Source organism: Lactuca virosa, chromosome 5 (assembly GCF_052849685.1).
Source record: "Lactuca virosa cultivar CGN04683 chromosome 5, Lactuca_virosa_CGN04683_v6, whole genome shotgun sequence".
Taxonomy (NCBI): domain Eukaryota; kingdom Viridiplantae; phylum Streptophyta; class Magnoliopsida; order Asterales; family Asteraceae; genus Lactuca; species Lactuca virosa.
In genome coordinates, this window is record NC_136430.1 from 120,110,430 (window position 1) to 120,182,518 (window position 72,089).

At 38.5% G+C, this 72,089-nt stretch overlaps 2 protein-coding genes across 2 annotated transcripts; one reads left to right on the forward strand and one right to left on the reverse strand.

Moving 5' to 3' along the window:
- The first annotated feature begins 25,101 nt into the window (after positions 1–25,101).
- Positions 25,102–30,187, forward strand: LOC145114697 (putative E3 ubiquitin-protein ligase LIN-1). The gene is made up of 7 exons (XM_079050776.1): positions 25,102–26,314; positions 26,413–26,548; positions 27,261–28,153; positions 28,225–28,375; positions 28,462–28,713; positions 28,804–29,113; positions 29,788–30,187. Exons 1-7 carry the CDS (start codon positions 25,320–25,322, stop codon positions 29,925–29,927), a joined length of 2,877 nt encoding a protein of 958 aa, XP_078906902.1. The 5' UTR covers positions 25,102–25,319; the 3' UTR covers positions 29,928–30,187.
- A 337-nt stretch (positions 30,188–30,524) lies between these two features.
- On the reverse strand, positions 30,525–32,589 carry LOC145115803 (histone H3-like centromeric protein CENH3). The gene is made up of 7 exons (XM_079052156.1): positions 32,436–32,589; positions 32,289–32,314; positions 32,120–32,156; positions 31,909–32,039; positions 31,218–31,292; positions 31,001–31,076; positions 30,525–30,720 (listed from the first exon to the last, which is right to left on the reverse strand). Exons 1-7 carry the CDS (start codon positions 32,491–32,493, stop codon positions 30,665–30,667), a joined length of 459 nt encoding a protein of 152 aa, XP_078908282.1. The 5' UTR covers positions 32,494–32,589; the 3' UTR covers positions 30,525–30,664.
- Between the last annotated feature and the right edge of the window lie 39,500 nt (positions 32,590–72,089).

A 72,089-nucleotide genomic window follows, 5' to 3' on the forward strand; every position in this document is an offset into this window, starting at 1 on the left:
AGGGAGGTGAAATTCCCAAGATGGCTAGCTAATGTGGTCGTGGTACAAAAGAAGAACGTAAAATGGAGAGTGTGTGTAGATTATATGGATCTTAACAAGGCTTGTCCCAAGGATACTTTCCCTTTACCACATATCGACTCCATGATAGAGGCAATACCAGGTCATGAGTTATTAACATTCATGGACACATCAACAGGATTCCAACAGATCTAGATGGAACCTTCTGACCAAGAAGACACGTCATAACTCCAACATGTATATATTGTTACACTGCCATGCCATTTGGTCTTAAAAATGCATGTGCAACATACCCAAGACTGGTAAATAAGATGTTGAAAGAGAAATTGGGGGACACCATGGAAGTCTACATCGATGACATGGTGGTCAAGTCCAAAAAAGTCGAGGATCACCTCAAGGATCTTGAAGAAGCCTTCAACATCCTAAACCAATATAACATGAAGATGAGTCCCTCCAATTGTCACTTTGGTATGAGATCGCGTAAGTTCCTAGGATACATGGTGACCAAAAGAGGAATTGAAGCAAGCCCGAAGCAAATCAAGGCCATCCTTAACCTAAGATCACCATCCTCGACAAAGATATCCAGAGACTAACAGGAAGAGTGGCAGCCCTAAACAGGTTCATCTCAAGATCCTCAGAAAGATGCAAGCCTTTCTACGGCATCTTGAAAAAGAACAAAAGATTCAAATGGACCCACGAACATGAAGACGCTTTCCATGAACTTAAAAGATATTTAAGCTCACCACCCCTATTGGTGAAACCATTAGACTGGGAACCACTCCTTCTTTACCTCTCAATATCCTCAAACGTGTTAAGTGCAGTATTAGCTAAGGATCTCAATGGGGACCAACATCCCATCTACTATGTGAGTAAAAGTCTCCTGGATCCCGAGACCAGGTATTCCCACCTTAAAAAACTAATACTTGCATTAGTAACAACTTCTACTAAGTTAAGACATTATTTTGAAACACACCCTATAAATGTAAGAACTAATTATCCAATTAAGAGTGTCATGAGAAAACCAAAAATGTCAGGAAGATTGGCAAAATGGTCCGTGAAGCTAAGCACATTTGACTACTCCTATAGTATTTTAATTGTTTAAGTTTGAGTTCCTTAAAAGCTTTTTGGATACAAGGTTGGTAAGTTTTCTAGATTCACTGCCCACCATGGTCACTCCCGAACACATGTTGGCCTTATTTTGAATAAATATAGTTGATCGGGCTCTATTTATCCACAATACGACTACATAACTGTCTGGGTTTAACCACCGTGTTCAGTTTCCTCCTGAAGCTTTTAGAGTTATTGTAATGCCCGTATTTCTAGGCTAGGCATTAATATTGACATTATAGTCTAGGTTAACCTTTGTAAGTCATTTTAAATAAATGAAAAGGAATTATGTGAATATTATGTGAATTATGTGTTTTATGCTTAATTATTAGGGTTTAATTAATTAAGAATAAAAATGAGCGTCGAAAATAAATTTTAGATAAAGCCGATATCTATTAAGAAACTTGTAGTGGGCGTGACAAGGATTACGGATATATAAAGAACGCTGAAATCCGAGTTATAACGAAGAAGTTATGACCTGTCGAAGTTTCGCGACAAAACCGGCACGGGGCCGAATGTCGTAAAAAGTGAGTTTTTGATAAACTACTTTTTGGCCTTAATGATCTAAACGAAACTCGTAGTGTTCGTTAAACCGAGAGTAAGTATAAAAAGAACGCCCAAAGCTGACTTCGTATGAGGAAGTTATGATTTTTCGAAGTGTCAGCTTAGCAGTACACAGCTAAAAACTCGAATTTTAGATCGAGTGATTTTTAGCCGACACGACCTAAACGAGAATCGAAGGTCTCGTAAATAGTAGCACAACGGTAAAAAGTCTGACGAAAACGGACGTCGGATGAAGAAGTTATGAATTTTTAACGGATTTCCTGTCCCGGTCTGTTAAAGATAATAATATAAAAATTAAAGTCAAAATTAGCCGACGAAGTCTAAACGAAAGTTGTAGAGCGTAATTTTACCTATGCGTGCATATAAAGAACGTCAAAAACGGAGGTCATATGCGAAAGTTATGGATTTTAGAAGTTTTGGCGAGAAAACCGACAAATTTCGCATACGTGGCTTCGGCCACGTCACCTTCGCTTAGAGCATGCCACGTGTCTGAAATAAGGCTGAGTCATCCGAGCTGCTGAGCAAATCTGAAGTGGTCCAATGGCTGTCCGACGCGTGTCCCATTCCTCGTGTCCGAGTCTCGTAGAAGAAGCCACGAAGCCCCTATCTCGGACCCTAGGCCGCAGTCCAATCAGAGGCCGACACCGAGCTTTCGCACGCGCAGCCCATGTGCAGCCATCTGCGCACCCTCGCCTGCTGACCCCACCCTCCTTAACCGACTTCGGACTCCTATAAATAGAGGGCTTGTGAGCCTTCTCGGTTACTTTTGGAGTTTTGTCACTTTTAGCCCCTTTTTCCATATTTTCTTCATCTTAACATCCCCCAAAGCCCCGGTATCGATTATAACCCCCGGAATACGCCACGAAGAGCCCGAGAAGCCCGGAAAATTTATCTTTTTGGTTTCGAAGCCCGACCCTCGCAGAGCCCGGTTTCTGAATAAAACTCCCGGTTTTATTAGAAACGAACGTTTTAGGAAACGAATTGCTGCCCGATTATCATCAAATCAAGTGAGTGTATAGTCACTTTCACTTTACACATAGATATAAAGTATTTACCTTAAAATACGTGCTATGTGTAAATATATTAATTGTTTATTTGAGGTGACTGTTGAGTTGATGTTTTATACAAGTTTTAAACTGTATAAGTATTTTTATCTACAAATATGTTGGGTAAAACATGGGTAGATAGTTGGTGTGTGATGAAATAAAGTGATGAGAGGCCTCGATGTGATTGTGATTCAGTCATCTAGCGGAGTTTGGATGACGACCACAGACTTTTCTAGACAGCCCAGTGGAAACACTAGCAGGCCCGCAACCTGTAGGTGTTAATGAACTTGGGCGTTCATTCGCTGTACTCCAACCCCCCCTCATGGTTGCCTTTAGGACATGTATGGCTGAGGAAACCCCTTAGCAGTAGTGTCCATCCCGATGATATTCTTTAGGCTAGGTCCCTTGTGATAAGTGTTTAGGGACGTAAAGTGAGGATAACGGGAACGGGTAATCAGAGTTATTGTTGATTGGTGAACTTAATAAGTTTATTATTATTGTGGGTTGAAAACCCTATATGCTCACCAGGCTCCCAAGCCTGACCCACTCAGCTTTTTATGTTACAAGTAGTGGACCCCGAGCATAGTCGGAGGATGACGTGAGATTTTTTGGATTATAGGCCAGTAGTTGTATATAACTGTTGAAAGGCTTATAATGTATTGTTTATGCTTTTGGTCTGTATCGGTACATGACATCCCGAAGTTTTGATATGAAATGAAATTATATATTTCTTAAAGAAAGGTTTTGACAAACTTTTATCATATTTTGTTTTGGGGACCAATTCCGCAACATCTTTTATAAAGATTTCTCTGACTTGATTTTAAAAAGCATAAATTAAATCAGTTTTTTCTGGCCGAGAAATTAGGGGATGTCACATTTGGTATCAGAGCATTAGTTTAAGTGAACTAAGAAAATGTAGGATTTCTAGACTTAAACTTAGAATGCTAAGTGATGATTGTGAGATGAGTGTCTACCATATTTTAGACACGAGCACTAGTTTATTTTAGGAAAGATGCCTAAAATACCCTTATGTGCTAAATGATATGTGTTTGCCATATGTGCCATTATTTGTTCGGATCTATGGTCTGTTGCCGACCGGATCTGGAAACCTTATGTGTGTAGGATTCAAAGCGTATGATTACGAGATTAGAACTAACATGTAAACGTTTCGGAGTGTTAAGGGAATTTAAATACCTATCGAGGATATAGACCTAAATTCGCCTTATTCGGTATATAGATTGTAATGGCAAGAACTCGCAGTGGAGTTACAAACGCAAACGGAAACAGGGATCAACAACCTCAACCTCAAGTAGTTGAGCAAGTATGTAACGCCTGTGTTTCTGGGCTCGTCATTAATGATGATGTGATAGTCTAGGTTAACCTTTGTAACCCGTCTTGAAATAATAAAGATGTATTATTTGAGTATTATGTGTTTTGTGCTTAATTGTGTGACTTAAATGAATTAAGGATAAAAATAAGCGTCAAAATGAAATGTTAGATAAACCCAATATCGATACATGAAGACGTAGTGGTCGTGACGAGGTTTCCGAATATATAAAGAATGCCGAAATCCGAGTTATAACGAAGAAGTTATGACCTGTCGAAGTTTCACGACAGAACCGGCACGACGCTGAATGACGTAAAATATGAATTTAAGATAGAGCAAGATCTAGCCTTAGTCATCTAAACGAAAGTCGTAGAATACGTTAAACCGAGAGCGTGCATAAAAAGAACGTCTATATCTGACTTCGTATGAGGAAGTTATGATTTTTCTAAGTTTCAGCTTAGCAGTGTACAGCTTGAAGTTCGAATATGATATCGAGCGATATTTAGCCGAAACAATCTAAACGAGAATTGAATATCTCGTCGATAGTAGTCCAACGGTGAAAAGATAGACGAAAACGGACTTCAGATGAAGGAGTTATGAATTTATAACGGAGTTTTCCTGTCCCGACCTACTAAAAATAATATAATAATAATAATAATAAAAATAAAGTCAAAATTAGCCGACGGAGTCTAAACGAGAGTTGTAGAGCATAGTCTCACCTACGCGTCGATATAAAGAACGTTGAAAACGGAGCCCGTATGCGAAAGTTATGAGTTTCTGAAGTTCGGGGTGCGAACCCCAATACTGTGTCAGAGTTCACGACGTGAATACAGTGTTCACGACGTGAACTCAGTGATTTGACCTTCTGGAGCCTGACAGACGCAACCTTTGATGACGCATGCAGTGACAACTAAGTTCACGACGTGAGAACTTAAAATTCACGAAGTGAGATTTGAAAAATGGCCCTATAAATAGAATTCAAGGGTCAGCCGATTTTGGTTGCTCCTCTCTTACTCTCTCACTCCCGATACCCTCTCTAAGCCCTATTTTAACCCCCCGAATCCCCGATATCATCCCGTGACCCGAAGCGAGTCCCGAAGCACCGAAGATCCCGAAAAGAAAAGAGTTTCCGAGCCTAAGCCCTGCCCGCGAGAAGCCCGGTGCGTGAAGATCTCCCGGTTTCACCGAAGAATACTTCTACAAGCCGTAGTGCTGTCCGATCATCTTCTGATCAAGTGAGTGTGTAGTTACTTTCGTCTAACACATAATTTGAAGTATTTGATACTAAATACGTGTTATATGTATATGTTTACATGTGTGAATGTATATTCACTTTCTTCTATCTCATAGATATGATTTATTCTCTATGAAATACGTGTATGTGTATGTGTCTCATCTGTTGTTTGGAATATGTATTGAATGAGAATGCTATACAGGTTTTAAACTATGTATAAAAATATATTTTTTTATCTACTAATATGTTGGGTAGAACATGGGTAGATAGTTGATGTGTGATAAACAGATGAGAGACCTCGATGTTGTTGTTGTTGATCTAGTCATCTAGCGGAGTATGGATGACGACCACGAACTCTTTCTAGACAGTCCCGTGGAACGCTAGCAGGCTCATAACCTGTAGGTGTTGTGAACGATGTGTTCACCGGTGTACTCTATCCCCCTCATGGTTTCCTTTAGGACATCTATTGTTGAGGAAACCCCTTGCAGTAATGTCCGTCTCGATGAAAATCCTAGATTAGGTCCCTGGTAATAGATGTTGTTTTAGGGACGTAAAGTGAGGATAACGGGAATGGGTAATCGGGTTATTGTTGGTTGGTGAAATTAAATATAATTATTTACTGTGGGTTGAAAACCCTATATGCTCACCAGGCTCCCAAGCCTGACCCACTCAGTTTTGTTGTATTACAGGTAGTGGCGTGAGAGCATAAGTTGGATGACTTATCAAGATCTTTTGATATTAGACCAGTTGTTATATGTAAGTGTTGTATGGTCTATCTTTTGTAGTTTATGCTTTTGGTCTGTTTATCGGAACATGACATCCCGAATATTGTTATATAATGAAAATCCATCTCTTGATGAAATGCTTTGATAAACTTTATTTTATCATATTTTGTTTTGGGAACAAATTCCACAGCTCTTTTAAATCAATGGATTTACTTTGAAACTATTTTAAAAGCATAAATTAAAACGGTCTTTTATGGCCGTGATTTTGGGGATGTCACAGTTGGTATCAGAGCATTAGTTTAAGCGAACTAGGAATTTGTAGGATTTCTAGACTTAAACTTAGAATGCTAAGTGAAGATTTTGAGATAGTGTCTGTTATATTTTAGACACGAGCACTAGTTTATTTTAGGAAAGTTGCCTAAAATGCTTTTATGTGCTAAATGTTATATGTTTGCCATATATGATATTATTTGTTCGGATCTATGGTTTGTTGCCAACCGGATCTGGAAACCTTATGTGTTTAGGGTTCTAAGCGTAGGACTACGGTATTAGAACTAGCATGTAAACGTTTCGGAGTGATAAGGATGATTTGATTTTCTATCGAAATTAAGGACCTAAATTCACCTTATTCGGTGTATAGATCAATAATGGCAAGAACAAGAAGCGGAGTTGGAAATGCGAACGAAAACAGGAATCGACCACCTGTAATCGAGCAAATACATGTTGTAGCTGCTGCACCTGAGCCAATAACAATGGCTGGTGTACAATTGATGATTCAGACGATGTTGGATCATCAGATGGAAGAAACTAGACGTCTGCTTCAACAAAATCGTGAAGAACCTTCAATTCAAGTTGAAGAGCCCGAAGTGAATGGTGGTCCGTCGGAAGGAGGAAACTTCAGTGGGAATGTTGGTCAAGCCGACCCACCGATTGTTAGACAAAACAATCGTGATGGAGGAAATGATGGAAGAGGATGTAAATACAAGGATTTTATGGCATCTAAGCCACCGTGTCTATCCGGAAGCCCGACGCCGGTGCAAATTATGGATTGGATCTCCGAAATGGAGACAATGTTTGAAAGTTGCAAATGCAGCAACAGGCAGAAGACCGCTCTTGCGATCCCTTTGTTAAAATCTGGCGTGTTGAGTTGGTGGAAGCTGTTAGCTGACTCTACGCCCAAGGGAGAAGCGAGCAAAATGTCTTGGGAAGACTTTGTGGTGCAACTCAAATTGCAATACTACTCCGAGCAGGACCTTCTGGAAATCAATAATGAGTTTCAGAATTTGAAGAAGGGAAAAATGAGCGTTACTGAATACGCTGCAAGTTTCACAGAAAAGATGAAGCTTATTCCATACCTAGTTCCAACAGAACTCTCAAATGTCAATAAGTTTGCCCTCGGATTACCAGCGGACTATGGTCCAATGGTTAAGCAAGCCACAACTTTGAAAGCCGCCGTCTGGGCTGCTAAGAATGTTGAGACTCAGATCAGGGAGAAGGGTCTGGAGAGATCAGAGATTGGTGAGAAGAGGAAGTTTGATGGGCCTTCAGGGTCCAACAAGAAAAATAAATTCTCGAAATCTGGTTCGAGAGGAGGTGGAGGAGGCGAAGCGAAATGGTGCGACAAATGCAAGAAGAAGCATCTTGGGAAATGTGGCGGGGAAACCACATGCTTCAAATGTGGAAAGCCAGGGCACTATGCCAACGAATGCACCCTTACCAAGAAAGTGTGCTACGGGTGTGGTGAGGAGGGGCACATCTCGAGGGATTGTCCGAAAAAGAAGGAGGCAGCAAGAGGCCGAAGGCGAGAGCCTTCCAGATGACACTGGAAGCTGCTAAAGAAGAAGCTAATGTCGCTTCAGGTACCTTTCTCGTAAACGAATTGTCTGCCCAAATTTTATTTGATTCTGGAGCCAACTACTCCTTTATTTCGCATGAATTTGGTAGAAAACTAGCTTTGCCTGTCGATAGACTAGATAATGCTTTATTAGTCGAAGTTGCTAGTGGCAAGTTTGTACCTGTTAGCCATCGTATGAAAAACATCTTAATTGATTTGAATGGGAATAAGTTTCACGAGGATTTATTGCCTATCGAACTTAACGGTTTCGACATCGTGTTGGGAATGGATTGGCTTAGCGCCAACGATGCCGAGATTTTATGCAAGAAGAAGATAGTACAAGTAAACCCGCCAGGAAAAGAGTCATTTATGGTGTATGGGGACAAACGCAGAGTAAATTCTGGAATCATTTCACTAATGAAAGCCATAAATTGTTTGGCCAAAGTATGTACATCATATTTGGCATTCGTGATCGATGCTAAGAAGGAGAAAAAGGAGATGCAGAGCATTCCTGTCGTGTGTGATTATCCGGAAGTATTTCCCGAAGATCTTCCCGGATTACCGCCTGATAGACAAGTGGAGTTTAGAATAGACTTGTTACCAGGGACGACACCAATAGCAAAGGCACCTTACCGATTAGCACCAACGGAGATGAAGGAGCTGATGATGCAACTTCAGGAGTTATTGGACAAAGGTTTCATTAGACCTAGTTCATCACCCTGGGGAGCTCCAGTGTTATTCGTAAAGAAAAAGGACGGGAGTATGAGAATGTGCATTGATTACAGAGAGCTGAACAAGGCAACAATAAAGAATAGATATCCGTTGCCAAGGATTGATGACCTGTTTGATCAACTACAAGGTTCAAGTTATTTTTCAAAGATCGACCTAAGGTCAGGATATCATCAGCTGAAAGTAAGAGAGCAGGATATCGAGAAGACTGCATTCAGAACACGATATGGACACTACGAGTTTTTGGTTATGTCGTTTGGACTAACCAATGCTCCAGCAGCATTCATGGATTTAATGAACAGGGTTTGCAATCCGTTCCTTGATAAATTTGTGATAGTGTTCATAGATGACATTCTGATTTATTCGAAAAGCCAAGACGAGCATGGCAGACACTTGCGAGAAGTGTTGGAAGTCTTGAAGAAGGAGAAGTTGTATGCTAAGTTCTCCAAATGTGATTTTTGGATTCGAGAAGTCCAATTCTTGGGTCACGTGGTCAACCAAGAAGGGATAATGGTTGATCCAGCAAAGATTGAAGCTGTGATGAAGTGGGAACAACCGAAAAGTCCCACGGAGGTCCGAAGCTTTTTGGGATTAGCCAGATATTACCGAAGGTTTATCCAAGGCTTTTCTTCGATCGCTACTCCATTAACAGCTTTGACTCACAAAGGAGCTACTTATGCTTGGAGTGATAAACACAAAGAGGCATTCGAGTTGCTAAAGAAGAAGCTATGTGAAGCACCGATTCTTTCTCTACCCGATGGAGTTGAAGACTTCGATGTCTATAGCGATGCGTCTGGTGTTGGGTTGGGTTGTGTTTTGACCCAAAGAGAAAAGGTGATAGCATATGCGTCTCGACAGCTGAAAGAGCATGAAAAGAACTACCCCACTCATGACTTGGAGTTGGAAGCGGTAGTATTTGCTCTAAAAATATGGTGGCATTACCTCTATGGCTCGAAGTGCAAACTTTTCACTGATCATAAGAGTCTCCAATATCTCTTTAATCAGAAAGAATTGAATATGAGGCAAAGACGCTGGCTAGAATTACTTAAGGACTACGACTGTGAAATACTTTACCACCCCGGTAAAGCCAATGTTGTTGCTGATGCTCTCAGTCGGAAAGTCAATCTTGAAAGAAAAAGGCCAAGAGCCTTGAGAATAGAAGTTGTCTCGACAATTATGGAGAGTATAAAGAAAGCTCAAGAAGAAGCTTCTGAAAAGAATGACCGAAAGGAGGAACGTTTGGGCAAAACATTAGTGTTCGGTACAAACGGTCATGGAATGAAGGTATTCCAAGATTGTATTTGGGTACCTAAGTCAGGAGGAATAAGAGATCTTCTGATGGAAGAAGCTCACAAAACCATGTACTCGATTCATCCCGGTTGCACTAAAATGTATAGGGACCTGAAACCCTATTACTGGTGGCCGACGATGAAGCTCGACATTACGAAGTATGTGGCGGAGTGTGTGACCTGTGCGAGAGTCAAGGCACAACATCAGAAACCATATGGGAGTTTAGAACCTTTGCCTGTGCCTATGGGCAAATGGGAGGACATTGCTATGGATTTTGTCACTAAACTGCCCAGAACAAAGAACGGTCACGACATGATTTGGGTAGTCGTTGATCGCTTCACTAAGAGTGCGCATTTCATAGCGGCCAATGAGAAATGGTCTATGGATAAGCTTGCGAATTCTTACGTGAAGGAAATTGTGAGGCTTCACGGTGTTCTGTTAACGATTGTGTCAGATCGTGACAGCCGTTTCACCTCACGATTTTGGAGAAGTCTACAAGAGGAATTGGGTACCAAGTTGTGTTTGAGTACAGCTTACCATCCACAGACTGATGGTCAGAGCGAAAGAACGATACAAACACTTGGATATGCTGAGAGCATGTACCCTGGAATTCCAAGGTAATTGGGATGAACATTTACCTTTGGTAGAATTTTCCTACAATAATAGTTTCCACTCGAGCATAAAGATGGCACCTTATCAAGATTTGTACGGACAGAAGTGGCGTACGCCGTCTTGTTGGCTTGAGGCTAGGGAAAAGCAGTTTATGGGACCGGAGATAGTCCATCAAACTGCTGAAAAGTTGAAAATAATTAGGGAGAGAATGTTAGCAGCTCAGGATCGTCAAAAGAGCTATGCTGACAAAAAGCGAAGACCGATGACTTTTGAAGTTGGAGATTCGGTTTTACTTAAAGTCTCGCCGTGGAAGGGACTTATAAGATTTGGTAAAAGGGGAAAGTTAAATCCAAGGTTTATTGGACCGTTTAAAGTTCTTCAGAGGATTGGGAACCAAGCTTACAAGCTGGAATTGCCAGAAAAACTGAATGGAATTCATAACACTTTCCATGTGTGTTATTTGAGGAAGTTCACAGGAGAAGTTCCCGACATAATTCCAATTTCTGAATTAAGAATTGATGAGAACAAAAGGTTGATTGAAGAACCAGAGGCAATCGTTGACCGAAAGACTAAGAAGTTACGACGCAAGATGGTCGAATTAGTACTTGTCCGTTGGAAACACACGAATGGGCCGAATCTCACATGGGAGACGGAGAGTGACATGATGAGTCGTTATCCGTATTTGTTTGTTGATGTGTGATTCCGGGGACGGAATCATTCTAAGGTGGAGAGAACTGTAACGTCTGTGTTTCTGGGCTCGTCATTAATGATGATGTGATAGTCTAGGTTAACCTTTGTAACCCGTCTTGAAATAATAAAGATGTATTATTTGAGTATTATGTGTTTTGTGCTTAATTGTGTGACTTAAATGAATTAAGGATAAAAATAAGCGTCAAAATGAAATGAAAGATAAACCCAATATCGATACATGAAGACGTATTGGTCGTGACGAGGTTTCCGAATATATAAAGAATGCCGAAATCCGAGTTATAACGAAGAAGTTATGACCTGTCGAAGTTTCACGACAGAACCGACACGACGCTGAATGACGTAAAATATGAATTTAAGATAGAGTGAGATCTAGCCTTAGTCATCTAAACAAAAGTCGTAGAATAAGTTAAACCGAGAGCGTGCATAAAAAGAACGTCTATATCTGACTTCGTATGAGGAAGTTATGATTTTTCTAAGTTTCAGCTTAGCAGTGTACAACCCGAAGTTCGAATATGATATCGAGCGATATTTAGCCGAAACAATCTAAACGAGAATTGAATATCTCGTCGATAGTAGTCCAACGGTGAAAAGACAGACGAAAACGGACTTCAGATGAAGGAGTTATGAATTTATAACGGAGTTTTCCTGTCCCGGCCGACTAAAAATAATATAATAATAATATAATAAAAATAAAGTCAAAATTAGCCGACGGAGTCTAAATGAGAGTTGTAGAGCATATTCTCACCTACGCGTAGATATAAAGAACGTAAAAAACGGAGCCCGTATGCGAAAGTTATGAATTTCTGAAGTTCGGGGTGCGAACCCCGATACTGTGTCAGAGTTCACGACGTGAATACAGTGTTCACGACGTGAACTCAGTGATTTGACCTTCTGGAGCCTGACAGGCGCAACCTGTGATGACGCATGCAGTGACGACTAAGTTCACGACGTGAGAACTTAAAATTCACGAAGTGAGATTTGAAAAATGGCCCTATAAATAGAATTCAAGGGTCAGCCGATTTTGGTTGCTCCTCTCTTACTCTCTCACTCCCGATACCCTCTCTAAGCCCTATTTTAACCCCCCGAAGCCCCGGTATCATCCCGAGACCCGAAGCGAGTCCCGAAGCACCGAAGATCCCGAAAAGAAAAGAGTTTCCGAGCCGAAGCCCTGCCCGCGAGAAGCCCGGTGCGTGAAGATCTCCCGGTTTCACCGAAGAATACTTCTACAAGCCGTAGTGCTGTCCGATTATCTTCTGATCAAGTGAGTGTGTAGTTACTTTCTTCTAACACATAATTTGAAGTATTTGATACAAAATACGTGTTATGTGTATATGTTTATATGTGTGAATGTATATTCACTTTCTTCTATCTCATAGATATGATTTATTCTCTATGAAATACGTGTTATGTGTATGTGTCTCATCTGTTGTTTGGAATATGTATTGAATGAGAATGCTATACAGGTTTTAAACTATGTATAAAAATATATATTTTTATCTACTAATATGTTGGGTAGAACATGGGTAGATAGTTGATGTGTGATAAATAGATGAGAGGCCTCGATGTTGTTGTTGTTGTTGATCTAGTCATCTAGCGGAGTATGGATGACGACCACGGACTCTTTCTAGACAGTCCCGTGGAACGCTAGCAGGCTCATAACCTGTAGGTGTTGTGAACGATGAGTTCACCGGTGTACTCTATCCCCCTCATGGTTTCCTTTAGGACATCTATTGTTGAGGAAACCCCTTGCAGTAATGCCCGTCTCGATGAAAATCCTAGATTAGGTCACTGGTAATAGATGTTGTTTTAGGGACGTAAAGTGAGGATAACGGGAATGGGTAATCGGGTTATTGTTGGTTGGTGAAATTAAATATAATTATTTACTGTGGGTTGAAAACCCTATATGCTCACCAGGCTCCCAAGCCTGACCCACTCAGTTTTGTTGTATTACAGGTAGTGGCGCGAGAGCATAAGTTGGATGACTTATCAAGATCTTTTGGTATTAGACCAGTTGTTATATGTAACTGTTGTATGGTCTATCTTTTGTTGTTTATGCTTTTGGTCTGTTTATCGGAACATGACATCCCGAATATTGTTATATAATGAAAATGCATCTCTTGATGAAATGCTTTGATAAACTTTATTTTATCATATTTTGTTTTGGGAAGAAATTCCGCAGCTCTTTTAAATCGATGGATTTACTCTGAAATTATTTTAAAAGCATAAATTAAAACGGTATTTTCTGGCCGTGATTTTGGGGATGTCACAAAGTACCTGTTGTAGGAGCTGCACCTGAGCCAATGACGATGGCTGGGGTACAAGAAATGATGCAGATGATGTTAGATCGCCAAATGGAGGAGACCAGGCGATTACTACAACAGAATAGGGAAGAAACTACGATACCTGTTGAACTGCCCGAATTGAATGAAGGGCAATCAGTAGGAGGGAACTACAGTGGGACTCTTGGTCAAGCCAACCCACCGATAGTTAGACAAAACAACCAGGATGGAGGAGTTGATGGACGCGGGTGCAAATACAAAGATTTCATGGCATCTAAACCACCGTGTCTATCTGGGAGTCCGACACCGGTGGAAGTCATGAATTGGATCTCCGAAATGGAGACGATGTTTGAAAGCTGTGAGTGCAGCAACAAACAAAAGACCGCACTTGCAATTCCTCTGTTAAAATCTGGTGTACTGAGCTGGTGGAAGTTACTAGCTGATTCGATGCCCAAGGGAAAAGCTAGTAAGATGTCTTGGGAAGACTTTGTGGTGCAATTGAAATTGCAATACTGCTCTGAGCAGGATCTTCTGGAAATTAATAATGAGTTCCAGAATTTGAAAAAGGGAAAGATGAGCGTTACTGAATACGCTGCTAGTTTTACGGAAAAGATGAAACTTGTTCCTTACCTAGTTCCAACTGAACTCTCTAAGGTTAACAAGTTTGCCCTCGGATTACCAGCGGACTTTGGTCCGATGGTTAAACAAGCAACCACTTTGAAAGCCGCCATCTGGGCTGCTAAGAATGTTGAGGTTCAGATCAAAGAGAAGGGTCTAGAGAGGGCAGAAGTTGGTGAAAAGAGAAAATTTGAAGGAACTTCAGGTTCCAACAAGAAAAGAAAATTTTCTAAGTCTAAGAAGTTTGGAGGAGGAGGAGGTGAAGTGAAATGGTGTGAGAAGTGCAAGAAAAAGCACTCTGGGAAATGTAGCGAGGGGGTGACTTGCTACAAATGTGGAAAGACTGGGCATTATGCCAACGTGTGTCCATCCGACAAGAGGGTATGTTTTGAGTGCCGTGAAGAAGGGCATGTTTTTAAAGACTGTCCAAAGAGGAAGGATGCAGCAAAGCCCAATCTTCCACCAAAGCCGAAGGCGAGAGCCTTTCAGATGACACTTGAAGCTGCAAAAGAAGAAGTCGATGTCGCTTCAGGTACCTTTCTTGTAAACGAATTTCCTGCCCAAATTTTGTTTGATTCTGGAGCCAATTACTCCTTTATTTCACATGAATTTGGTAGAAAACTAGCTTTGCCTGTTGATAGACTAGTTAATGCTTTATTAGTCGAAATTGCTAGTGGCAAGTTTGTACCTGTTAGCCATCGTATGAAAAACATCATCATTGACTTGAATGGGAATAAGTTCCACGAGGAATTATTGCCTATCGAGTTAAATGGTTTCGACATAGTTTTAGGAATGGATTGGCTTAGCGCCAATGATGCCGAAATATTGTGTAGGCAAAAAATAGTAAAAGTAAACCCGCCAGGTAAAGAGTCGTCTATGGTGTATGGAGACAAACGCAGAGTAAATTCTGGAATCATTTCCCTAATGAAAGCCAGAAAGTGTTTGGCCAAGGGGTGTACATCATATTTAGCGTTCGTGATTGATGCTAAGAAGGAAAAGAAGGAGGTGCAGAATATTACGGTGGTGTGTGAATATCCGGAAGTCTTTCCCGAAGATCTTCCCGGATTGCCCCCTGATCGACAAGTGGAATTTCGTATCGACTTGTTACCATGAACGACGTCGATAGCCAAAGCACCGTATCCATTAGCACCAACCGAGATAAAAGAACTTATGACACAACTTCAGGAGTTATTGGACAAAGGTTTCATTCGACCTAGTTCATCACCCTGGGGAGCCCCTGTGTTATTTGTAAAGAAGAAAGACGGTAGCATGAGAATGTGCATCGATTACAGAGAGCTGAATAAAGCGACAATAAAGAACAAGTATCCGTTGTCGAGGATCGATGACCTGTTCGACCAGTTGCAAGGTTCGAGCTATTTCTCGAAGATCGATCTTAGGTCAGGATACCATCAACTAAAGGTGAGGGAGCAGGATATCGAAAAGACTGCGTTCAGAACAAGATATAGACACTATGAATTTTTGGTTATGTCGTTCGGATTAACCAATGCCCCAGCAGCTTTCATGGATTTGATGAACAGGGTTTGTAAACCATACCTTGATAAATCCGTGATAGTATTCATAGACGATATCTTGATCTATTCGAAAAGCAAGCAGGAGCATGACAAGCATCTGCGTGAAGTGCTAGAAGTTCTGAAAAAGGAGAAGCTGTATGCGAAGTTCTCCAAATGTGAATTTTGGATTCAAGAAGTCCAATTTTTAGGTCATGTGGTTAATCAAGAAGGAATAATGGTTGACCCAGCAAAGATTGAAGCTGTAATGAAGTGGGAACAACCAAAAAGTCCTACGGAGATTCGAAGCTTTTTAGGATTAGCCGGATATTATAGCCGATTTATCCAAGGCTTTTCTTCGATCGCTACTCCATTAACAGCTTTGACTCACAAAGGAGCTACTTATGCTTGGAATGAAAAGCATAAGGAAGCTTTTGAAAAGTTAAAGAAGAGACTGTGTGAAGCACCGATTCTTTCGTTACCTGAAGGAGTTGATGACTTCGCAGTCTATAGTGATGCCTCTGGAGTTGGGTTAGGATGTGTTCTGACCCAAAGGGATAAAGTGATAGCTTATGCATCAAGGCAATTGAAAGAGCATGAAAAGAACTACCCCACTCATGATCTGGAGTTGGCAGCGGTAGTGTTCGCCTTAAAGATATGGAGACATTATCTTTATGGTACTAAGTGTAAACTTTTCACTGATCATAAGAGTCTTCAATATCTCTTTAATCAGAAGGAATTGAACATGAGACAACGGCGCTGGCTGGAACTACTCAAGGACTACGACTGTGAGATACTTTACCACCCTGGTAAAGCAAATGTTGTTGCTGATGCTCTCAGTCGGAAGGTAAATCTTGAAAAGAGAAGGCCAAGAGCGTTGAGAATTGAAGTCGTCTCGAAAATTGTGGAAAGTATAAAGAAAGCTCAGGAGGAAGCTTTAGAAAAGAATGACCGAAAGGAGGAACGTTTGGGAAGAACGTTGGTGTTTGATACAAATGGTCAGGGATTGAAGGCATTCAAAGATAGGATTTGGGTACCTAAGACGGGAGGAGTAAGAGGTCTTGGAAGAAGCTCACAAAACCATGTACTCGATTCATCCCGGCAGTACGAAAATGTATAGGGATCTAAAACCCTATTACTGGTGGCCGATGATGAAGCTCGATGTTGCTAAGTATGTGGTCGAGTGTGTTACATGTGCTAGGGTTAAGGCACAACATCAGAAACCGTATGGGAGTTTAGAACCTTTACCTGTACCCATGGGTAAATGGGAGGACATTACAATGGATTTTGTGACTAAACTGCCCAGAACAAGGAACGGTCACGACATGATTTGGGTGGTCGTTGATCGCTTCACTAAGAGTGCGCATTTCATAGCCGCTAACGAGAAATGGTCTATGGATAAACTTGCGAATTCTTACGTGAAGGAAATTGTGAGGCTTCACGGTGTTCCGTTAACGATTGTATCCGATCGTGACAGCCGTTTTACCTCAAGGTTTTGGAGAAGTCTACAAGAGGAATTGGGTACCAAGTTGTGTTTGAGTACAGCTTACCATCCTCAAACCGATGCCCAAAGCGAACGAACGATTCAAACATTGGAGGATATGCTGAGAGCATGTACCCTAGAATTCCAAGGTAATTGGGATGAACACTTACCTCTAGTAGAATTTTCCTATAATAATAGTTTCCACTCAAGCATCAAGATGGCACCTTATCACGCTTTGTATGGGGAAAAGTGTCGAACGCCATCATGCTGGCTGGAAGCTGGGGAAAAGCAATTTATGGGACCTGAAATAGTCCATCAGACTGCTGAAAAGTTGAAAGTGATAAGGGAAAGGATGTTAGCTACTCAAGATCGACAAAAGAGTTATGCTGACAAGAAAAGACAACTGATATCCTTCGAAGTTGGAGATTCGGTTTTACTTAAAGTCTCACCGTGGAAGGGACTTATAAGATTTGGTAAAAGGGGAAAGTTGAGTCCAAGGTTTATTGGACCATTTAAAGTTCTTCAGAGGATCGGGAATCAAGCTTACAAGCTAGAATTACCGGAAGAACTGGAGGGTATTCATAATACCTTTCATGTGTGCTATTTGAGAAAGTTCACGGGAGAGGTGCCCGACATAATTCCGATTTCTGAGTTAAGGTTGGATGAGAACAAGAGGTTGATCGAAGAACCTGAGGCAATCGTTGACCGTAAGACTAAGAAGTTGCGACGCAAGATGGTCGATTTAGTGCTTGTGCGTTGGAAACATACGAATGGGCCAAATCTCACTTGGGAAACGGAGAGTGACATGATAAGTCGCTACCCGCATTTGTTTGCTGATGTATGATTCCGGGGACGGAATCATCCTAAGGGGGAGAGAATTGTAATGCCCATGTTTCTAGGCTAGGCATTAATATTGACATTATAGTCTAGGTTAACCTTTGTAACTCATTTTAAAGAAATGAAAAGGAATTATGTGAATATTATGTGAATTATGTGTTTTATGCTTAATTATTAGGGTTTAATTAATTAAGAATAAAAATGAGCGTCGAAAATAAATTTTAGATAAAGCCGATATCTATTAAGAAACTTTTAGTGGGCGATATCTATTAAGAAAATTTTAGATAAAGCCGATATGAAATGAAATTATATATTTCTTAAAGAAAGGTTTTGACAAACTTTTATCATATTTTGTTTTGGGGACCAATTCCGCAACATCTTTTATAAAGATTTCTCTGACTTGATTTTAAAAAGCATAAATTAAATCGGTCTTTTCTGGCCGAGAAATTAGGGGATGTCACAGTTATGCACACCTAGGTATGTATTTTATTCAGAGTGTTTTAGTCCCATTGTATTTATAGTTGCATATCTTGTATGATTAGATATGCCAGTTCACTATAAACAATGCTCTGATACCAATCTGTCACACCCCCGAACCAGACGGCGGAAACGTCCGGGGGCTTAGGTGACTTCATTCTTGTAGTATCATCACAGAGTATATAATTGAAACATAACATCATCATCATCATCACACATGTAATATTACAATTGTCTTTGGTTTACATCAAATATTGTATTTTAATATTACATGCCAAAATATTCAAAAGTATGATGAAAACAAAACATAACAAAATATCCATGTAATCTTGCTGACCAACCTGCTCAACGGTTTCCTGAGAATACAAGTTAATTTAAAAAGGTCAACATACAAATGTTGGTGAGTTCATAAGCATGTTTGAGTAAAATGTTTTGTATCGCTTTGTAAATACCAGAAAATCCGATATTTTCTGAAAAACAGTTTGAAATGTTTGTGTCCGATCTTGTATTAATGCATGTGTGTTATTATTTGTGAGAATATAAAGAGAATGACCCCAGACAACCCGATGTTGTCCGTTTATGAGAATGCTGGAAACTCAACACCCGTGGTTGAGTACCAGCGCGAATATGTTACCGTGTTATCAAAAAAAGATGGTTTCCCGTAAATTTTATAACGTTAATTCCTCTAAGTGAGTCACTATAACCATACTAGATAATGACAATTTCGCCTGTCATGGCACTTTTCGGACGCCGGCGGAATAATGTAAGGTTTTTGTCACCCTAGACCGGCCTTGTCTAACTGTAGCGAACAACTCAGGTGTGGGGTGTCACCTCCGTATAGATCTATACACAAACTCCCGCTCTCCCTCCAGGAGACTCTGGTTATAACTACAGGCTACGATTGTACACTCAATAGGTATCAATCGACACGTCTCACTAGATCGTTAATCGAATTTACGCGAAAAAAAGAAAGACATATAAGGTATATTCCATGCCCAGTAAACATGTAAGTGAAAAACTAAGGCCCACTAAGCATGTAAATTATTTCGAGGCTCAAAAGGAATGAGAATATATATATCCTAGCCCAATATACATGTAAAAGGACAACTAAGGCCCATTTAACATGTATATTATTTCCAGGCCTAATACGGACGTGAATACCGAAATCGATCTGTGGTTTGTTACGTTGGTTGTTTAAGCTATATTGTTTACCAAAGTGACATAAAAAGCTCACCTTTTTGCAAAAGGTCATTTTTGGTCCTAAAAACCGAAAATTTACAATTGTGGCACATTTTTGGTAAAAATGACAGTTTAGGTTCTTTAAGGACAAAATTTGCATTTGAGGCTATTTTAAGTAGAAATAACATTTTTAACCCACTTTTGTCAAAAATATTATTTTTGGCTTGGTTGTATGAAAATGTGCATTTTCGGCCCATTTATAAATAAATTCATCGTTTTGGCCCAAGTTTTAATAAATTCACATTTTTCGCTCCTCTTATCAAAATTTATATTTTTGGCACAACTTTGTTGAAAATGACATTTAAGCCCACAAAAGTACAAAAATTTACAAACTTGGCCCAAAAATTCGTAAAAGCCCAAAAGAAGCCCATTTATGAACTTTTACACTCCTAGCCCTTTTTAAGATCACAAATACCATAAAGATTTATATTTATCAAAATACACCCTTTTTGGTCCTTAAAACCGTAAGTTACATAAAAATACCTCATTTTTGGTTATTTTGTCATTTTTGGCCCTCTTATGCAAATTTCTTAGTTTTAAGTAACTTTGATGTATTTTTAAACCTTTTATTTGCATAATAAGTTGAAATGAGTGTTATGTTCTACAAATATCATCACATTTTAGTAGATCTTCAAGTTCATGGAGTTTATAACACATAATCACACATATATCATGAAAGACACACAAAATCATGCATACACACATAGATCTACACAAAACAACTTGTATTCTCCCCCAAAACATAGTAAACGCCGAAAATAGGGGGTATGAACTCACTTTGCTTTGAAGATTTCGGTTTTTGGATGAAGGATGGATGAGATCTCGGCCCTAGAAGCTTTCTTGAGTGGATTTCGAACTTAGGAAGTTCTAGGAAGCAAGAATCATGAAAACATGTGTTTATGAGGAGTGACTTAGCTAAAAATCAAGTAAACCAACTTAAGTTTACAAGATCTTACCACAAGAGTGAAGCTTGAAGTGATCTTGGATGGAAAGACCTTTTGAACACACCTTACACCCACACGATTTTAGGGAAGATAGGATGATTTTTCTTTTGAGGATTCAGATGGAGATGAGAGGTTTGGAGATAAGCTTGAAGTAGAAATGAAGGTGATGGTGGTTTTCTTGGTCCTTGGCCGAGAATAAGAAAGATAGGGGAGAGAGGGTGATGAGACTTACCTAGATGCATGAGACTTCTTAGTTGTATGGTGGGTATTATGCATGGATATTCACCATTCAATGATGAGGCGTCTTCCTCACAATTTTCCTCATCTTAACTCTTTTTTTAGCATAGCCGAGAATGAAGGGAAAGGAAAAGAGAAAGAAGAGTTTGAGCCATAAGTGAATATATTCGCATGTTATAGGGTCTAATATGGAAGTTTCTGCCCATTGGGCCCCTTGATGGGTTTAGGGCCCAATAGCAATAAAGAGAGAAGAGTTTACGGCCCATTAGGGTTTAAGAACCCATTTACGGCCCATTAGGCCCATGATAATAAAGTGAGTTATTTTAGGCCCAACATGGCCCAAATGCTATGGTTTGATGAATGTGGGTCCAATTAGAGCCCAAATGGGGTTCCTTGGCCCAAAATAATCAAATGAAAAGCTTGCTGGCCCATTAGGCCCAATAAGAGGATCATGGTCCATACTGAGTTGAACCGAAACATTAGGGTTTCAAAGCCACAATTGAGTATCTGAGATGTATTAAATTAGGTTTTGGACTTCACTAAGGAGTTTTGATTCAAATGGATGTTTTTAATTGAGCATAGTATATGATATCCACTTAGATTACAAGTTTACAAGAGTTGATGTTTACATGAAAACAGAATTTCCTAGCTAAAAATGCTAGTTGTGACAGTCATTGTAGGACTAGTTACCGTTTCAAAAGAAAATATTGTAACTTATTCATTTACTATTATAATTGTATTCTTATATGAATACAAATGTTTTTTTATGTATTTATATATGACTACCATTTTAGTTGATTTTATAATTTTTTTCTCGAGTTTTATTCATTTACGATTACAAGTGTATTCATAAATACAACTGAGTTAATTAACTTATAATTTATAATTTTATTCATTTATAAATGAAATGTATAAATCATTATTTATGAAGAATTTTTTTATTAAAAAAATCAATGAGGTAAACCGATAAATTATTCATTCTCTTGATATTTGATTGCTAAAAATGAAACAAAAAAATGAAAAATGAAAGGAAACAAAAAACCTTTTCTAAGATAAAGACATTAAATCACGATTTTTATAATTCATTAAAAGAATAGAATCTGAAAAATGAGACATTTTGGGTAATTGTTATCATAATCACTAAAATTTAGGAAATCATAATTTAATTAGATGGTAAAATTCCATTTATGCCATTATAAAATGATTGGTCTACAATAGTTCTCGCGTTCTAAACATTTTTGGTGTTCTCGATTGAACTTCTCCCTACATATATATATATATATATATATATATATATATATATATATATATATATATATATATATATATATATATATAAACATGAAGCGATAGGATAATATGTTGGTAGAAACTTTGTCTAGACTTAAGCAATGATATTATGCCTAATCGTTATGCTATCCGTTATACTGGGCAAAGATTATACCAAGATGTTACGTTAGCCAATTTTCTAGGATAACTTAGTACATAGAACTAATGTTGGCCGAATATAAGGATATGCATTATACTTAGTTGTTACTCTTCCCTAATATCCTGTTATTAAAATAATCATAATTATTGTATATATGGTTAAAAGAGTATATAATATATATATATATATATATATATATACACACACACACACACGAAACTATTTATGAAGTATTCACTAATTATAATTATCATATATATATATATATATATATATATATATATATATATATTTATATATATCATGGTAAAGCGTATATATATAGTGATAATTAGGGAAAAAATTTCATTAGACAAAGATGAAAGAAAGAAAATATAAAACTATAATCGTACTTAAGATTAAATAAACACGTGTTAGTGAGTTGTTATTATTCATCATATAGCCTGATTAAATTCGGAGAACCCCGAACCTATAATCGTTAATCTTGTGTGAGCCACAAAGATATGTGTATATCTATATAGGGCTGAAACCCCCACCTACGATTGCTAGCTATAATCTCTACAGGATAACTTTCTTAAATATAAAAATAATATTATTCGACGTCCGATGAAGCGTCGTGCGGGGCATATATCGGTTCATAGCGTCGATTATAGGGCCTCATGGTAATACTGTTTGGAAAATCTTTACTTAAACTGCCTAGAGGGACTCTTACAAGTAGTTGGATGATCCGATTAAAAAGAATTCGATAACAATTATAAAAGCTAGGATATTTAATATATCCTAAAAGAGAGAAAGATTTAAAAGAAAGAAAATTAGGATTGATAGTACATCCTAAGGATAAGAATCAGGAAACGAAAATATGATTTTTAGAAACTTCGAATTTGAAACCTAAGAAATAAGGAACTTATGAAAGAATAATATATTCATAAACAAAAATCCTAAATTTTTTCAAAGAGTTTTATCGAAACTTATAAACCTATGAACTCACCAACATCACGTTGACGTTTTCAAAATCACATGTGCTCCTAGGATAAAGATAAGCTTAGTGTAAGGAAGGGCAGGCCACATGAAGATAGATATGTATCAGTTTAGTTAATGTAATTGATATTATTAATTAAAGATAATCTATCTTCTGAGATTTGTATTGTATGTCACCCTCGGTGTTTCCACCGTCGGCTGGGAGTGTGACAGTGTGAGCTTAGAACGGAGAGTAGAGCTCTGTTCTATGACACTGATGTGTGTCAGGGTACAGGTTACATACCAGAGTACTACACTAGTATTCCTCCTCTTTTTGGACAACTAGAAATGGTGGGCATGTATCAAGAAACCGGTTAGGTATGTTTGGTTATCTGTTAGAGTAAGATGACAACACTTTAGTGATCTAGACAAGTCTCGTGAATTACGTAGTTAATGTGGATTAATAACCCACATGCGTATTATGTAACATAACGGGTATCCGTTCCCATAGGTGTTTATACTCTATTCCCCTTATGGTTGCCTTTATTGATTTCCATTTCCAAGGAATCCCCGAAGCAGAAAATCTACTTGTTGCTTGCAGTGATCCATCATGTTAGACCTCAAGGATCAATATGTGAGAATCGACGAGATGTGGTAGAATGTCTTATGGATATCTATGTTAAATGATATATTGTTGGTAATAGTTGGTTTTGTAGATTTATTAATTATGAATTATTATCACTAAAATAGTATGGGATTGGAAACCCTATGTGTCTCATCAGGTTTTCCCAAACCTGGCCCACTCAAACTATATGCATCACATGTAACAGGATTAAAGTTGTCGGAACTTGATTAGGATGTTGAGTGATTAAGAGTCGATTGTTAGGTCTTTACGCTGTAACTTATGTACTGTATTGATTATGACATCCTTAGGGTATTGTATTTTGAAATAACATCTTCACTCATGATATTTTAATTAAACGGGACAGTTTCCACAAAATGTTTTATTGTATTGGAATTTTCCGCAAACAATAAATATGGTTTTGAAAGTGTAAAGAAAATTGTTTTTTTCGGTTATGAAAAATAGGCGATGTCACAAGGACAAATCCAAGGAAGTTATCCAAGGTTATAAATAGGGCCCTTGGGATCTCATTATTCTTTTCATTTTGGCTTGACAAATTCGACAACTCTCTTCCTTCCTCTACAGTGGACGAATTCCTCTCCCTCCCACGGTTTGTGAATTTGACCCTCCTCACACTTCATCTTATTTTGCTCTTTTGAGTTCATTGGGTGTGAACCAAGAGACAGATTGATCCAAACAAGGTGGCACGCACAAGATCTCAAGCTCGAAAGTCGTTAGTTGCAAGAGATGTATCTAGTTCTTCATTTTTTATGTTTTCATAGGGTAGCAGTAATAGCACAAAACTTAAATTTTTAGGTTGCATGAACACATATGATTTTGTTTTGTTTCCATTACCATGATCGATTTGTTTAGACGGTTTGAAAACCTAACAAGAGGCTTGATATGTTCAACATAACTTATCATATTACCTCCATGATCCAAAATCTGAACCTAGAGCAAAAAATTTAAACCTACAGCGGAGTGTGAAATTAGAGTTGAAAGAGATTTTAAAATGCATTTTCATTGTAGAATAGGGGGAAAAAATGAAAATTTGTCTTATATAACGGTTGATTTTGCAAGGGTACACATTTCACTAACACCCTGCAAATTTGCAAAACGACACCGTTTTGACCGTCTTAGCGTGCCACCGCCATATATGTGGTCATCGTGGGAATTTTCTTTCAACTTTGAATATTTTTTTATATAAAAACTTCAAGAAAATGACTACTTTTTTGGTTTTCTTTATATGTTTCTATGTGAATGTACTTATTAAATCTTTGAAGAACCAGTAAGGCACTAAGTCACTAACCGTTAAAACAAGAATTATTGGGGAAATCACTACCACTCCTTACACCTCCGCCACCTTCTTGTCCTCTGCCCCACTCCCACCCCCGACCCCTATGACATCTGCCATTGTTCTTCTTCCTCTTCTTCTTCATCTTCTTTCTCATTCACGAATCAACCATCAACCTCATTTATTAATCTATGGTACATGGGTTCTTTAAGTGAGCTTCTAGCCAAAGAAGGATTCGTACGTGATAATTTCAATCGCAAAAAGGTCCGATTCAATAGAACAGTAGCAGCTCCTGATCATGACTCCATTTCTTTGCCTATTTACATCTGCCGTGACCGGAAGAGCATCGACGTTCCAAAGCACAAGAAGAGCTCATCGGTTGTTTCATCCAAAGGTCGTCTTTCATCGGCTTCGAGAAGATCGGATGAACCCGCCATTGATGAAGTTGCTACCAAAGCTGTGATTTCGATTTTGAGTGGGTATGCTGGTAAGTACTTGAAAGACAAGGATTTCCGAGATTCGTTGAGGAACAAGTGTCAATCGTGTTTGGTGAGGAGAAGCAATGGGTTGTCGGATAATGGGGTTTTCGCTAATATGGAATTGGGGATCGAGAGTATTGAGAAATTGATTGATAATCCAGGGACGATTAAGGAATTGAAGATGAAAGCGTTGAGGAATTCAATTGGGTTTTTAACGATTGTTGCAGCTTTGAATTCGAAAGAATCGAGACATGGCACAACATGTGGAACTCCAAATTCACATCTCTCTGCTTGTGCGCAGCTTTATTTATCAATCGTTTACAAGCTTGAGAAGAACGATAGAATCTCTGCAAGACATGCACTCCAAGTGTTTGTTGATTCGCCTCAATTAGCTAGAACTCACTTGCTACCAGATCTTTGGGAGCATTTCTTTCTTCCACATCTCCTCCATATCAAAATTTGGTACCACAAACAAATCGATAACCTTTCTGATGATTGCTCGAAGGATCAAGAAGAACAAATTAACAATTTGAGCAAGATTTATGAAGATCATATGGATATGGGTACGATTCAGTTTGCTCTCTACTATAAAGAATGGCTTAAAACAGGTGGTCAACCTCCTGCTACACTTCCTTCTGTGGCTTTGCCTTCAATCAGTTTATTATCTTCTTCATCTAGTCGAAGAAGAAGGAGTTCATCCTTTGGTAACTTTCTGTAAGTCTTAAAACCCTCTGAAAATTGATGAGAATGATTTAATTTATATTTTTATAAAGCAAATGTTGAATGTGGTTTTGGGTTCTTTGATCATGAAGACATCGAGCTGTTTTTGGTGCTCCGATTGAGAAACAAGCATCTATGGAGTCTGATTATGGAGCCATGGAACAAAAGGAAGAAGAAGAAGAACTTTGTTTAGATGATTATGATACCAACCAACAAAAGATTGTTCAAGTATGTTTATCAATCTTTCTCATTTTGCTATTTAAACTGTGCACAAAATTTGTTATGGAAAAGACTAATTTCAAGAAAGTTTTCATTTTTATAATGATTTCATTTTTTTTTAGTTAAGACATTACATTTTGAAAAGATCTATACAGTTATATATTCATGACATCATTATTGGTAGATCTTTCAAAGTAGAATATAAAAAATAAAAAAAATGGGATACTATAATAAACAAATCAATGACATTACTTTGCTATTTTTTTTCCTTTTATGGGAAAAGCCAAAAGGGGCAAGGTTTAGAGATAAACTATAAATTTTTTTGTTTTGTTGATGAAATTTACATTAAAAATATTAAAGGGTAAAATGCAAAAATAACAACTTAATTTTTATTATTTCTTTTATTTAATAAATCTCTTTCTATTTATGGTTATATTTTAAAATAATATATCCAATTATTGTTATAATGGATAATTTAAAAATATATATACACAATATAATAAAGAAATAAAATTTCCAGAATATAAATCTTCTTTAATAAGAAATAAACTACAAATAAAATGATATAATAGAAATAAATAAGAGTAAAATATTTTAACAAATAAATAAATAATTTTTTTATTATGTATTGCTTTTAATAGCATTTTATGAAATTGTTTAATTTTGACTTTTATACTAGAAATAGTTAAAGCCACTGATCAATTTTGTTGATCACCCGCAGAGTACACTCTCCGATCTTCGAAGTTCATCAAGCAAACCAGACTACACGCGATTTCTTCCATGTCAAACCTTACAAACAGAATCACGATTCACCAGATCTTCTTCAATCGCGTCTTCATCATCTGATCTAACCAGAGCCATTTCCTCAATCACCACCTCCGAAAATTTACCCGAATGCGAAACCGCGATTCGTGTCATAACCAAATCATGGCTAGACGATCAATTAATCGAAAAACAACTATCCCATCCATCAGTAATCGAAGGTATGCTCGAAGTATTATTCGCATCTACCAACGAAGAAATCCTCGAACTCGTCATCTCCTTATTAACCGAACTCGTTTCGAAAAACCCTGCGAACGGGAAGATCATCCTAACCCTTGATCCACGTCTCGAAGGGTTCACTGAACTCATGAGAAACAGTAGCCTGTTCCTAAAAGCATCGATTTTGCTCCATTTCGTGAAACCTGAAGCGAAACAGATGATTTCCACCGAATGGATCCCGTTGGTGCTACGAGTGCTTGAATTCGGAGATCAAACACAGCAATTGTTCAGCGTTCGGTGTAGTCCTCAAATCGCGGCGTATTATTTTCTCGATCGGCTTCTTACGGGGTTTGATGAAGATCGGAATCTGGAGAATGGAAGACAAGTGATTGCGATTGGAGGGTTGAGTTTGTTGCTGAGAAGAATGACGAATGGAGATGATGTTGAGAAGTGTAAAGCGGTTTCTGTGATTTATTGGTGTATTCAAGCCGATGGAAGGTGTCGCCATTATTTGGCGGATAATTTGAATCCGGAGCTCATTCTTGCACTCTTGGTTCGTGGTAAAGAGGTCGATGGCAAATTTTGCAATGAGATTGTGTTCTCTTTGCTTGTCGAGTTAATCTGCCTCCATAGGTACATTCATAACATTCACTACAGGGAACTTTTAGAGTAGGATTAATGATTTTTTTTCTTGTATTCAACAGATTTGAGCAAAGAACGAAACTTTTCAACAAATTATTGAAGGGATTGGATTGCTTGAACACTATGCAAATCTTGTTAGTTTCTTTACAAAAGGCTACACAAGAAAAACGCCCTCTAATTGCTACTATAATGCTTCAGCTTGATCTTTTTATGGTAACGTTTTCTTTGACTTTCTCTATTAAGTCATTCTTTCTGCATTCAGTCAAAAAGAAACACCCCTATATAGCAGTTTATTGCAGGGAGATCCACTGAAGAGTAGTGTATATCGAGAGGAGGCCATAGATGCAATAACCGAAGCTTTAGATTGTCAAATATGTAATGAAAATGTTCAAGAACAAACAGCGAAAGCCTTGTTGATATTAGGAGGCAGGTATGCTTACACAGGCACACCAGAAGCTGAAAATTGGATCTTGAAAGAAGCTGGTTATGATGAGAGCTTGGAGGGCGGCTTCCATGGTAGATACTTCATCGTCCAAGGATCCAAACATTTGGTAATCACAAACAATAATATCCAAATTCTCAATTTCCATTTAATTTGGACTAAAACTTAGACCTAAACCTAATTAATTCATGTGGTTTAGAATGAAGACGATGAGATAGATCATTGGCAAAGGAAAGCTGCAATGGCATTATGGATTAGTGGTGGCGAAAAGCTTATAAGGGCAATTGGGGAATCGATAGGTTATGGGATCCCGTGTTTGGCACGTGCAAGCCTTGTGACAGTTGCTTGGATGAGTAAATTTGTTCATACGGTTGGTGATGGAGATGTTCTTCAGAGTGCCGCATTGTCAACCCTAATACGGAAGTTGATAGATTCGTTGAATCGTGATAATACGATTGAAGAAAGAGTTCTTGCTTCGTTTTCATTACTCGCTCTTTCCAAGAGTTCAGGTATCTTTTTAATTTTTGTCTCATTGACATCAGTCTCACCCTGTTTGGGCGGGACAAAACAAGACAGAACAGGTTATACTGTGTTTGACATGCAGTAGACCGAGACTCGACAATCTTTCTAGGGCTGTTTTCGATGACGAGGATGAGGAGGGTATTTACGTCTTTTGCACATACGAGAAATCAAGAACGAGTCTGTGTCCCACCTTTTTGGATTGGACAACAAATTGAAATTTTTTTATTCTATCGACATCGGTCACAGTCTCAGCCACATGCAAACCAAACGCAGTGCAAGACCGTCCTTAGTTGTCCTATGTAACCAACGGGGCCTGTTGGTTACGCATGACAGAACAAACTTGTGCTTGTACTGCTTTTGACGTGCATTTGACTGAGACTATGACCGATGTCAATAGAATAAAAAATTTCAATTTGTTGTCCCGTCCAAAAAGGTGGGACATGGGCTCGCTCTTGATTTCTCGTATGTGCAAAAGACATAAATGCCCTCCTTATCCTCGTCATCGAAAACAGCCCTAGAAAGATTGTCTGAGTCTCCATCCAATGCACGTCAAACACAGTACACGATGTTCTGTCTTATACCAAATGGGTCCTCAAGGGTCATGGGTAAGACCCGGTTGTGGGCCATGAGGTTTAACGAGTTTCCTGTTACTTTTTGGTAGGTTTTATGTTTGAGATTTCAGAGGATGAGAAAATGGCAATGGTGGTTCATCTTAGAAACATATCGAAGGTGACATGGACTGCAAAAAGACTGGCTTCTGTAATAACAGGAAGCCCATCAAGAAGGCATTCAGGTGTTTAACAAAGGCTTGCTCATTCAAGCTGATTTGGTATATATGAGTGTACAAAAACTTATTGCCTCCATTTTTATGTTTTATAGCTAGAAATGGTCTTTGTATATACTTGTAGATGCATACACCATTTCACAATGCTATAAAACAATTATATTTTTATGTTTGGAAGTAATTTTCAACATTACATGTACTTTAAATATTATGTATTCACAATTTCAATATCATGTTTGACTGGTATAAAAATTTTGAGTGTATTCTCATTTCTTAATTTTCTTACTTTACAAACTAATACTCAATTCACACTTATCAGTATATTTGGTGAGTGGATGGGAAATTGATTACTTGACAAATAATTACCAATATTTAACCTGAAACTTGTAAATTCTACTTTATTTTTCAATCATAATAAACATTACATCTCTTTACACATAATAGCAACATACTGACATAATAACATCTTAGCAATATGTAACACCAAACTTGTAAGCATTTGTACAAGTTTCATTATATTATTACTATCATCAATGCTTATAAGTTTCAAGTTATATATTGTTATTATCCTTAAGCTACAAATTTTGCATGATGTAAATATGATTTTTTTTTCATTTAATCATGTGACTTTTACAAATATAGTTTTGTAAAGTTTATAAATATGTCCTCTAACCTCATAAATCTATTCAAGAAGTAACAATAAGGAGTCACTACCACGTAACATATGTTATAAACAATTAGTTAACTGGTATAATTAATAGGGCTGCCCTTTCTTTCCAAGTCTTCTTGCCAATTCCCAATCCTTTTTCACTGAAAATAATAATATGTGCAAATGACAAGTCAGCATTGGTCATGGGTAAAATAGAATTGAGCTAATTACAAGAAATAGCAACATAATTTCATTAATTTTTTTATTATAGCACCCTACTTGCTATTACCCATTTTAACCCATATAATATTCAAAAGTTGCTTTTGTATTTGATGACATGGCTATAATTGGATAAATTTTTCAAAGTACAATGTTGTAATGAGGAGAAACAAATTACCCATTTTAATATGTTCTATTTTCCCAGATTCAGTGAAAACTTACTAAGTGTCACACGCTTTGCATGTATGGAGCATAGCATTGAATCTTCAAACAACTGAACTAAATAATCTTCTGCAGCCTGCATAACAAAAAACTTTTAACATTTACTAATGTATTTAATGGGGACATGACTTAACCCAGTAAGCTATATATGAGTGTTTTTTTTTTTTTTACTTAATTCAAAAAGAACGACTTAATGAAAAAGGAAATAATATGATACCTCCTGAAGTGCTTGTAAAGCTTCAGCTTGCCATCGGGTGACTTCAGGGGCAAAGTAATTGCTAATTTCTCTTACCTGCAAACAATTTAACACCCAAATTAAAGCCATCATTAATATGTAATGAGGGTATTTTAGTCATTTTGTGTTGTGGCAAATGACCGCAATCATTAGTAGTTTTTCTTTTGTGGTCCATTTGCAACAGAAAGACAAGTGTAGGAAGATGATAGGAAGAAAAAATAGGAGGATATTTGATTTCTCATCATAAATTCTTAACTTTGCTCTTCAAAATTACGTTTGCTTTTTCTCTCACATTAGATTAATCTACAAAACAAAGGCAAATTTATTTCTAGTTCCCTCACTAAATCCCCAAATTATGGTAACGATTCAATGTGTGTTAACATATATAATTTCAAGATTACACAAAAATTGAACACAAATCCTGGCAAAATATATGAAGTGAAAACTAACGTTTAGGGTTTTTTCAATTAATGCCTGAAGAATTTAAGATAAACAATCACATATCTAAGTGCCCAATATTTCATAACTTGACGACGAATGCTTTAATTTGTCCATTTGCAAGAAAATTGGATAAAAATAATGTAATTGATATGATTGTGACTTATGAGAATCGAAGTACACAATTGGTAAACAAAAATCTTGTTGGGGATGAATGCAATTGCAGACATCTTACAGTTCGGATGAAAGGAGCGGCCGGGATGAGAAGATTGACGGTCTTCTGCAAACGCCGGATCTCACGGAGGGCTTGAGTCCCAGGCTTATGACGATGCGGTCTCTTCCTTTCTCCGGCTCCGGCTTCTGAACCTGTAAACCAAAAACCTTTCAGATCTACAAAATCTCAGCACACACACACAACAAACATCAAAACGTATACAAGAACTCACTTGACGGAGTCTTCCTCGGACTCTTTCTTGGTTGTGGCTGGAGCAGAAGATATCAAAATAACATCAAAACCACATTACATCACAAAAATCTGCTGCTAAATCAGTAAATCAAACCTCAAAAACACTTAAAATTAACACTGAAATCGAGATAATAGAGAAAGATTATCACCGTGCTGGTAGAACTAGACGCGATACCTGCGATTTTAGTTGATGAAAAAGACTTTAGGGTTCTAGCAAAAGAAAAAATGGGAAATATCAAAAAATAATGATTCAATCTAAAATGAGTGACGAAGAAAAAGTGAGTTCATGTGCACACCAGTTTTGAGCTTGGCCTTGGAGGAACTCCGTTTAGCTATTTGCTTCGTTCTCGCCATTGTTGATTTGGTGTTCTTGCTGCTGAAAGAAAAACTGACAATTGTCAGTCTCTGTATTTTGAACGGAAATCATTTTGGCGACCCCGCGCGGTTTATTTTCCGTTTGGCGTTTGTGTATTTCTTTGTCCTTAGACTCCGTTAAATGACGACGTTTGCTCCCACAACAAAAAAAAGATGTGTGACGAGGTACAAGTCATTGTGGTACGTTTCATTAGCAACATTAACTTTTCTTATAATAATTTTTTAATAATTCTCATAAAAAACAAATACTCGAATAGAATGAAATTCCAACAACTAACTACATAATATAAAGTATTAATATATATTTGGATTACACACATCCAAAAATAATTGTAAATATCTATTTATTATAACCGAAAGTCGTTCTCTCTTCAAGAGATGTGTACTAGCATGTATGGCAAAAGTATCTATTATAGTATGACTAGTGACCCGAATAATCTGACCCCGATCAAAGGGTACAAACCCGATTGGCGATTTCAAAGGATAAGTGTTTGGAATAGGTTGAGGGTTGTTAGGCTCAAAATCGTATATCGACTCGACCCGACAGTTGCTAGGGTTTATGGATATAAGTATTCGTATGTAGAAATTTTGTTATATTCATCTTTTGCATTGTGGGATATTGTCACAAATAGGGATGTTATTCGGGTCGGAACCGGACCGAACCGACTCGAACTTGAAAACCGAATAAGGGTAATTGCATGAACCGAAAACCAGACCAAATAACCAATACGGGTTCGGTTCGATTCGATTCGGGTATTAATCGGTTTGCTTCGGTTATTATCTGAATAACATGTACAAGTTGAATTAAGGACCTAATATAACCGAATAAACTGTATTAGGATTCTATAACCCAAATAACATTTACAATATGATTATAAAAATTGTATTTTTTATGACTTTTGTAGCTTATGATTCTATAACAAATCTTTTAAAGAAACAAATTTGTTAATTAAAAATAATGCAAAGTATACACAATTATTCACGAGCGGATCGATTGAATGTAGGTCATTCGGCGTAGCAAGAAAAATACGATTAAAAATTGACTTTTCAATTTCGGACTGAGTATTTAGAAGCGAATAATCCCTTATTTGGGTAACCCAGGCCGAATAACCCGATAACCGAATAAGTCTAATATAGATACTTGAGAACCGAATCGAATTGCTTATTCGGGTCTAATTCGATTCAGTTCGGGTTTCCAGGCCAAATTTTCATCCCTAGTCACAAAACCCTTTAGATTTAACAAAATAAATAAATAAATAAATACAATTTCACCCCAAGTTCGTTTTTGTGTCCATTAATGTCTTGTATTTAAGTAGCTTTTATCATAAATGCATTTTAGGAGGTTAAAGGTTACGTAGTCGGTTACCAAGACCACACTGGAAACTCGCATGGTTGTTAAAACCATTCGACATTCTTAAAAGGTTCCCCTATTTCGTTCCACTTAAACAATCTTCAAAAGGAATAATGATACCTTCTTCAAACAAAGCAAGCTTCAATGGAGGTTCACCATGGAAGAACAAGGGCGTAATAAGATGTTGATATGCCAATGTTTTTCCAATTTTCACTTCAATGACACAGGACAACCCTGGAAGAATATTTTGGGGTTACGTAATTTCCAAGTAAAAATGATATAATTTCTCTAACAAACTGTAACACCTACTTTTTGGGAATGTTGATACCAAGTTTATTTAATTCAAGTGTTTAAGGATGGTGGGTTTTGTAAAGGAAACAAAAGCATGGCGCGAACAAGTATGGGTCACGAGGTGAATAAAAACCCTTAGTCGTGGCGCGATCTAAATGAAGCTTGTAGTGCGAAGACGTTATTTTCACAAAACCCTAAACATCGGGACTTGGGCCTTATTTAAGGACATTAACTCTTAGGGTTGCCTCATTTAGCAGTCTCTATTCCTCAGGAACGTTTCTCCCAAAACCCTAACCTCCATTTCATAAGTTGTTGAACTTTTAAGTCATTTGTGTGTGTATTGAAGTTGAAGGAAGTTACTTTAGTGCCAAGAAGCTATATATTGTGGCATTTCAACCTTCTAAGTCATCTATGTACCTTGGTAAGTCTCCAAATTTCAAGCTTTATGCTTTATGTTTTGTAGATCTAGGTTCGTGAGCTTGTTTTGGTCCCTTTAATGGTATTTTGATGGAGTTTGGACAACTCTAAAGGTTATGTCTTGGGGTCTCCTGGACCTATTGTGGTGTTAAGAATGGATTTTTGTCTTTCCCTATTTGCCATGCATGGATTTTGGTATACTTCTTGTCCTATTTTTAAACCTAGAAGTTAGGGTTTGTTGCACAAGGCTTTCTTATGGATAAAGTTGGAAACTTTGTCCTTTAAGACCTATTGGAAGGGTATCTAGAAGTTTGATCCCTTGTCTTAAGGGATTAACTATTAAGTGCTTAACAAGGAAATGGATTATGCTACGAGAATCGCGGCGCGACTAAGGGAACATTCATGTCGTGAGTTTAAGTCTAAAGTTACAACTATCTTGGCACTTAGTGACTGCGACGCAACAAGTGTAAGGTTCGTGGCACGTGGTGCAACGACCCAAATTTTTTTTTCATCTAAATATCTAGGGATTATCAGAGTTTCTATAATTTTTTGTGGAATTCTATAACTTTAAAAAACACTTTACACCCATGCTAATATTCGGGTTTACAATAAATTCAAACTCTGATATAATGCAACAAGGAAAGTACAAAGACATAAAATTATTCTTCTATTATAAGTCGTGCTCCTATCTTCTCACGTACAATGGTTGCTACGTGAACATTAGACAACAGGTCTGGTGAGTTATATTCTATTTGTTTTCATGTTATCATAATATTCTTCTAATATTTCTATCTTTCCATACTCTATCTTTTTAATCTATTTTCCTCAAATTATGCTATGTTCTTATTATTTCTCATCACATATGTCTCTTATATTATCTTCTCTTTTCATCTATCTCTTATTATCTTTACTTGTGTCTTCTCACCCCATCAATCTCATCTCACCTTATACCATATCTTCTTTTCTATTCTTACCTATTTCATACTCTTCTCACTTAATCTCTTTCATCTTGTTGTTGGTTTAGGTGTCTAAGCCCATAACTATTATTGGTATGTACTTGACCCGAGAGTAGCATGGTCCATTTCGGTTGCATATCACCAGGACAAATTTGATAGGATGGACTTTTAAGAAGAGGTTATTTATGATTTATTAATATATTATAAGTTCTAATATATTAATATGAAATCATATTATTTAATTAGTATTGATCAATAATTAGTTTGGAATTAATTTTGTGATCAAAAGAGACTAATTAAATATAAGGGGTTGATTTGGTAAATCATTCATTCTTATGGTGTGGGCCAATGATCCATGATTCCTTAGGTTGGGCTAAACCCATGTGACAATCCATGGATGATCCATGGAGGTTTAAACCCATGGAGCCTAAGGAATATGGAAGGTCATGCATATTAGGGTTTACATTGTGTAACCCTAATCTTGCCACACTATATAAGAAGCCCCTTAGCATCCAAAATTGGTGACTAGACACACTAGTGCTCTTGGAGATCATTGAGCCGATTTGTGTACACCATACTCTCTCAAAAGTCATCTTTTGTCCAAAGGTGTTTTGTGATTCCATTTGAGGCATTCACACTATTGGTGCTAAGTTCTTCAAGGCCAAAACTACAAGCTACAACAAAGAGGTAATTCCATAACTCATTTCTATGTTGTTTGTGTCAATTGCATGCTAGTTGTAGGCTTAATGCTTTGGAAACAATATTGCATGTATAATTAGAGAAAACATAGATCCAAAGCATTTAGGGTTGTATGTGCACCATAGGATGTTGTAGTATACTAAAACCCTTCAGTGGTATCAGAGCCTAGGATTGTTTTCTATTATACTTGATGCTTATTGTTTTTTTAAAGCAAGAAAAATCGTTTTTTTGGAATCTGTCTGATCACCACGAGGTGGTGACTGTTCAGTGAAAAAAATCGTTTTTTGGCCTGTTTTGGGTTAGGATCATTACCACAAAATGTTTTTGTTCATAAAATTTGATTTTGTTGCTATGGTAATGATTATCCTCATCCAAATAAAAGATAATTGTCAAAGTTTCATGATTTGTATTAGTTTATATGATTAGGCTAATTTCTTGAAACTTGTTTGATATGAATTATCTTAATTTATGAGTTTAATTAGATCATATGCAAATTGATTGATTTTGTTAGTTACAATTTTTGATCTAAATGTTTTTGATAAAATCCATAACTTGTCCTCAAGTTATGGAAAGTGAAAAGTCTCATTTTTAAATGTCATCATAAAATGGATTTAAGTCTTACATAACTTGTCCTCAAGTTATGGAACTTGAAGAGTCTTTTACATAAATGTTTTTTATGAACTCCATAACTTGTCCTCAAGTTATGGAATGTCAAGAGTCTTTTCATAAAACCTATATTAAACTCATAAGTTATGGATTCCAAAAGTTTTTGAATAGTTCAAAACTTGCCCTCAAGTTTTGGAATTTGTAAATGCAAAGTCTTACTTTGAAACATTTAGTTCCAAACCCTAGAATTTTAAAAGTTTAAAATTCAACCATTATATTATTATAGGTTTAATATATATATATATATATATATATATATATATATATATATATATATATATATATATATATATATATATGTATAAGAGTAAAGCCAGTCTTACCGTTAGTAGGCTCATTCACGAAGCCGGTCTATAAAGGGGTATAAGGTTACTGCCTATAAAATGGCAGTTTAATGGGTGTCTACTCTCACCCACCACTTCCTTGACTGGTGGAAGGTCGTTAGCCGAACGGATAGGATATGACATTAATTCTCATTATAAGTATAATGATAATTATAAAGTAACTAAACTTTTATTAAATTTCCAATCTTAGTTATTTTAGGAAAAATGTGAAAATGGTGCTACTCCATGAAATTGCACTTTGCACCTTGTTACGTCGTTAGTGGAGCGTGTGTGGTTAACCGGCACACTAACCTGGGACTGACATTGTGTGACAAAGGGTAGCTTGATGTTAATCATAGATCAATGGAGCGTGTGTGGTTAACCGGCACATTAATTAGGTGTTTGTAACATTGGGTGTACCAAGCTAAATTGCATGGTTATTCACACCTTGTTTGTGATCCTCGACATCCCAGTCACAAACTTGAAGGGCGCAATCGAGATTTAAACATGCCATTGAATAGTTCAATGAATCTCAAAGGATCTAGGAATTTCAATCCATTTAAAACTTAATAATAATTTTCGTTTTTCATGGTGGAAATTGGTAAATCGTCATTTTCCTACCTTCAAATATTTTGAAATTTGGATTACGACATCCCTCTTCCGAATTGTAAAATATTGTGTTGGGTCCTAGCCTTAATATTTCATGTTGGGTGTTATATTAAGGACTAAAATCAACTAAACTTGGATTTCTCCCATTACAGATGTCTAGTTCAGACAACTATGGTCTTCCCAAATCTTAAAAAAAAAATTTCTTTATAAAGATGATTTTCCACAAGGCGATCAAGGTGAAAGATTAATCCCTTCTTCGTGTTGTAGTGGAACTTCACTTCCTCCACCTCCTCCAATTATTCTCCCTAACCCACAAGTTCAAGGTCACTCAAAGCCCTATTGGGAGGAAGGAAAGTCTGTATGTGCTCACGTCTTGGAGATGAAGTTACATATTGACAAGCTGGGAGAGTTGGGTGTCGAAGTCTCAAGGAAGTTGGCTGTTGACTGTGTTCTTTAATCACTTCCCGAGTCATATAGTGAGCTCATTAAGGACTACTATGTGACAGACCATGACATGACCCTTATTGATCTTACCTATTTGATTGTTGCCGCTGAATCAGCAATGATTTGGCGCACTGGTAAAAGCAAATTTGATTGGAAGATCTACTTCCCAAACTTCCATGGACATTGACAATGGTAACATTGGAAGTTCAGAAAAGCTTTCTCTTCCCAGTGGAAAGGGATCGGCCATGTTTAAGTCATTTGACCAAATGGTAAAGAGAAAGGCTAAGTCTGAGATAGTCCCGTGTACCTGTAACGCCCGCAGATTCGGGATAGTCAATTTAAAGACAATAAGCGTCAAAAATTACTTTTTGATGGAAGATTATTTAGAAAGGGTAATCTTAAACAAGTGGTAGTATATGTTACAAGGGTTCCGTACATATAAAGAACACCGAAATCCGAGTTATAACGAAGAAGTTATGACTCGTCGAAGTTTCGCGACGGAACCGGCACGGCACCGGGAGACGTAAATAGTGAATTTACGATAGAGGATTTTTTAGCCTTAGTGATCTAAACAAAAGTTGTAGTATATTTTAAACCGAGAACATACACAAAAAGAACGACCAAATCTGACTTCGTATGAGGAAGTTATGAATTTTCTAAGGAACAAATTACTAAAATAGTCCCTGTGGTTTGGCTAAAGTTGCGCGTTTGGTCCCTATGTTTTGTTTTGCACTCGAACCATCCCCAGGTTTTATTTTTATTACACGCCTGGTCCCTGGGTCCGTTAGTCGTCAATTCCAAACGTTAAGTCCCCCACGTGCTTCGCACATGAGGGGTATTTTCGTCATTTTGTACATGGCGCCTAAATGCAATGCCAATAGTTTCTTCATTCCGATCATTTTACGATCACCTCCCTCTCACACACACTCTCTCTCACTTAATTTGTAACTCATCAAAATCGAGTAGAAACCCTAACTCCTCAAAATTTTGCAAGAATCATCGAAGCAACAATGGTGGGTTGGAGGATTAGAGCAAACATGGAAGAAATAGACGTTGAAAAACATTACGGTAACCCCTTATTTTCAAAAGTTAAATTTATCACTTACAGATTTTAAGCTAATAAGTTGAAGCTTTCTCTTTTACAGCTGGTCATCCAACTATCTTCTCCATCAGATTATTCTATGGTGGAGAGTTTACAAAGTTTCCTGGAAGGAGGTACGTCAAGGGCAAAGAAAGATACGTTGATCTATTGGACATTGATGAGTTCTGTGTACACGATATTGATGAGATGATGGAGACCCTAAGCTATGTTGAAGAGGGTAAGTTGCTTTATTACCACTTCAAAAGACCCTTTTCAGATTTGGACTTTGGGTTGTTTGCATTGGCTAGTGACAGTGACATTAACCATTTGGGTACATACGTGGGTAAACATAAACTGATTGAAGTTTATGTTGAACATGGTAAAACAGTGTTGCATACATATACAATGTCATCTACCCCTAGTAAAGTTAGGATAGAAGAAATCATTGATCAACCTTCATGTAGTAAAAGGCTATTTTTGGAATGGAAGGAAACTGAAACAGGGGATTGTATTGGATCAAGTAAACCAGATGTTGTGCCAACAAAAGAAACTGAAACTGACCAAATTGATGCCCAATGTGAAACACACGGTATATTTGATGAATTTGATGAAATTCTAAATGAAGAACCTGGAGGGAATACTCATGAAAGTGACAATAGAGATGATGTTGATGATAGTGGTGATAGTGATGATAGTGAGTTCTTAGTAGACTTAGATAACCTCCTAGATGAACCTGAGATAGACATGAATGAGTTTTTGTTAAATATTGATGAAGATATAGAGTGGGTGGGTGATCTTGGAGGGTCAAATGTCAAGGAAACAGAAACAAGGGAAATTGATGATATTGAGGTTGTAAACAATGAGGTATTCTTATATGAGTCATCATCTGATGAAGGTGGGAGCAACAGGAGAAGAAAATCAATTAAGGCAATTCGAAGGGCAATGGAAAACAGTGATGCAAGAGTTAGTGATCCATTCTATGTGTACCAAAAATTCACCTCATCTGAATAATTGAAAGATGCAATAAGACAACATGCTGTGGAGACAAGGAGGGAAATAGACTTCATAAAAAATGATAAAAACAGAGTGAGAGCTATTTGTAAAGGTACTATCCCAGACCTTGGTCAACTTGATCCATGTGGGCCCAGTCACAGCAATAAAGAAAGTGAAGAAAACAAGTGTCCATGGGTACTTTATGCTAGCAAGTGGGAACAAGATGTTGACTGGGAGATCAAGACCTACGAAAAAGAGCATAGATGTCTACAAACAAGAAATGTGAAAGCTTGTACCTACAAGTTTTTGGCAAAGAAAATAGTGCAGCAAATTGAAAGCAACCCTACAGTCCCTACACGAGCTTTACAAGAACAACTTCAACGTGAATACCAGGTAGATATTTCAAAGATGAAGGTATTTAGGGCTAAAACAGAAGCATTGAATCAAGTAAGGGGCGATTATGCAGGGCAATATACTACACTACGAGACTATGTTCAAGAACTTCGCACTCGAAACCCAGGGACAACAGTTAAGATAGAGGTCGAAAGTGAGCCAAACCCAGCTTCTGAGACTAGAACTTTCAAACGGATCTACATCTGTCTAGGGCCATTAAAGAAAGCTTTTCTAACTGGTAAAAGAGATTACCTTGGTTTGGATGGGACTTTTATGAAAGGGCCTTATCCTGGAATGATACTCACAGCAGTGGTAAGATGTAAACACATATCTTGTGTTATTTTATTCCATTTTATTTAAATTACTAACTCCTTCACTATGTTTAGGGTCTTGATGGAAATAATTGTACATATCCTTTGGCATATGCTGTCGTAGAGGCTGAGAATATAAATTCATGGACTTGGTTCTTAAGGTGCTTGGGTGATGACATTGATTTGCAAGCTAATTCCAACTTTACCTTTATATCTAACAGACAGAAGGTAAGTAATTTCAATGGACTTGGTTCTTATTGTACATTGTATACATTACATCTAATGTTGTTTACTTTTTGTACAGGGTTTGTTGCAAGCAATTGGTACATTGTATCCATGTGCAGAACACAGGTTTTGTCTGCGACACATTCATGAAAACATGAAGAAAATATGGAGGGAAAGGTGTTTCAGGACATGTTGTGGAACTGTGCAAGTACAACAACAATACAAAAATTCAACCATGCTATGGAAGAGTTAAGAAAGCTAAACAATGACTGCTACGAATGGGTCAAAGCTATTCCACCTCAACATTGGTCTAGGGCACACTTCACAGGTTTGTTTTATTTTTTTGGGTTAATTGTTACCAAATGATTCACTTTCTCACATAATTTTTTATTTATATTGTAGGGAGGGCTCATTGTGATGGGCTTCTGAATAACTTGTGTGAGACCATAAATAATCAAATTAACAAAGCACGCGACCAACCACTTATCACATGCCTTGAGTATATTAGAGAGTACCTTATGTTAAGGATTGTGAGTGTCCAAAAGGTAATTGATAAGGCTGTTGGACCATTAACTCCAACTGCAACAAGTGTGCTTGAAAGAAACAAATCTGATGTAGCTCAATGTGTGGGTAAGTTCTGTGGGAATGGAAAATATCAGGTGAGTGGTCCATGGATGGACCAATGTGTGTTAGACATGGTTCAACACACATGTTCTTGTAGAAGATGGGAACTCACTGGTATACCTTGTAAACATGCCCTTGTTGCTATATGGGACATGAGAAAAAATAAGCAGAATGTTGGCGTACCTGAAGAATGGGTTCATTCTACTTACTGGTTAAAAACTTGGAAGGAAATGTATTCTTTCAAGATTGAACCAATTAATGGAAGAAGAATGTGGGAAAAGTTTCCATGTCCAACCACTTTGCTTCCTCCCAATCATCATGTCCCCATTGGAAGACCAAGGAAGAAAAGAAGGAAGTCAGTTGTTGAATTAGAAGATATGGTGAAGGGTGGTACGACATCAAGGAAGGACAAGAGTGTGACATGTTCAAAATGCAAAAAGCTTGGTCATAATAAAAGAAGCTACAAAGGTCAAAGTCCATGTGATGTTAGTTCAAGCAAGAAAGGGAAGGCTGGGAATAAAGCTAAAAGTGTAGGTGATGGTACTTCAATCAAGAAAGGGAAGGATGGGAAAAAAGATCAAAGTGCAGGTGATGGTACTTCAAGCAAGAAAGGGAATGTTGGGAAGAAAGCTCAAAGTGTATATGGTGGTAGGCAAAGTGGAACTCAAAGTGCATGTGATGGAATTTCAAGCAGGACAAGGAAGGCTGGGAAGAAAGGGAAAATTATTGCTTAAGTTATGATTGTGTTATCATATTTTGTGTCTGTGTTATAACCAATTATGGTGTTATGATCTTTTGTGTTTGTTATATTTGTCATTATGTTTTATGTCTGTGTTATGAACAATTATGGTATGACTTTTGGGACCTGTTGTCTATGTATGGTATGACTTTTAATGTATCTCTATTTTCAATTACGGTATGAACAATTAGTGCTATAATATGTTGCTATGTTTTTGTTTTAATTCAATTCTATTCAATTCAATCATTCAATTCAATTCTATTCAATCATTCAATTCAATTTCATCAATCATTCAATTCTATTCAATCATTCAATTGAATTCCATTCAATTCTATTCAATACCATTCAATTCAATTCAATTCAATTCAATTCAATTCAATTCAATTCAATTCCATTCCAATAGAAAACCAGTCAATTGCATTCCATTACAAACCACTCAATTCCATTCCATTGTAAAACAGTCAATTCCATTCCATTCCATTTTAAAACAATCAATTGCATTCCAGTACAAACCACTCAATTCCATTCCATTACAAACCACTAAATTCCATTCCATTCCATTATAAAATAGTCAATTTCATTCCAGTACAAACCACTCAATTCCATTCCATTACAAACCACTAAATTCCATTCCATTATAAAACAATCAATTCCATTCCAAAAGAAAATTGCATTCCAATAGACAATTCTAGTCATTCATACATTGTCATTCAATTACATTACTGCCATGATGAAACAAAAGATAAGTACATTGATAGCATAAATTAAAGCTTGTAAATTAAAATTGACACAAAAAGAACCCAACTGAACACTAATAACAGCCTCACGGCCGTATTCTCAAGTTGAAGCTCATCCAATGACTTCTGCAAATCAGGGGAGATACTTTTTTCACCATTAAAGTTGTCATCATCAACCCAATCTATGAAACCACATTTTGCTCCCTGCATTTTAAGTAATTTGTTGTGTGTTAAAGGTATGTGATATATAGATATACTTAAGAAGAAATTTCCCTTACCTTCCCAGTACAACAATAGAAAAGTCTTCCAGGGTTTTTCTTGGTAGTCGATCTTCGTATCACACCAACTTGACCACACTTACAGGTTTTTTCCATTAGGGTTGATCGACTATTCACAGAAGAGGAAATGAAAGAGACGAAGAAAGGGCGTATTTGAAAATAGAGAGAATCAGGGTTTAGGGTGTTCTAATAGATTTTGTATATAAAATGGCGAAAATACCCCTCATGTGCGAAGCACGTGGGGGGACTTAACGTTTGGAATTGACGACTAACGGACCCAGGGACCAGGCGGGTAATAAAAAGAAAACATGGGGATGGTCCGAGTGCAAAACAAAACATAGGGACCAAACGCGCAACTTTAGCCAAACCACAGGGACTATTTCAATAATTTGTTCTTTTCTAAGATTTGGCATAGCAGTGCACGGCCCGAAACTCGAATTTTAGTTCGAGCGGTTTTTGGCCTACGTGACCTAAATGAGATTTTAAGATCTCATTAATAGGAACTCAACAATAAAAAGACAGACGAAAACGGAGTCCATATGAAGGACTTACGAATTCTTCGCGGTCATTTAACAGTCTAATCTCCTCCTACTGTTAAATTTAAGATCGGTCGAGAGTTAGCCGATGGAGTCTAAATTAAAGTTGTAGATCTTGTTTTTACCTACGCGTGGATATAAATAACGTCGAAAACGGAGCTCGTATGCGAGAGTTATGATTTTTCTAAGTCGGGAGGCTGCTGTGATAGTTTGGGTGACGTGTCACGATCATAGCCGTTGCTTTCTCTCCAATGCAAGGCATCAGATGATGACACATGGCAATGACTCGGTGATTCAGTGACCCAACTCGGTGAGTCCATCAGTCCGGCAGCCTATAAATAGAGGTGTCGGGCATTGCCATTTCTTCACACCTCTCAAGCCTTATTTCTCTATCTAGAACCTCTCTCTAGCACTCCTTAAGCCCCCTAAAGCCTAGGAAAACCCCCTAGCACCCGAAGGAAGCCCCGAGGCTCTCAAAGGCTCCGAGAAAAAGCTTTTCGGCTCGGAAACGCTGCTCCAGCGAAGCCCAGTTTTAATAAAAACCCGTTATAAGTGAGTTATGCTTACCCTACTTTAAGTATAACTTATGTTTAACTTCATTATCGTGATTATGAACTTATAAACATGATTTATCACTGATTCCAAGTTGTTATACTGATTGATCTACTTACGGGGATGATGTCTAGGCTGTGATTTAGTGAGGTGTTTAAAGTGGGTGAAACATCCCAAAATACAAGCCAAAAATTTCATTTTTTTAAATCGTTTAGCAAACATAATATTATCACCATAAAATAAAATCATCCATCATGTATCTCAAAATCTCATAAAATCTGTCAACAAATAACTGTCTCGCATAAAATATCAGAGTAAGCTCCCAGGCTAATAAAACTGTGGTGTGTGCCATGCCATCAACGCGAGCCCTTCCCTTTACTAGCTGAAGTACCTGAAACCAAACCTGAAAACTGTAAGCACGAAGCTTAGTGAGATCCCCCAAACTACCACATACCATACAAAGCACATATAACAAATAACATAACTCTGGGACTACTCCCAACTTCATCGGGACGAATCCCGACATCGGCTTACCCGACATCGGACTCCTGCATGGCATCCGGCTCACCCCGGCATCCGACGCATCGGGCATCGAGCTCACCCCGACACATACATAACATAACATATATCATAAACACATAACATAATCACATAATCTGCATCGGGCTTGCCCTGGCATCGGACCGAAGCCCGGAACATATCACATATAACACATAATCTAGCATACATCGGGCTTGCCCCGAAATACATAATACATGGCATAATGAATAACATACATCGGGCTTGCTGATGTGTAAATTTCACTAGTCTTAAATTTATAAGGTTGAAATTACCGATACTAGAATTTACTATCGACTTAGGCAAGTGTACCTAATTGAATTTGTAATATAGCAATGGTAAGAACGGATGTCGAACACTTGGGGAAACGAGTATGATTTAATATTAGACTATTTGTCGCTAATTAACTTAAAAGATAAGTAACTTGGGGGAATTTCTAGTAACAAGACAATAATGAGAATTTTAACAATTAAAGTGTAGAATAAATATAGAACAAGAATTGGTTTTTAAGAATCAAGAATGATAAGGATGCTTTCACTTAGATTTAATTCCACCTTTTAGTAATGAATGATTTATATTAAGTGCAATTGATATTATTAGTTATTTACCGATTTCTAAAATTGGTTAAAAATCATGATCTAAATTTTTTACCGTTTTGATAATAAAATTAATTAAAAACAATTGTCATGCAATTAACAATTTTATTAACAATAATTAATTCGTATCATGCAAACATTTGATCAAACTATTCATTTTAGTGGTAGTAAAACAAATAGGAATCGTAAGTTGGTCGTACGATATAAAATATACATGTTAAATTTTTAGTATTTTATTTTGCCCAATTTCTAAAATATTGTCCTTTACTAGTCATAAATATCAATGGTTATGAAAAATTTATGATTCAAGATAATATAATTAAAGTGATCTTTTAAAAATATTAACTTAGTTATGGGAAAATTAATTACAAAAACTTAACATATACAAATAAATGATCAAATATGCATGATAAAATAAATAACAATTAATATCCGAATAATATAAATCAAATCATATTTTCAAGGTTTCATTATCCAAGTGAAAGCAAAGAGAATTTAGCTCATAATTAAGGTTACAACATACATAGAAAACATATTGAGAATGTTAAACATGTCGATAAAACAAACCCGATGTAGTCCCTAATGCCACTGCAATCTTCAATTCCTTAGCTTTTTGACTCTTGAATCCCCAATTGTGGTTCAAAGGTTGGGTGGAATTTGGTATAGTGGTGATATGGTAAGAAATTGTATGGAGAAATTTGTGTATCAAAGTGTATGATGGATCTTTTTGTGGTGAAAAATGGTGGTATTTATAGTAAAAATTTGGAAAATTAAATACCAAAAAGAAATAAATTGAGATTGGATCTAATGAAAAAGAATTCAAAAGAAATAAAAAGATGGGAATAAATGGTTGGAAAGTTTAAAGGTGGTGAATTATTGAGTATTGGTTGGAAAGGAATGGGTTTAGAATAGGAAAAAGTGGGGAAAAAATGGTTAAAAACGTAATGGAATCGGAATTGGCAAATCTGGTACTCAAAACGACGTCGTATTGCCAATAAACAGTACCAAATCGAATTTGGGTCGGAATCCGGGTCGAGGCGCGGATCTGCATGTGAGGTAAAACGAATCGGAGGTCGGGTCGTATCGGGTCGGAACGGGGCGCGGATCGGATTTTGATGACGTCACCGATGACGTCACAGACGATAAAACACGCGGGTCTAAACCCGGTTCGGATCTCTGGGTCGGGTCGTGTACCGGATCAGTTTGTGAGGGCATTTGGACGCGGGGCGGACGGGTCGGATCTCGGATTCGGTTCGGGTCTTCTGGTGGACGGATCAGGCCGTCTTTGGGCTCCGGGTTTTGGGCTAAATCCGAATTTTTTGTTTCTTTTTTTATTTTTTTTTCTTTTTGCAAATTAAATTAAATTAATTTAATTAATATAAATTATTTAGAAATTAAATAATTAATTCCCAATAATTTATTTTAGTTAAACCTCATTAATTAAATTAAATTCTTTTTATATTTTTATTTTGTTTTTCTCGTCTTTCCAACGCGGCTATCTTTAAATTCTTTGACTTTTTGATCTCGTTTTTCTTCGTGTAATTTCTTTCACTTCTTTTTGCGGATTTTTGCATGTTTTCTTCTCCTTTTTCCTCAGAAATGATTTTTAGCTGTAAAATGGAATTTCAAACTTTATAAGTACCTTTTATCTTAAATCATACCAAAATATAGCTAAAAATACATAAATATCGCTCGAAATATATGTATAATTATTGCGATATCAAAATACCCCACACTTGAACTTTGCTTGTCCTCAAGCAAAACTGACTTTAGCATGTCATCATATCAAAACCTTCATCACCAACATTGCACAAGACAATCCGACTTGAACCCAGCCATTACATCGAAACCTCAATGCATACATTTGTGTCTAATGATTCCTAAAACTTCCCCAATCCTAAATACTCACAATCTTCAAAAAAACACTTGCTTACTTATTTTGAACAACATTCTGGTTATTGCATCCCTCCGAATATATCCTCAGAAATCTTTCTTAACCTCAAAGTATTTTTACTAAGTCCCCAAGCATACATATGGAAAAATAACCTAGAAATAAAATTACAATAACTAATAACTTGGCAAATTGCCTTTATTCTAGAGTCTTCATTGATTTTTGGAATTTTTCTTCATGATATTTCTTGATCTTCATAGCTTTGTAGACTTTTCTTTTCTTTTTTTTTTTTTTTTTTTTTTAACTAAAAATCCAAAAAAAAAAAACATATGCTTAAGCAAGGGAACTTAACTTCAACTCTTATTGGTTAGAGATATTAGTCTAGAGTGCAATGACTACATAAGCTCTCCTGGATATATTTCTGGTACACGATGTTAAACATGTTATGGCCCTCAAACTAAGCAAGGTTGTGTTTTTGTTCCATGATTTCACTAGGATAGGGAAGCCACAAATGTACTATAACATACTATTGGTTCAATTAAACATTTGAGTTCGCATTGGATCATCCCACATAACGTGGCAAATTGAGTTTCAACACAATAAAACTTTTTAATTTTTACTAGATTTCTGAATTAAACCATTATTCAATAAATGTGAATCTAGCAAAAATTTTCAATTTTTTTTTTCTTTCAAAAATGCTTGGTTTCCTTATTCGACCCCCTACCCCACACTTAAATCATACAATGTCCCCATTGTATGCAAAATTAAAGAACATAAAAGTAAAAAGGGAGAAAAAGGAACAGACTCCCCTGGGGTATTGTAGTGGCGAGGTCGAAATCCTGATTTGCGTGGGACAAGTGTTGAGTGCACTTTTCTGTTTGTGATGTTGAAGTGCATGTAAATCTTTTCTTTTTGAACCAGCTGGAGATTTAGGCAAGTGTGGCATCTGAATCTTTTTCCGCACAATTTCTCTGAACAGGTTCATTTACGTGTCGCGTATAATATTTGAACACGTCGCGTAATGCAATTATTGGGATCCTCTACGCGTTTCTTGAATTTAACGCTGTGTATACTGGCCACGTACACATTGCGTTATTAGAACAATTACTTCTTTTCGCTGAGTGAATTTGATTTGACTTGTGTCGGCCGAACACTTGCTTTATCCTTCGAATAAAACTCTCCCGTTGGTCAGTATCAGCTTCAGTTCTTCATCCTGTTCTTTGTGGGGAATCACCCCACACTTATGTGATGCCACTTCTCCTATTGTATTTTGCATTTCAGAAATTTACTTTACACCATTCTGACCATCACCTGTTTCTAAGCTGAAAAGTAACTTTCACAGAAAAATAAAACCATTAAAAAGCACTTTTATTGAAAACACAAACTAAAAAGAAAATTCACACCAAACATACAGAAAATAAACACACCAAATTTAAAAATCAAAACAAACATCGGGTTGCCTCCCGCAAGCGCTTCTTTTTAACTGAGTCATGAGCCAGACTCTACCCCTCACTTAATTGTTTTCAGTGAGTTGGAGGGGTATATCCTCTTTCTCTTCTTCTTTAAACATTCCTTCCTGGTAATGCTTCACTTGATGTCCATTTACCTTAAAGCTTTCTCCATCTTTTCCAATTAGTTCGATTGCACCATGTGAAAAGACTTCTTTTATTGTGAATGGACCGTACCAACGCGTCTTCAGTTTACCTGGAAAAAGTTTCAACCTGGAATTGAATAGCAATACTTTTTCTCCAGGGGTAAACTTTTTGTCTCTGCTTAATCTTTTATCATGCCATTTCTTTGATTTCTCTTTGTAGATTTGAGAGTTTCCATAAGCTTCATCCCTTAATTCTTCCAGAGCATTCATCTGCATAAGACGGTTAGTTTTAATTTCCACAGGATCAAAGTTGCATGATTTCAATGCCCAAAATGCTTTATGTTCGATTTCGACTGGCAAATGACATGCTTTTCCAAAGACCATCCTATATGGTGTACTACCAATAGGTGTTTTGTATGCAGTTCGAAATGCCCACAACGCATCATTAAGTTTATCTGCCCATTCCTTCTTGTTACTTCCCACTGATCGTTCCAGAATTCTTTTTAAAGCTCGATTTGTGACTTCAGTTTGCCCACTGGTTTGTGGATGATAGGCCGTTGCGATTCTATGGTGAACACCATATTTTTGCAAAACCTTTTCCAGTTGGGTATTGCAGAAGTGTGTACCCCTGTCACTGATCAGAGCTTTAGGGAAACCAAAACGTGAAAACAGATTCTTTAAAAACTTGACTACTACACGAGCATCGTTAGTGGGTAAAGCTTTCGCTTCAGCCCACTTTGATACGTAGTCAACAGCTACCAAAATATATTTGTTTCCTCGTGAGGAAGGAAATGGTCCCATAAAATCGATTCCCCAAACGTCAAAAATTTCACATACTTGGATGCTGTTTTGGGGCATCTCATTTCGGGAAGAGATGTTACCGGCCCTTTGACATGCATCACATTCTTTCACGAAGATGTGAGCATCTTTGAAAATCGTAGGCCAGTAAAATCCAGCATCAAAGATTTTTCTTGCTGTGTAATTAGCACCATGATGCCCCCCAGTCGGTCCAGCGTGACATCCTTTCATGATCTCACGACTTTCTTTTCCGAATACGCATCTCCTTACTACATTATCCGCGCAACTTCGGAATAAGTAAGGGTCATCCCAATAATAGTGCCTGAGGTCCGAAAAAAATTTCTTCTTCTGTTGATGTGTCATTCCTTTAAAAAGAAATCCTGCAGCCAAGTAGTTTACAATGTCTGCATACCAAGGTACCTCTTCACCTATCATCATCAAGGATTCATCTGGAAATTTGTCATTTATTTTAGACTCCTTGAGTTCTTCGATGTTGGGATTCTCTAATCTGGACAAATGATCAGCAGCCACATTTTCCATGCCTTTCTTGTCTTTAATCTCGATGTCAAATTCTTGGAGTAACATGATCCAACGAATTAATCGTTGCTTGGAGTCTTCTTTCCTGAATAAATACTTCAAGGCAGCATGATCAGTAAAGACAATAGTTTTTGACAAGATCAAGTAAGAGCGAAATTTCTCAAAAGCATAAACCACAGCAAGCAATTCTTTTTCAGTTGTGGTGTAATTTGCTTGAGCGGGGTTTAACGTCTTGCTGGCATAGTAGATTGGCTGAAAATGTTTCTCAATTCTTTGTCCCATAACTGCTCCCACTGCAAAATCACTAGCATCACACATTAATTCAAATGGCAAATTCCAATTTGGAGCGACCATTATCAGGGCTGTTGTTAATTTTTCTTTTAAATTGTTGAAAGCATTTAAACAATCTGAAGAAAAATTAAACTTTGCTTCCTTTAACAGAAGTTGAGTCAAAGGGCGCGTGATTTTTGAAAAATCTTTTATGAACCTTCTGTAAAATCCTGCATGACCTAGAAAACTTCTGACCCCTTTGACGTTGGTTGGAGGTGGCAATTTTGAGATTGTCTCTATTTTCGCTTTGTCCACCTCAATCCCCTCCTTGGAGATTTTATGCCCTAGTATAATGCCTTCTTGCACCATGAAATGACATTTCTCCCAGTTCAAAACCAGATTTGATTCTTCGCATCTAGCAAGCATTTTGTCTAGATTAGCTAAACATGCATCAAAGGAATCTCCAAACACTGAAAAATCATCCATAAACACTTCCATGAAGTTTTCCACCATGTCGTGGAAAATGGCTGTCATGCATCTTTGGAAGGTTGCAGGAGCATTGCAAAGTCCGAATGGCATTCGTCTGTATGCAAAAGTTCCGTATGGGCAAGTGAATGTTGTCTTTTCTTGATCTTCAGGAACGATAGGAATTTGAAAGTATCCTGAGAAACCATCTAGGAAACAATAGTAAGCATTTCCAGAAAGACGTTCTAGCATCTGATCGATAAAAGGAAGGGGGAAATGGTCTTTGCGGGATGCATCATTTAACTTTCGATAATCGATGCACACTCGCCACCCTGTAACTGTTCTTGTTGGTATCAGCTCATTCTTTTCATTGATTATGATGGTCATTCCTCCCTTCTTTGGGACAATGTGAATGGGGCTTACCCATGGACTGTCTGAAATAGGGTAGATCATTCCCGAATCTAAGAGTTTTACGATCTCTTTTCTCACAACTTCTTGCATTTTCGGGTTCAATCGCCTTTGTGGTTGGACTGCTGGTTTTGATCCTTCTTCCATCAAAATTTTGTGAGAACAATAGGATGGATTTATTCCTTTGATATCAGAAATATTCCATGCTATAGCTTGCTTTCTCTTTTTCAAAACTTCAATCAACCTCTCTTTTTCATGCGGTGAGAGATTTGCAGCGATGATCACAGGGAATTGCTCATTATTTCCTAGGTATGCGTACTCCAAATGATCAGGTAAAACTTTCAACTCACTTTTGACATCGGAGTCAAAAGGTGTTTCTTTGTGGTGTGCTTCCTCTTTTTCTGATTTACTATCCGTGTAGTCTTCTTTTTGATTAATCTCCTCCAGCAGCTTTTCCAGTTCTTCCAGATCTTTTTCAGCATCAAACGTATCTTCTCCAAGTTGCATCATGCTTTCAATGTCTTTATCTTTTACTTCCAATATCTCATTTTCCAATAAGTTATCAAAAACATCAGCAAAGAAAACTTCATCATCACTCACCTTGGAGTGCTTCATTGCTCTATCAAGACCGAAGGTGATAGCATCAGTTCCGACTCTTAGTGTCAACTTTGATCCATGAATGTCAACTAATGCTCTTGCAGTGCTTAAGAATGGTCTTCCCAAAATAATAGGAACTTCATTGTCTTCTTCCATATCAAGCACTACAAAATCTGCAGGAAATACGAACTTGTCAACTTTCACCAGTAAGTCCTCCACTATCCCTTTTGGATACGTCACTGATTTGTTTGCCAGATGGATTGCCATTCGAATTGGTTTTGGTTCAGGTAAATCAAGTTTCTTGTAAAACGAATATGGCATAAGATTTATACTTGCTCCTGAATCAGCCAGAGCATGGCTGAGACCCAAATTACCAAATTGGCACGGTAAAGTCAGACTTCCTGGATCTCTCATTTTCTGAGGAAGTTTGTTCAACATGGCTGCTGAACATTGTTCGTTTAATACTACACTTGAAACTTCCTCCATTTTCTTTCGGTTAACAAGCAAATCTTTCAGAAATTTTGCATATTTGGGCATTTGAGCCATAGCTTCAATGAATGGGATGTTGATATGCAAGGATTTGATATGATCGATGAATTTTCGATAGTCCTCCTCCTCTTTTTCCTTCCTCAAGCGTTGAGGGAAAGGAATTGGTGGCCTATATGGTTTGACAACTGGAGTGGATGTATTTGTCTCAACCGGAACTGGTTCTTTTTCCTTCTCTTGGGATTGTGAAATAGTAGAAGGTTCGTTAGTATGAACTGGAACTAACGGCTCAAGATTTTTTCCAATTCGAGTTGTTATTGCTTTGACATGAGCAGTCGGATTTGTCTCAGTGTTACTTGGTAATGTTCCAGGAAATCGCTATTGTAGTACTCTCGAAATTTGCCCGACTTGGTTTTCGATGTTCAACATCGAAGCTTGCTGATTTCTTAGAGCAGTTTCAGTTGTTGATCCGATTCTTTTCACCAACTCTTCTGTATCTCGATGTCTTTTATCAGATGCTTCTGCAAATCTGGCCATCATTTCTTCGAAAGTTGGCTTCTTTTCTTGCACAATTTGCTCCACTGGTGGGTTTTTTTGGTAGAAACCTTGACCGCTTTGTCTCCATTTCCCTTGCATCTCCATTTCCTTCTTGTATTCATCGAATGGTTTCCAATTGTTCCGAGGCTTCCTTTCATCGTATCTATCTCCAGATGAGTAGCATACATCAACCTTTTGATTCCCATCTTGATCTAATGGACAATCTCTTTCAAGATGTGGTCCACTACAGTTGTCACAGCCGACTTGGATAGCATGAATTGTCTGATTGACCTTTTTCATGTCTCTTCCTAATGCATCCAATTTTGCATTTAATGCTGCCAAGCCATCTGAGCTCTCTCCTGTTGATCTTTTTCGGAAAGATGAATCTCGTGAAGAATGCCACTGATGTGAGTGTTGGGCGAGTTCCTCGATTATTGCTTTCCCGTCAGCTGGATTTTTCTTAGGAATGGGTCCTTGAGAGTCAACTAACTGACGGGTACAAACATCGATCCCGTTATAGAAAGTCTGCACGACCTGATGTGGATTTAGATCATGTTGTGGACAATTTTGCAGCATTTCTTTATAACGGTCCCAAGCATCATACAGTGTCTCATCTTCAAGCTGCTGAAAATTTTGAATTTTCATTTTCATCTTCGCAATTTTGCATGGTGGGCTAAATTGTTTTGTAAATTTTGATCTTAAACCTTCCCATGTGGTAATCGTAGGTTCAGATTTTATCCAACGTTTTGCAGCTCCTTGTAGTGTTATTGGAAACACTCTAAGCATGACTGCATCTTTGCTTACTCCAACAATGTTGAAGTAGTCAGCTATTTCGAGTACATCTTCGACATGTTGGTTCGCATCTTCATCTTCTCTTCCGGCAAAAGGAGTTACCGATACTAGAATTTACTATCTTGAGTCCCCGGCAACGGCGCCAAAAACTTGATGTGTAAATTTCACTAGTCTTAAATTTATAAGGTTGAAATTACCGATACTAGAATTTACTATCGACTTAGGCAAGTGTACCTAATTGAATTTGTAATATAGCAATGGTAAGAACGGATGTCGAACACTTGGGGAAACGAGTATGATTTAATATTAGACTATTTGTCGCTAATTAACTTAAAAGATAAGTAACTTGGGGGAATTTCTAGTAACAAGACAATAATGAGAATTTTAACAATTAAAGTGTAGAATAAATATAGAACAAGAATTGGTTTTTAAGAATCAAGAATGATAAGGATGCTTTCACTTAGATTTAATTCCACCTTTTAGTAATGAATGATTTATATTAAGTGCAATGGATATTATTAGTTATTTACCGATTTCTAAAATTGGTTAAAAATCATGATCTAAATTTTTTACCGTTTTGATAATAAAATTAATTAAAAACAATTGTCATGCAATTAACAATTTTATTAACAATAATTAATTCGTATCATGCAAACATTTGATCAAACTATTCATTTTAGTGGTAGTAAAACAAATAGGAATCGTAAGTTGGTCGTACGATATAAAATATACATGTTAAATTTTTAGTATTTTATTTTGCCCAATTCCTAGAATATTGTCCTTTTAATTCGAAATTTGTCTGGGCTGGTATCGCGGGACGAATGACTCCATTTTCATCTCCGTCTCTAGTACGACTTGCATATTCCTCTAATGAAAGGAGGGCTAGATCGGTCATTGTTTGGTTTTCTCGGATTCGTTGATGAAACGTGCGTTCGGGCTCTTCTAACGGTGGAACGAAAGTGGAATTTGAACTTCGGGTCATATATTAGGGAAATTCTATCTTAAAGTGAATTGATTATACTGCATAAATTATTTATTTAATTTTTGTGTAATACTTTGACTATCAAATAGAGAACAGACAGAGAGAGGCAGCCGGGAGGCAGGATCATTTCGGTGTATATTATAATTATAACTTTTCTGGAATCCAACAACCAAAGACAACGTACCAATTCCAAACACCGTTCTGGTAAGTAGAATTACTCGTATTACACGCGAATTAAATAAGGTTATTAATGCAATATAAACATGGCTCTGATACCATATATATATTTTTTTAATTTTTAATTTTTTTATTTTTATTTTTATTTTTTTTTAAGTAAATTTAACAATCTATTATTAACTAAAGGAATTTAACAATCTATAATTATCTTACAACTAAGGAAATTTATGCAATACTATATATATATATATATATATATATATATATATATATATATTTTATATATAAATAATATTTTTTTTAAATATATGTTAACTAACAAACAACAAGACTAAAATTTTTTTTTATATTTTTAAAATTTTTTTTTTTTATATATATATATTTTTAAATATATGCTAACTAACAAACAATAAGACTAAACCAAATAAAACCGTTTCCCCGGCAACGGCGCCAAAAACTTGATGTGTAAATTTCACTAGTCTTAAATTTATAAGGTTGAAATTACCGATACTAGAATTTACTATCGACTTAGGCAAGTGTACCTAATTGAATTTGTAATATAGCAATGGTAAGAACGGATGTCGAACACTTGGGGAAACGAGTATGATTTAATATTAGACTATTTGTCGCTAATTAACTTAAAAGATAAGTAACTTGGGGGAATTTCTAGTAACAAGACAATAATGAGAATTTTAACAATTAAAGTGTAGAATAAATATAGAACAAGAATTGGTTTTTAAGAATCAAGAATGATAAGGATGCTTTCACTTAGATTTAATTCCACCTTTTAGTAATGAATGATTTATATTAAGTGCAATGGATATTATTAGTTATTTACCGATTTCTAAAATTGGTTAAAAATCATGATCTAAATTTTTTACCGTTTTGATAATAAAATTAATTAAAAACAATTGTCATGCAATTAACAATTTTATTAACAATAATTAATTCGTATCATGCAAACATTTGATCAAACTATTCATTTTAGTGGTAGTAAAACAAATAGGAATCGTAAGTTGGTCGTACGATATAAAATATACATGTTAAATTTTTAGTATTTTATTTTGCCCAATTCCTAGAATATTGTCCTTTACTAGTCATAAATATCAATGGTTATGAAAAATTTATGATTCAAGATAATATAATTAAAGTGATCTTTTAAAAATATTAACTTAGTTATGGGAAAATTAATTACAAAAACTTAACATATACAAATAAATGATCAAATATGCATGATAAAATAAATAACAATTAATATCCGAATAATATAAATCAAATCATATTTTCAAGGTTTCATTATCCAAGTGAAAGCAAAGAGAATTTAGCTCATAATTAAGGTTACAACATACATAGAAAACATATTGAGAATGTTAAACATGTCGATAAAACAAACCCGATGTAGTCCCTAATGCCACTGCAATCTTCAATTCCTTAGCTTTTTGACTCTTGAATCCCCAATTGTGGTTCAAAGGTTGGGTGGAATTTGGTATAGTGGTGATATGGTAAGAAATTGTATGGAGAAATTTGTGTATCAAAGTGTATGATGGATCTTTTTGTGGTGAAAAATGGTGGTATTTATAGTAAAAATTTGGAAAATTAAATACCAAAAAGAAATAAATTGAGATTGGATCTAATGAAAAAGAATTCAAAAGAAATAAAAAGATGGGAATAAATGGTTGGAAAGTTTAAAGGTGGTGAATTATTGAGTATTGGTTGGAAAGGAATGGGTTTAGAATAGGAAAAAGTGGGGAAAAAATGGTTAAAAACGTAATGGAATCGGAATTGGCAAATCTGGTACTCAAAACGACGTCGTATTGCCAATAAACAGTACCAAATCGAATTTGGGTCGGAATCCGGGTCGAGGCGCGGATCTGCATGTGAGGTAAAACGAATCGGAGGTCGGGTCGTATCGGGTCGGAACTGGGCGCGGATCGGATTTTGATGACGTCACCGATGACGTCACAGACGATAAAACACGCGGGTCTAAACCCGGTTCGGATCTCTGGGTCGGGTCGTGTACCGGATCAGTTTGTGAGGGCATTTGGACGCGGGGCGGACGGGTCGGATCTCGGATTCGGTTCGGGTCTTCTGGTGGACGGATCAGGCCGTCTTTGGGCTCCGGGTTTTGGGCTAAATCCGAATTTTTTGTTTCTTTTTTTATTTTTTTTTCTTTTTGCAAATTAAATTAAATTAATTTAATTAATATAAATTATTTAGAAATTAAATAATTAATTCCCAATAATTTATTTTAATTAAACCTCATTAATTAAATTAAATTCTTTTTATATTTTTATTTTGTTTTTCTCGTCTTTCCAACGCGGCTATCTTTAAATTCTTTGACTTTTTGATCTCGTTTTTCTTCGTGTAATTTCTTTCACTTCTTTTTGCGGATTTTTGCATGTTTTCTTCTCCTTTTTCCTCAGAAATGATTTTTAGCTGTAAAATGGAATTTCAAACTTTATAAGTACCTTTTATCTTAAATCATACCAAAATATAGCTAAAAATACATAAATATCGCTCGAAATATATGTATAATTATTGCGATATCACTTGCCCCGACATCGGGCTTACCCCGGAACACTTAACACATAACATATAACATAATCGCATGTACTGCATCGGGCTGGCCAGACATCGGACCGGAGTCCGGGACACATAACACATAACATATATACATGCATGAATCACAAAGACATCAAGCATAATTAATTACTTCTCGGGACCGCCCCGACATTGGATCGAAGTCCGGAAACATATAACTGCATCGGGCTAACCCCGACATCGGGCTCACCCCGACATACTCTACAACTTAAACGGGCCATCATTATGGCTGTAGACCCGTTACTACTGGAAGGAAACTCACCTCGTGTGACTGACTGCTGCAACTCTGGGTGAGGAAATCTCTGTCTGCTGCTCCGACGACTCTCCAGCTATAAATTTCCGTAAAGGTACTTAGTCAAAAACTGATAACTACTCTTAGGGTAAAATGACCATTTTACCCCTGGCTAAAGTCAACATCCTGGTCAAAGTCAACACCTAGTTGACCCGACTAGCCGAGTTGGTTCACCAACTCGTCGAGTCCCGATTCTTTCATTTGTTCCCAACCCCGACTCTACTCGTCGAGTCTAGCAAGAACTCGACGAGTTCTCCTTCAAACATAGCATCGGGACTATCTTCATCTGGCTCGCCGAGTTCATCCTTGAACTCGTCGAGTTCATCTTCATCATATGAGTGTGACTAGTCTGTGACTCGCCGAGTTGTATGAAAAACTCGTTGAGTCCGTCTTCATGAGTTGGGAGATTGCCTTGGACTCGCCAAGTGTGTTCATACACTCGCCGAGTCCCATGGTTTCCAGGTCCATAACTACGCCTATTTTGAGTCCCCCTTCTGGACTCATCTAGATCCCTTCGAATCAGAAAAGGTTGGGGAACCAAACCCCCGACTCGTCGAGTCCCAAGAATGACTCGTCGAGTCAACTAATGTCCATGCCCATAACTCGATTTATGTTGTGCTAATCTCATCCAAAGGGTAGATCTAGGCTCCTAAGGTCGACATAACACGTAAAGTCATGAAATTTACGTCCATGCATGGGACTTTTAAGCTTAAAAGACCAAAATAGGGTCTATTACATGCATGGGGTTCTCATGGCCATAAAGTTGGCACCTTTATGCCATAAGAACCCTCCAAGGTTCCAGATCTGAAGCATTTACCCTATATTACCCTCTACAACCCAAAATGGCTTGGAAATGCCCCCAAAGGTGTCAAGATTCAAGCCTCAAAGATAATCTAACAAATAAGGAGTCAAGGCAGGAGCTCTTTACCTCAAATAACTGGAAGTGCAACCACAACTCTGGATCCACTGACTTCCTTCTTGATTCACCAAGCTTTCCCTTCCTTCTTCTAACTTCAAAACACAAGGAAAGGCACAAATTGCTCAAGAGTGCTCACAATTGATTAGGGTTTCGAGGACAGAGCTTGAAGGTGATGGAGGCTGGGGTGGAAGCCTCATAAGATGTTTAAATAGGGGTGCAAACCCTCCAATTTCGGGTTTCACTCAGACAGCTCCTACTCGCCGAGTCGGTCTTCCGACTCGTCGAGTAGGTCACTTAATCCCCCGACCCGGAGTCGATCCTACTCGACGAGTTGGGCCTCCAACTCGCCGAGTTCAAGGGTAAAATAAGGAGTTTGGCTTGATTTTAAATGCGTACCTAAGACCGGGTGTTACAATTCTCCCCCACTTGTCTTATACTTCGTCCTCGAAGTCTGCTATCTCTGAAAACAACTATGGGTAGTGCTCCCTCATTTTCTCCTCGGGCTCCCATGTCCACTCCGAACCGTTGCGGTGCTACCACTGCACCTTCACTATCTCTACCCTCTTGTTTCTCAGCTCTATCGTCTTGCGATCTAAAATCGCCATGGGTCTCTCGATGTAGTTCATGCTATCGTCAACCTGAATGTCCTCAAGGGGTACCACTGCTGAATCATCCACTAAGCACTTCCGCAACTGAGAAACATGGAACGTGATGTGGATTTGTCTGAGCTCTGCTGGAAGATCTAACCGATAGGCAACCCGACCCACCCATGCCAAAACCCTAAATGGACCAATGAACCTGGGGCCCAGCTTGCCCCGCTTCCGAAACCTGATAACACCCTTCCAGGGTGACACTTTCAGGAGGACCATATCGCCCACCTGAAACTCCAAGTTTGAACATCGTTTGTCGGCGTAACTATTTTACCGACTCTGAGCAGTCTGGAGCCTGCTCCGGACTTGCTGAATCCACTCTGTGGTCTTGAGTACTACCTCCGTACTCCCCATGACTCTCTAACCGACCTCACCCCAACAGATTGGGGTCCTACACTTCCTCCCATAGAGCATCTCGAAGGGAGGCCGGTCTATACTGGAGTGATAGCTGTTGTTATACGAAAATTCCGCTAACGGAAGATACGTATCCCAACTGCCATCGAAATCTAGCACACATGCCCGAAGCATGTTGTAACATCCAAAATTTTACGCCCAATTTAAACTTTTCAAACATAAATAAAACCAAATAGTAATTATTTACAAAAGCGTTTTCAATTCATTATTCAATCAGAGTGTCCCAAAAGCCAGATCATAAGGATGAGGAGCGGTACGGTCACGCCTTCGCCTTGCCTCGATCTCCTGAAGTACCTGAAACAACAAACTGAAAACTATAAGCCCGAGGGCTTAGTGAGCTATCCCCAAAATACCAATACCATACTGATAATACCAAATCCGTATCAATCATTCAATCAACATGCATACTGGGCCATCGGCCTGGTAGGACCGCCCTACAGGGCCTACAGTCCCACTGAATCTATACCGAGCCTTCGGCATGACTGGACCGCCACGTGGGCCTACAGTCTCCCCGGACCGCTCATAGGGTGTGTTGGCCTTCAGCACAGAGCAGGACCGCCTCAACCCAAGCAACAAGCAATTAATCATGTGCGCATAACCAACATATACTGGCATATACAATCATCAACATATCTATCTCACTGATCACCAAACATAGCAATCACTCATAACTATACACTGACCTAGCAGGTCACTGACATATTAACCCATACGAATCATACGAGCATAACATACTGTCTATCCTGATTCCGATCTAACAGATCATATCCACATGTAGCATACCATCACGATAACAACTATAAAGGGCCGACCTTGGTGCCTTAGACCCTATCGATATAGTGAGGATAACTCACCTCGCAGATGTCGACTCGATAGATAAGTCCCAACTCTCAGATCACTTGCCAAAAACTCCACCACCTATCACCATAGTACGAAAATACTCATAAGTCCTTAACCTCACAAGGTACTCCATAAACCGACTAGTCAACCCCTGGTCAAAGTCAAAGTCCTCAGTCAAGGTCAACAGTCCATGTTGACCTTAACTCGCCGAGTACCCTCAGCTACTCGCCGAGTTCCTTGAAGTTCTTTCCCACTCGCCGAGTCACCGGGGTGAGTCGTCGAGTTCCTACGATTTTCAATCGAAACCCTAAGGCCACCCGCCGAGTTTCCTTCTTGCAACACGACAGATACACACACATTCATAACTTGGGGAAAACTCATCCGACTCTCCGAGTTGTTCATACAACTCGTCGAGTCTATGGCAATCTTCATCGGACTCGCCGAGTTCATGGCAATCTTCATATGACTCGCCGAGTCAACCTTGCGACTCGCCGAGTCCCTTCAGTCCTTAAGCCACACAGACTCATTTAAGCCATGCAATGGCTCCAAATTACAGATCCAAGCTTCTAGGGCATGCTTTTCACGTAAAGTTGCAAAATTTACGTGCATGCATGACTAATAAGGCTCTTAATGCCAAAACTAAGCTCTTAATGGGGCTTCATGCACAAGGAGGGCCTCATTCTCGACCAAAACAGAAACTTTATGATTCTAGAACTTGGGAAGGGTCCAGATCTGAAGTTACAACTTCAGATCTAGTCCATAGCCCATCTTAACAACTCAAGGTCCATAAAAAGCCCCCAAAACTCAACCATAAAGAGATCTAAAAGGGAAAGAAGTAGAAGGCAATTGGATACCTCAAGAAGATGCTAACTGAGGTATGATCTGATTACCACACTTCCTTGCTCCAATTTCCTTGCCTTCCAAGCCTTTCCTCTTCCAAGAATCTTCTTTCCAAGCTTAACACACACACAAATAGGCACCACACAAATTAGGGTTTTCTTAGGAACTCTCTAGAACTGTAAAGAGACCAAAGGAGGCTGAGGCTCCTTTAAATAGGGTGCAAGACCCCGGGATTTAGGGTTTCATTTGCCAGCTCCTACTCGTCGAGTCCCTTCATGGACTCGACGAGTAGGTCACTAAACACATGATCCCACCCCGCTGCTACTTGACGAGTAGGGCAACCAACTCATCTAGTAGGACATAAACCAAATATCCTTTTATTTAAATCCATACCTGAGAATCGGGGCGTTACACATGTCCTCGAGAGTCTGAATCGTCCTCTCGCTCTGCCCGTCCGTCTGAGGGTGGAAAACGGTGCTGAAATGGAGACGAGTACCCATCTCGTCGTGAAACTGCTTCCAAAACCTGGAAGTAAACCGGACATCTCGGTCTGACACAACCGAGACAGGCACTCCATGATGTGCCACTACCTCTCGCACATAAATCTCGTCCAACTTCTCGGCCGAGATGCTCTCCTGGATCGGTATAAAATGGGCGCTCTTGGTCAACCAATCCACGATGACCCATATCGAATCAACCCCACATGCGGTCCTCAGAAGCTTAGTAATAAAGTCCATAGTGATATCCTCCCATTTCCACACGAGAATGTCTAACGGCTGCATCTTGTCGTGGGGCCTCTGGTGCTCTGCCTTGACCTTCCTACAAGTCAGGCATCTCTCCACATACCAAGCTACGTCCCGCTTCGTGCAGGGCCACCAGTAATCAGGTCGAATATCTATGTACATCTTCGTCACCCCTGGATGGATGGAGAACCGAGACTTGTGGGCCTCATCCATCAACAGCTGCCGTACTCCCCCCAGTACGGTACCCAGACCCTCCCATGTAGGGTCAACAATCCTCGACTATCATAATCAAATGAAGCTACTCGGCCCACTATCCTCTCGCACTTCTGGCGCTCCTCCTTCAGGCCCTCAACCTACGCCTCCCTAATCTGCTCCTGCATTGGAGTAATCACTGTCATCCTTAGACAGATATCTCGGATCGGAGCCGCTACCGCCTTGCGGCTCTGGGCGTCGGCCACTACGTTGGCCTTGCGCGGGTGGTAAAGGATCTCAAAGTCGTAATCCTTTACCACATCCTACCATCAACGTTGCCTCAATGTTAAGATTTGACTGATCTATGAGGTACCTCAAACTCTTGTGGTCCGTGTAGATAGTACACTGTGACATCCCCATTTTCACGGCCAGAAAAGACCGATTTTTGTTTATGCTTTATAAAATTCAGAGTACTTCTTTTAATAAAAATGTTGCGGAATTTGTTCCCAGAAAAACATGATAAATACGTTATCAAAGCATTTCCGAAGAAATGTATTTTTCTTCATTTAAAACATTTGGGATGTCATCGTCAATACAGAAACATAAGCATAAACAGAACTTACATTCATTTACACTAGTGATCTACATCTCTTTTAAATCTCTCAGTGCAAAGTAGCTTCGTATCGACACCTGTGATACAAATAAGCTGGAGTGGGTCAGGTTGGGAAACCTGGTGAGTACATAGGGTTTTCAACCCACAATAATATAATTATTATATTTAAACATCAAACAATCAACCCGATTACCCATCCCCGTTATCTTCTTTAATATTCCTTAAAGAATTATCTTAAGGGTCATCTCCTATATCATATTTACCTCTCATCTTTCTACCTCACATTTCCTTATATGCTCGTTCCTAAGGCATGAATACGTAGTTACAACGTCGCCTGAACTCGTAATTCATTGTAAGGGTTAGAGTATCATCGCATGAATATACAGTCACCACACCACCTGGACTCGTAATTCATCACCTACAGGTTATAAGTCTGCTGGTGTTTCCACGGGTTGTCTAGAATATTCCGTGGTCGCCATCTATACTCTAGTAGATGACTACATCTCCAAATTGTCGGACAAGGTTATAGTATCTTTCATCCTACATCACCGATTCATCATCACCTATCCATCACCTAATTATCATCACCTTCCCATCATCACCTATCTCTCATCATTTTATTTCATCACACACCAACTATTTCATCTACCCATGTTTTATCCCAATGTATTTGTAGATATAAAATAAATATATATTTAAATCATTTAAAACATGTATAAAATCATTCATCCATCATAGACAGCAAGTATTCAGATAATATGCACACATAGCACGTAATTTATATAAAATACTTCATATCTATGTGTAAGATGAAAGGGACCATGCACTCACCTGTTAAAGTGATGATTCCAAACTCAGACAGCGCTTCGTTACTATTAAAACAATTTCCTTCGACAAAACCTAGTATCAATACCACTAGGGTTTAGTCTAACGTTAACCGCGACTAATTAATAGTCTAGCTATTATTATTATTATTATTATTATTATTATATAAGCGTTAAACAACACTCTTATATAACTCATAATAATATCTCAAATAATTGTTTTAAGGTCCTAATAATGTTACTATAATTAATTAGAAGTTATATTAAAAATAGCGTAGGCGTAGCTCACTTACAGGGAGTTTTTATTAAAAACCGGGCTTCGCTGGAGCAGCGTTTCCGAGCCGAAAGCTTTTCTTCTCGGAGCCGTCGGGCGCTCCGGGGATTTATTCTCGTGCTAGGGAGGTTTCCTAGACTTGGGAGGGGTTTAGGGAGGTTAGAGAGAAGTTAGAGAGAGAAAGAAAGGTTTGAAGGTGTGAGGAAATTATGAAGAGTTCATCTCTTATTTATAGGAATTGTATAGTAAAGTAGTCTCCAAGCTTCGTCCGTAACTTTCGCATACGAGCTCCGTTTTTGTCTGTATTTTTACCGTTGAGTTCCTATTAATGAGATCTTCAACTCTCATTTAGACCTCGTTGGCTAATTCTCATTCTATCTCGGATTTACAAAACTGTATCGAATTCGCCGCGCTCGAAAAGTAGAGACTAAGCTTCGTCCATAACGTTCGCATACGAGCTCCGTTTTTGTCTGTCCTTTTACTGTTGAGTTCCTATTAATGAGATCTTCAACTCTCATTTAGATCGCGTAAGCCAAAAACCGCTCGAACTAAAATTCGAGTTTCGGGCTGTACACTGCTAAGCCTAAACTTTGAAAAATCATAACTTCCTCATACGAAATTTGGGCGTTCTTCTTATGGACGCTCTCGGTTTAACGTTTTCTACGACTTTTGTTTAGATCACTAAGGCTAAAAGTCGCTCCATCGTAAATTCACTATTTACGCTTCCCGGTGTCGTGCCGGTTTTGCCGTAAAACTTCGACGGGCCATAACTTCTTCGTTATAACTCGGATTTCGGAGTTCTTTTTATGTACGGAAACCTTGAGAAATATTCTACAACTTGGTTAAGATTATTTATTATAAATAATCTTTTGCCGAAAATTCGTTTTCGACACTCATTGCCTCTAAATTGACTAGCCCGGATCTACAGGCGTTACATACACCGGACCCCGTAGAGGTAATGCCACCAAATCTTGAGGGAGAACACCACCGCCCCCAACTCTAAATCATGCGTCGGGTAGTTAGCCTCGTGAGGCTTCAACTGTCTCGAGGCATAAGCTATCACATGCCTCCACTGCATCAACACTGCTCCCATACCTGTGATCTAAGCGTCATAGTAGACTACAAAATCATCTACTCCCTCTGGCCGGGTAAGAATTGGCGCCTCGCACAATCGCTGCCTGTGCATTTCAAAGGCTGTCTGCTGCTCAGGACCCCAGCGAAACACCACCGACTTCTTGGTCAGTCGGGTCAGTAGAACTGCTATCTTGGAGAAACCCTGGATGAATCTCCTGTAATACCCTGCCAAACCCAGGAAGCTCCGAATCTCGGATGGAGACTTCGGGACCTCGCACTGCATCACGGCCTTTATCTTGGCCGGATCGACTAATATACCCTTCTGGTTGACGAGGTGTCCCAGAAACTGCACCTCGCGCAACCAGAACTCGCACTTGGAGAACTTTGTGAAAAGTCTCTCCCTCCTCAAGGTCTCCAGCACTTCTCTCAGGTGCTCCTCATGTTGCTCCTGAGTCTTGGAATAAACCAAGATGTCGTCGATGAATACTATCATAGACTGATCTAGCATCGGTCTGCATACGCGTTCTTGAGGTCCATGAACGCGGCTGGAGCGTTGGCGAGCCCAAACGACATCACCACAAACTCATAATGACCATAGCGGGTCCTAAAAGCGGTCTTCTGCACATCATCTCTGACCCGCATCTGGTGATATCCAGACCGTAAATCAATCTTGGAAAACCAAGATGCTCCCTGAAGCTGGTCAAACAAGTCATCTATCCTCGAGAATGGGTAACGGTTCTTCACCGTTACCTTATTCAGCTCCCGGTAATCTATGCACATATAGTGCGACCCGTCCTTCTTCTTCACAAACAGGATCAGGGCTCTCCATAGTGAACTGCTCGGCCTGATAAAACCCTTGTCTAGCAGCTCTTGCAGCTGCGTAGACAACTCCTGCATCGCGGGAGGAGCCAACCGATATGGTGCCTTGGCTATCGAAGTCGCATCGGGGACTAGGTCAATCCGGAACTCAACCTGTCTCTCCGGAGGTATCCCAGGCAAATCATCCGAGAACACATCTGGATACTCTCGTACCACCGGTACATCATCGACTGTCGTCTGACCCTTATCTCCGGTATCCATGACATACGTGACATATCCCGCACAGCCCTGCTGAATGTGATGTCTTGCTCTCGCTGCAGAACAGAAAATTGGTCCGCGCTGTGGCCTCTCGCCCTGAATCACTAAATCTCCCCCACTAGGAGTGCGGAATCTAACCAACAGCTGCTCATAATCTATTACTGCCCCATTGGGGCTCAACTAATCCATACATACTATAACCTTATTCCCTCGCAGGGGAATAGGAACCAAATCCACTGAGAACTGCTCATCAAATAACCACAGTGTACATCCTCTATGAACTCTCGTGACCCTGACGGTCATTTCATCAGCTATCTCAACGTCGAGTGGGCAATCCAACTCCCCTGGAACTCCGCTAAATTGCTTGCTAAGTGCGAGCGACACAAAAGATTGGGTAGCCCCCGAATCAAACAATACCATAGCTGAAATGTAGTTCACTAAGAACGACCCTATACACAAACACATAAACATGAGAAACAAACAATATCAAAAACAGAGATAAGAGGAAAATACATACCCGTCATCACATCAGGAGCTGCTCGTGCCTCCTCTACAGTAAGCTGAAAAGCCCTGCTCCGCGCCGAAGGCGCATCAGCCTGGCCATGACGGCCATCTGTAATCCTCAAGGTGGCAGGAGAAGGTACTACCACCTTCCCTTCTGCTGCTAAGCTCGGGCACTGGGACCGCTTGTGTCCCCTATGATTGCACTGAAAGCAAATCATATCTGATGCTAGTGTGGTGGTGGTAGTAGCTGTGCAATCTCGGCTCATGTGACCAGTTCGGCCGCACTTGTAGCAACCTGAACTCCCAGCCTTGCACGCTCCCTCGTTCATCCTGCCGCATTTGCCACAACGACCGTGGCTCTGCTGGCTCCGAGATCTTTGATATGATACCTTGCGCTTCTTGCCCAAACCTCCTGACTGAACTCCCTCTGGCTCCCTCTTCCTCTCCATCTCTAAATCCAACTCTCTCTCTCTCTCTCTCTCTCTCTCTCTCTCTCGCCCTCGCTATCATATCCTCTAGCGTTTTGCAGCTGGATTAGCTCACAAATTGGCAGATATCACTCCGCAACATCTCATGATATCGGGCCTTTTTCATCTCCTCGTCCGCCACATACTGCAGAACAAGAAGGGCCCTCTCCCTAAACTTGGCGGTAATCTCCACCACAGTCTCCGTCGTCTGCTGGAGGTCCTGAAACTCCCCAGCAAGCCGCTGCACCTCAATAACAGGTGCGAACTCGGCTCTGAACCTATTCGTGAAATCACTCCAGGTCATAGCATCCAGCACAGTGTCATCTCCAATGGATCTCCCGACCTCCTCCCACCAATCTCGTGCCCTGTCCTTCAGAAGACAGGATGCTAATCTGACTTTGTCCCCCTCGGGACATTTGCTGGTACGGAACGCGTTGGCGACATCCGCTAACCATCTGGTACTCGCAATGGGGTCCCGAGCCCCATGGTAGTCGGGCGCTCGACAAGCTCTGAACTCCCTGAAAGTCAATGTGCGCGATCCCATCATGGCCGCTATCTCAGTGAGGAATGCGCTCAGCTTCTCATCCAGAAGCTCTAAAATACCCTCCTTGACCGATCCAAAAATCACAGGAGTCTGGTCTAGTATGCTGCGTGTGACCTCCGAGGAGATGAACTCCCTGGTCTGCTCATCTAACTGCCTAGCTCCAGAGCCTGAGCCCGATCCCTCTCCTACGCCTGAACTACCATCTGCTGGTCTAGGGCGTAAAACCACCATTCTGAAAACACATCATAACAAGCGTCAGAATACTAATATAACTAGAGGGATCACATGCACTACAAGTTCCTTGGTCTTATCTCAGCCTTCCTTGATTCGAGTACGGATCCTCTGCTTTCAGTAGTACGGGCCCATACTACCTTCCACATCTATCCGTACTTTCCTCAAGAACTGCCTTGATTCCACCAAGTCCCTTCTACTGCTACTGCTCTCTGCTACTCTCATCCTAAGTTTGCCCTAGGGTAATCACCAACTCACTCTCCGCCATCAGCTGCATAAGAAGTCCCTGCTTTCTTCCCTTAACTAGATCGCGAATACTATTACATATTACTCAGACTAGATAATTCTTCGAATGAGAGATCCTACCCTACAACGGTTGGACTCAAACAAGAGCTGCGAAATAGAGCTAGACCTAACCTTCTGAAATTATTTAGTCCTTGCAATATGTAACTTAGCATATTCGTTTACTAGTTAGTGAAAGACAACTAGAACTCCTAAAAGCACAAAGCAAGCAACATTCGGGCATTGAGTACACATATTCAAGCGTATACTACTCAGGCTATCATACTGACAATTATGTACTAGCATGCAGTTCTCATAAAGTTGAAACACATATAATAGGCACATCAGGCATCCTTCCTAGATCCTTAGTCCTAATCTAGCATGCTGTTCTAATAAAGCTGATAATCATAACATAGCATAAACTTGTATGGGTAATTTGGGAGTACTTACTTGAGCTCGGCTGATTTCATGCACCACACTCTTTTCTCTTTTCAAAGTTATTTTCTCAAAAATTTTCTTTTCGCTTTTTCTAAAACTCTGTTCTTTTGCAAAATTTGATTTTCCTTTTGAAAATTTCTCTACCAATTCCTTAGTTTGAGTTCAGACACACCTGAAAGTGCGCCCGAGTCCCTCAAACCAAAGCTCTGATACCAACTTGAAACATCCCAAAATACAAGCCAAAAATTCCATTTTTTAAAATCGTTTAGCAAACATAATATTATCACCATAAAATAAAATCATCAATCATGTATCTCAGAATCTCATAAAATCTATCCACATATAACTGTCACGCATAAAATATTAGAGTAAGCTCCCAGGCTAATAAAACTGTGGTGTGTGCTATGCCATCAACTCGAGCCCTTCCCTTTACTAGCTGAAGTACCTGAAACAAAAACTGAAAACTGTAAGCACGAAGCTTAGTGAGCTCCCCCAAACTACCACATACCATACAAAGCACATATAACAAATAACATAACTCTAGGACTACTCCCAATTGCATCGGGACGAATCCCGACATCAGCTTACCCGACATCAGACTCCTGCCCGACATCGGGCTCACCCCGGCATCTGACCGCATCGGGCATCGGGCTCACCCCGGCATCGGGCTCACCTCGGCACATACATAACATAACATGTATCATAAACAGATAACATAATCACATAATCTGCATCGGGCTTGCCCCGACATCGGACCGAAGCCCGAAACATATCACATATAACACATAATCTAGCATACATCGGGCTTGCCCCGAAATACATAATACATGTCATAATGACGAACATATATCGCGCTAACCCCGACATCGGGCTTACCCCGGAACACTTAACACATAACATATAACATAATCACATGTACTGCATCGGGCTTGCCCGACATCGGACCGGAGTCCGGGACACATAACACATAACACATGTACATGCATGAATCACAAAGACATCAAGCATAATTAACTACTTCTCGAGATCGCCCCGGCATCGAACCGAAGTCCGGAAACATATAACTGCATCGGGCTAACCCCGACATACTCTACAACTTAAACGGGCGGCATTGTGGCCGTAGACCCGTTACTAATGGAAGGAAACTCACCTCGTGTGCCTGACTGCTGCAACTCTGGGTGAGGAAATCTCTGTCTGCTGCTCCGGCGACTCTCCGACTATAAATTTCCATAAAGGTACTTAGTCAAAAACTGATAACTACTCTTAGGGTAAAATGACCATTTTACCCCTGGCTAAAGTCAACATCCTTGTCAAAGTCAACACCTAGTTGACCTGACTCATCGAGTTGGTTCACCAACTCGTCGAGTCCCGATTCTTTCATTTGTTCCCAACCCCGACTCTACTCGTCGAGTCTAGCAAGAACTCGATGAGTTCTCCTTCAAACATAGCATCAAGACTATCTTCATCTGGCTCGCCGAGTTCATCCCTGAACTCGTCGAGTTCATCTTCACCATATGAGTGTGACTAGTCTGTGACTCGCTGGGTTGTATGAACAACTCGTCGAGTCCATCTTCATGGGTTGGGAGATTGCCTCGAAATCACCACCTTAACAAGTGAGTGCATAGTTACTTTCATCTTACACATAGAGATGAAGTATTTTATATAAATTACGTGCTATGTGTGCATATTATTTGAATACTTGCTTCCTATTCCGGATGAATGATTTTATACATGTTTCAAATAATTTAAACTGTATATGTATTTTATATCTACGAATATGTTGGGATAAACATGGGTAGATGAATGATGAGAGATGAAAGATGATATGAATGAACGTTGGCAGCTATGGACTTAGTGCCTAACAAATAACATCGGCAGCTATGGACTTAGTGCCTATCGAATAAATGTTGGTAGCTATGGACTTAGTACCTGTTAGATAAACATTGGTAGCTATGGACTTAGTACGTATTAGATAAACATTGGTAGCTATGGATTTAGTACCCGATGAATGAACTTTAGCACCTATGGAATTAGTGCTTTACGAACGAGCATTGGCAGCTATGGACTTAGTGCCTGTCATATAAACCCTGAAAGCAATGGACTTCAGAATGAATGAATGCATGATGGATGACTCTTAGGGTAGACCTTAAGAGTACGGAAGATAATGGGGATGAGTAATTGGGTTGATTGTTTGATGTTTAAACCTAATAATTAAATTATTGTGGGTTGAAAACCCTATGTACTCACCAGGTTTCCCAACCTGACCCACTCAAACTTATTTGTATCACAGGTATCAATATGAAGTTACATTACACTGAGAGATTAAAGAGATGTAGATCACTAGTGTAAATGAATGTAAGTCTGTTTATGCTTATGTTTTCGTATTGACAATGACATCCCAAATGTTTTAAAATGAATAAAAATACATTTCTTCGGAAATGCTTTGACAACTATTTATCATGTTTTACCGGGAACAAATTCCGCAACATTTTTATCAAAAGAAGTACTCTGATTTTTATAAAGCATAAACAAAATCGGTCTTTTCTGCCCGTGAAAAAAAATGGGGATGTCACAGTTGGTATCAGAGCATTAGTTTAAGCGAAATAGGAATAAGGATTTATTTCTAGACTTAAACTTAGGATGCTAAGCAATGATGGTGAGGAATGTGTCTAATAAATTTTAGGTAATACACCTGAATAGACACAAACACTAGCTAATTTAGGGAAAATGCCTAACATGCTTTTATGTGCTAAATGATTTATGATGATTTATGATGCTAAATGTCCGAACGGATCTATGGTCTGTTGCCGACCGGATTTGGAAATTTTATGTGTTCAGATTTC

What these genes read in the sequence shown, in the direction of transcription:
- LOC145115803 (XM_079052156.1), bottom strand. Translation starts at nt 32,493, where the DNA reads ATGGCGAGAACGAAGCAAATAGCTAAACGGAGTTCCTCCAAGGCCAAG. An exon ending in TCCGAGGAAGACTCCGTCAA is followed by an intron (nt 32,040 to 32,119) that starts GTGAGTTCTTGT and finishes TTTGGTTTACAG; the next exon opens with GTTCAGAAGCCGGAGCCGGA. An exon ending in TGCAAAGCGTGTGACACTTA is followed by an intron (nt 30,721 to 31,000) that starts GTAAGTTTTCAC and finishes TATTATTTTCAG; the next exon opens with TGAAAAAGGATTGGGAATTG.
- LOC145114697 (XM_079050776.1), top strand. Translation starts at nt 25,320, where the DNA reads ATGGGTTCTTTAAGTGAGCTTCTAGCCAAAGAAGGATTCGTACGTGAT. An exon ending in ACCAACAAAAGATTGTTCAA is followed by an intron (nt 26,549 to 27,260) that starts GTATGTTTATCA and finishes GATCACCCGCAG; the next exon opens with AGTACACTCTCCGATCTTCG. An exon ending in TCCAAGGATCCAAACATTTG is followed by an intron (nt 28,714 to 28,803) that starts GTAATCACAAAC and finishes CATGTGGTTTAG; the next exon opens with AATGAAGACGATGAGATAGA.